General features: G+C 41.8%; 3 protein-coding genes across 4 annotated transcripts in view; all 3 read left to right on the top strand.

Annotated features, from left to right (window-relative positions):
• rnf14 (ring finger protein 14) overlaps positions 1-16,510 on the top strand; it is an 18,574-nt gene extending 2,064 nt beyond the window's left edge. Inside the window, exons 4-11 of the mRNA XM_056285075.1 lie at positions 2,274-2,404; positions 3,502-3,694; positions 7,314-7,432; positions 8,583-8,870; positions 10,816-11,044; positions 13,132-13,304; positions 14,599-14,729; positions 15,713-16,510. Coding sequence (XP_056141050.1) covers positions 2,274-2,404; positions 3,502-3,694; positions 7,314-7,432; positions 8,583-8,870; positions 10,816-11,044; positions 13,132-13,304; positions 14,599-14,729; positions 15,713-15,773 — 1,325 coding nt within the window. The 3' untranslated portion in view covers positions 15,774-16,510. The remainder of the gene's footprint in view (positions 1-2,273; positions 2,405-3,501; positions 3,695-7,313; positions 7,433-8,582; positions 8,871-10,815; positions 11,045-13,131; positions 13,305-14,598; positions 14,730-15,712) is intronic.
• A 17,053-nt stretch (positions 16,511-33,563) lies between these two features.
• Positions 33,564-51,803, top strand: endou2 (endonuclease, polyU-specific 2). The gene is made up of 7 exons (XM_056284288.1): positions 33,564-33,577; positions 36,602-36,769; positions 38,728-38,833; positions 40,772-40,893; positions 41,760-41,872; positions 49,081-49,234; positions 51,549-51,803. The coding sequence occupies exons 2-7, from the start codon at positions 36,668-36,670 to the stop codon at positions 51,801-51,803; spliced, it is 852 nt and encodes a 283-aa protein (XP_056140263.1). The 5' UTR covers positions 33,564-33,577; positions 36,602-36,667.
• Positions 51,804-53,077: 1,274 nt separating this feature from the next.
• On the top strand, positions 53,078-63,088 carry LOC130116629 (NEDD4 family-interacting protein 1-like). 2 transcript variants are annotated; one of them, XM_056284598.1, is made up of 7 exons: positions 53,078-53,245; positions 54,932-55,019; positions 58,200-58,330; positions 60,262-60,349; positions 60,730-60,848; positions 61,517-61,583; positions 62,854-63,088. In XM_056284598.1, the coding sequence occupies exons 1-7, from the start codon at positions 53,216-53,218 to the stop codon at positions 62,955-62,957; spliced, it is 627 nt and encodes a 208-aa protein (XP_056140573.1). In that variant the 5' UTR covers positions 53,078-53,215; the 3' UTR covers positions 62,958-63,088. The 2 variants fall into 2 exon arrangements, with proteins under 2 accessions (XP_056140573.1, XP_056140571.1); XM_056284596.1 differs by having other exon boundaries at positions 60,730-60,854.
• Positions 63,089-72,089: the final 9,001 nt, after the last annotated feature.

Here is a 72,089-nt window from a genome sequence, read left to right as displayed (position 1 = left end):
AAAGTAAGGAAATTTGTGCTTCTTGGCAATAAATCTTATATCAGGCACCTGATTGTCAGCAACTGGGGTACCAAAAGCTCAAAACAAGAGTCAATAGCAACAGCAAAATAAGCTGTTTGGCATTGGCAGAGAAGATTTGGCATTTTTTTCATGGGTGCAACCCACATACTTAGCTCTGCTGCTCATCCCACAAACGTATGTTCCTTACAAATGTGGCACCATTTAAAAGGGAAATAAACAGGCTTTCCAATGGTATAAGATGTATTGCCAAGAAGCATTGTTACAACAAAGAAATAATCTACCAAACACAAATTTCCTTACTTTTTGTGCTAAGTGTATATATATATTCACCTACCATCCACCACACAACTACATTCTATGTCTGTTACAACCACAACAGCAATAATTTGTAACTTATTTGTGCATTTGATTTTAATCTAAGTCATAGAACTAGATTTAGAGAACCCTATTAAGCAAAGAAAGTACACTTTTTCATTTATATATTGAGCAAAAGTATCCAACAATAAATATCTTGGTTGGAAAAAGTTTGTTAATCTTTGACGTCGGTAACTGGTGTCCCCCCCCACCCCCCACCCCCCAGCAATAACTTCAACCAAACCTTTCTTATAACTGTTGGATCAGTCCTGCACATTGGCTTGGATGATTTTTGGCCCATTCCTCCTTACAAAACTGCTTCAACTCGGTGACATTGGTGGGCTTCTTTGCATGAACTGCTCTCTTCAGGTCCTCCCACAACATTTCTATTGGATTAAGGTCTGGACTTTGACTCGGCCATTCCAAAATTACATTTCTTCTACTTTAACCATTCACTGGTAGACTGACTTGTGTTTAGGGTCGTTGTCTTGCCTGCATGAACCACTTTGTTGAGCTTCAGTTCAAAGTGACACCTTGACGTTGTCCTGTAGAATTTGCTGGTACAATCAAGAATTCAGAATCCTGTCAATGATAGCAAGCTGTCCTGGTCCAGAGGCAGCAAAGAAGCCCCAAACCATGATCTTGCCACCACTGCTTGACAGTTGGGCTGATGTTACTATATTTGAATACAGTGTTTGGATTTCACCAAACATAATGCTTCTTGTTTAAACCGAACATTTCTATTTTGGAGTCATCTGCCCACAGAACATTCTTCCAATAGCCTTCTGGTTCATCCACCTGGTCTTTAGCAAACTTTAGATGGGCAGCAATGTTCATATTGGAGAGCAGTGGCTTCCTCCTTGCTCTCTTGCCATGCACACCGTTCTTGTTCAGTGTTTGCCTGATGTTGGACTCGTGAACACTGACCTTAGCAAATGTAAGAGAGGCCTATGGATCTTTAGATGTTACCCTGGGGTTCATTGTGACCTCCAGGAGTATTATACACCTTGCTCTTGGAGTGATTTTTGTTGGGACGACCACCCCTGGGAAGAGTAACAGTGGTGTTGAATGTCTTCCATTTGTAACTTGCTGCCTTGACAGTGGATTATTGGAGCCCAAACTCCTTAGAAATAGTTTTGTGACCTTCTCCGGCCTGGTGAGCATCAACAACCTTTTTTTCTCAGGTCCTCATAAATTTCTTTTGATCAAAGCATGGCGAACTTCCACAGACCTGTGTGTTGAAGACCAGACTTTGTTAGTGGAGATCCAGATTTATTTTCTTTCAATAGGATGGGGCCTGCTAAACTCATCTCATTGATTGAAACACCTGTCTCCAATTACCACTTTAGATGACCTGATAATCCTAGAGGCTCACATACTTTTCTCCAACAGACATTTACTCTTAGATCATTTTGCTCAATAAATAAATACATGAAAAAGTACAATGTTTTTTGTGTCATTTGTTTAATTGGGTTCCCTTTGTCTAGTTTTAGTACTTTGATGAAGGTCTGATCACATTCAAATTTATGCAGAAATACAGAAAATTCCAAAGGGTTCACAAACTTTCTAGTGCCACTGCATATTCTTGAGCCATTGTAAACAATATTCTTGATTTTTTTTTTTCCATCCAAGTTCAATCCCTAGATGTATGTCAGAACAATGGGTGTTATCTGCCAAAGTGAGTGGGAGAGAAGACAAAAATACCAATCAGAATTTCCCAGCCTTTTAAATCAGACAAATGTAAAGTTGTCAAATACTGCTTTCTTAAAATACTTTATAGATACTCTCTACAATCAGAAGATCATTATTATTTAAATTATGAGTCACTGTTAGCCTATGTCTGTCATTTAATTCAGTCTCTGTTCTGTTCTTTTGTTTTGGATTCTTTGTTTTGGCAGGAGAGAAGCAGACAGAATATAATGTCTGCTTCCTGCCGCCCCTGGTGCTTAACTTTGAGCTGCCTGCTGACTACCCATCCACTTCTTCTCCAATCTTCACTCTCAGCTCAAAATGGTTGACCACAGGGCAGGTAAGACTCATGCTAGTGAGCATAATCAAATACTATACCAATGTACCATGCAGAAACAGTTTAGCTGTAACTCGGCCAATTTATTTATTTATTTTTGACAACATACAAGGTTTGGTCAATATGTCAACATTTTCCTGTCGACCACCACCAACTCTTCAACCGACAGACAGACAGACAAGCAGACATTACTCACCTTTGGCTGAAACGTCTCCTTGCCTCAGTAAACTTCAATAAAGAAGAAATACAAAATTTTGGTCCAATTAGCCATGTTGTTGCTTGTAGCCTGGAGATGAAGAAACAAGTGGGAATAACAGAGCTAACCTGCTGTCAAATGATCCACGTTACAGTACCCTGTTTGTTTAATTGAAGGCCAGGCTGTCCAGTCTAAAATTACGAAAATAGTATGACATCCACACAGCGGCAACAAGAATTACCTGGAATATCTGCAAGAAAGTTGTTTTACCTTATAGCGGATGAATTCAATATGTGTGTTACATGACGGAGTCAAATCAATGTGTATATACCTAGATATTTGAATGATGTCGCTTGCCTAATTTTAGTATTGTAGATTTTGGTGTGTGTCGGCCCTGTGATGGCCTGGCGGCCTGTCCAGGGTGTCTCCCTGCCTGCTGCCCAATGACTGCTGGGATAGGCTCTAGCATGCCCGCGACCCTGAGAGCAGGATAAGCGGTTTGGATAATGGATGGATGGATGGATGGATGGATTTTGGTGGTGGGTGTAAATCAAGAAGTAGACCAAAGATTACTTCCTCTGTTTTTGTGGTATTGATATTGAGGGCTTTCTGGTCAGACCCTTTAACTAAACTGTCAAAATTGTGTTAGAATATGGTGGAGAGTAAGGGGGAGTCATTTGAATATTTCAAAATGAAGTGGCTTATGTGTGGTGGTCATACATATAGTGTGAAGAAGATGATCAACATAAAAATACATCAACACAATGTTGTAGTTTAAGAAATCAAAGAAAAAAAAGACCCATTTTAGCCTCTTGACAACTAGTAAACCAAGAGAGATGACACTAGGAATGTGAACCATCTCAATTATTTATTTAATTTGTAATTTTCTGTCCCCCTCCTACAGATGAGTTCTCTGTGCCAATGTCTGGATGACATGTGGGAAGAGAACAAGGGTTGTGTGGTTCTTTTCACCTGGGTCCAATTTCTCAAGGAGGAAGCCCTGGACTTGTTGGGAATCCGATCCCCTCTGGAAGTATTCAGGGCTGGGGTCACCAAGTCACGTGGGGATCGCAGGAATGGCGAGGCGACATCCACAGGTACATTAAGTTGTGTGGAAATACTTTTTTTTTTTTTTAATGCTGATCTGGCATTGAGATACTTGTTTTGTCACTGTTCTTTTCATTCTGTGTGAGTCACACTGGCTGTCAGGAATGAGGCAGAGTAGCGCAGGTATATGGGTGACGTAGTCAAAGGTATAGATTCTGAATTTTTTTGTAATGATACTGTGGAGGATGAAAGAAAGGAGACGAGCTCACTTCTCCTTTTGACCACACAGCCGTGGGTCGTTTATTTCCTCCAACAAACTCTAAGTCCACAGTTCATTATTTAAAAACCTCAGCCTCGTGTCTACCCACAATACCCCTTGCTAACCCCCACCCATTGTCTTAAAGGGACCGTCTCTGCCCGCATGGTGAATATCTAACCTGCAAGTAGGTCACTACAATACCATTCTCCAACATGCCACACATTCGATACCAGTGTTAACCAGGCCAGCCAGTAGAATCAAGTTTTCATATCCTTCACTTTAAAATATTTGTTAGATATTTTGTGGAATGTTTTTTTGTCAGGTCACTCAAGTGGGTTTAAATAATAGACATACTGCAAATCAACTACGATGCTCAACATAATGACACAAGGAAGTGAAAGTAGTGAGCGTTAATGGCTCAAAGTAGTTACCTGGCTGTGTTTTAACTGTGTTTATAATATAAACAGCACAGACTGAATTCAAATTTAGCAACTGCAGGTACACAGTTTAAAGGTACAATGAAATGAAAAACATATTTTCATCCTGGTAATGTCTTTTTTTCTGCACTTAATTTACATCTGTATGAACCAATGTTAGGAGATTCACAAAAGTATTTTATTTTTATGTTTACAAGAATGATGTTTTTTTCTTTTTCCTGAAAAATACAATCATGTTTTCGTTATGACACAGTGCACATGCATGTGCACACTTAAAAAATTGTCCAATTAGTACCCTGTGAGATTGGGGGAAGATGAGCGATCTTCTTTTACCAAATTGAAGCTAGCCAATAGCATATTGATATCCATATTCTTCTAAGAATGCCCGGCCATTGTTGGGTGTTAGTCAAACCAAATTCCTTTGCCTCACAAAATCCCACCTGACTGTTCCATTTCATTCAGATATGCGTCAAATTGCAGAGGTTTGCGGGGCTTTTAGTGCCATTTCATGGGTCCTTCAAACATGCAGTGTTGGGGAAGCTACTTTGGTAGCATAGCTTTGCAAGATACCGAACAGCCAAACATAAATATTCCCTACGAATAAGGACTACTTCCACAATAACTCGGATGCCCGGCGAATGTGGCAAGGCATTCAGTCTATCACAGACTACAAAAGCTCCAATCGCGGTCCCACTGTCCATTATGCCTCCCTGCCAGACAAGCTAAATCATTTTTATGCCCGCTTCGACAAGAACAATACTGACCCGGCCACAAAAATCCTCAGCCACCCAGAAAACGAGGTGCTCACTCTATCGATCGCAGAGGTCAAGAGAATCACTGTGCAGTGTGAACACACGGAAGGCTGCCGGACCGGACGGCATACCGGGTCGGGTCCTCCGGGAATGTGCCGACCAGCTGGCTGAAGTCTTCACAACTATATTTAACCACTCACTGTCGCAATCCATAGTCCCGACATGCTTTAAGACCACCTCTATCATTCCTGTCCCCAAGAAACCAACATCTACATGTCTGAATGACTACCGACCCATAGCACTCACCCCCATTGCCATGAAGTGCTTTGAGAGACTGGTTCTGGCTCACATCAAAAACATTACCCCCCCCCCACACACACACACACATTCGACCCACATCAGTTCGCCTACAGTCCCAAAAGGTCTACTGAGGATGCCGTTGCCACTGCCCTGCACTTTGCTCTGACCCACCTTGAACTTAACAACACATACATCCGTATGCTGTTTATAGATTATAGTTCTGTCTTCAACACTCTCATCCCTGCCAAACTAACCACCAAACTCCCCTCCCTTGGCCTCAACCCCTCCCTCTGTAACTGGACCCTGGACTTCTTGACCAACAGACCTCAGTCTGTTAGGTTAGGTGACCACAACTCCTCCACCCTGACCCTCAGCACACCTCTCTTCTGCACTCCCCGATACTTTGAACAGTTGACTCCATATATTTGAACTTATACGCCTTTGTCACCTCTACTCGTTGCATCCTCACCAATCTGCTGTTCTTCTCCTTGTTCATTTATATATATGCCGTCTTGCTCCTACTGACTTTCATTCCTCTTCTCTCCAATGCAAACTTCCACCTCCACCAGATTTGGATGATAGAGGGCAGAGATTATTAAGAGAGGAGGCTAGTGAGGAACAGAGTGTGTCTGTAGCCTCATTGACAGGGAGTGAAGAGAATTCATTATGAGGAGGCATGGAAGCCAAGACCTCATTGGGGAGCTGGGTCAGTGTAAGGAACTGGAAGTTTTGGCGGAAGGAGACCCTTTGTGGAGGAACGTGAGGATGTTCCAGTAAGGAGGCCGTAAATTGAACAAAGAAGTGGTCTCACAGATGTAGGGGGTTGACAGTCAGATTTGCTGTGGAGCAGTTCCGAGTCAAAATCAGATGAAGAATATTGCTCGCTTTGTGTGTGGTAGGGGTGGGGACCTCTCTGAGGTCAAAGCAGGACAGAAGAGACAGGAAGTCAGTTGCTTGGGTTTTTTCAGTAAGGATATTCATGTCTCCCATGACAATCAGTGATGTGTTATCTTCCGGAATGGCTGAGACTAACATGACTAACAATGGCTGAGAGTACCATGTCTAGTTCGACTACAAAGTTCCCCAGTTGACAACCTGGTGGGTGATATATGACAACCACAAATAGCTTAATAGGAGCAGTAACCATCATTGCATGGTATTCAAAGGAGGGGTTGTTGCTTAGCGGATAAAGCTTAGTGAATTTTCAGTCTTTGGAAATGAGGACACCCGTACTGCCTCCACGCTCAGCAGAACGGGGTGTGTGAGAAAGCAGAGTCAACAGAAAGTGCGGCCAGCGTGGCTGTGTTTTCTGGACGTATCCAGGTTTTGGTAAGGGCTAGTACTTGAATGTCTGAATGTCTGACACATTAGCAAGTGCTTGGCTCAATGCTGTTTCATTTACAGCCGATTGGCAATTCCATAAGCCAAAAGTAAAGGTGAAGTTGTCTGAGACAGATGTGATTTTTTTTGATAACCATGAATGACAGGGATGTCTTTGTAGCACATGGTGGGTGAAGCAGGCAACAAGAGACAATAGTAGAAAAGGGAATTACCAGTCAGTGATAAAGTTGTCCTAGTGCCACTAACTGAAAAACTTAGTAGCTCCAGTGCCACCATTGCAAAATGTTATCGTGGAACTCTGCTGGTGCTCATATGTGTCCTTGTTGTCTGTGTTGTGTCCATATTGTTGTTGGATTGCAATTTTTGTGCGCAGTATTAATTTAGTAATATAATTAATTAATAACATTAATATAGCAATGTAGTAGTAATGAGGGGCTGAAGATGTGGCAAGTTGGTCTATTTTCACTGAAAGCAATAGTCCAAAAATTTTTTCTTTTAACAGTTTAATTTCAATTGGGTCAACAAGCTAATCATATCCATTCGTTTTTTTTTTTGTTTTTTGTTTTTTTTCTTTCCCCAGTTATGGAGCATTCCTGGAGCCCATCTAAAAATGGAAACAGGGAATGGAAAAGGAAACCTAGGATGAAGTCTGAGCCACAGATGTCGTCTCCTTTGTCGTCATCAGCTCCTGAGCTCATGGTGATGCTGCTTTTAGCTCTTATGGGCATAGGCGTTGGAACGGTCACCCTCTGGCCCTGAGTGAATGTTAATCATTTGAAGTTTTCAAGTGGTCACAAAAGCATCACTTTCACTCAGTGACCCCTTTCTCCCCCTGTATTTCATCTTGTACATATGATTTGATAAAAACGTTGACGGAAAAATTATGACAAAAATTAGGGATGTCCCGATCCGATCCATGGCATTGGTATTGGGTCGATGCCAGCCCATAATGCTGGATCAGATATCGGAGGGGAGAAAAAATATGATCCGATACCTATCCAATACAAACCATGGGGAAATCTAGCTTAGACCATCACCTAATTGCTTGTATATCATAACTTCTTCATCCTTGCCTTCTTCTTCCTTCTTCTTCTTCCTCTTCTTTCTGGCTTTCTTCTTCATATTAGCACTTCCCGTGCTGTGCACCTCCGGTTTAACAGCGCAGTGTGCAAAATGATAACAACAGTAGTAGCCGATTAGTCGCATGTGTATGAGCATTAACTACCTGTGGAATAGTCATGTCAGTGGTTTGGAAGTATTTCAACCTTAAAGAGGAAAAAAAAAAGCAACAGATGAATGCAAAATTTGCAATGCAGATGTTTCGAGGGGTGGCAGTGCTGTTGGTCAGTTTAATACCACAAACTTAATTAAGCATTTAGATAAACACCACATGGAACAACACCAGGAATTCTGCATGTAACAGCTACAAAGAAAAGCAAAACGCTCCAACTGCAGACATCAATGGAATCAGTAAAAAGGGCAGTTTCTCTCGCTTGGGCGTTATTTGTACATGCAAGTGGCTGGCGTGACAGAAGAAGACATAGCGGACAGGAAGAGATGGAAACAGATGATCCGCTGTAGCGACCCCTAATGGGAGCAGCTGAAACTAGTAGCAGTAGTAGTAGCAGTACAAGAGTAAAACAAAATATCGGATTCATATCGGTATCAGCAGGTAGCCAAAGCTGTGGTCTTGGTATCGGAAGTGAAAAAGTGTTATCGGGACATCTCTAACCAAAATTTTTTGTTCCACAACATATTAGACTGTTCTCATGAAAAGTGCATTTGTTTGCATAAAAATGTGTCATCTGAATAAAATTACAAAAAAGTTTGACTGATTGATTGATTCTAGCTGGACCCACGGGCGGTGCTGGCAATGGACCCGGGCTCCGACCTCCTACCTCAGCTCCTGGACTTCGACGAAGCTCAGCGGCAGAAGGTGTTTGACGCCAAAGTGTTCTGCTGTGGCATCTGCTTCACAGAGAAGCTGGGTGTATCCTGCCTCTCCTTCAAGGAGTGCCAACATGTCTACTGCAAGGCCTGCATGACTGAATACTTTGAGATCCAGATACGAGATGGCAATGTACGGTGTCTTAACTGCCCTGCACCCAAATGCACTTCCATAGCTACACCTTTACAGGTGAGTGTGTGAGTAAAGGATGGGACATGCTTTAAAGTACATGTGAAGCATTCCTATGGCTCGCAGAGGCTTGCAGAGATGCAGCCATGCACACCTCCGAAGTGTCAGCTGCGTGTCAACTGTGGCTCTACTAGGGCATTAATGACTGCTGCATTTTAGTAATCAACTACTCCCAAAAAGTAGTTGAGTAGTCAATTAATCGTGGGGGATATATTTTTTTTCACCCAATAACAACTATCAATTCTCCTCAAAAAGGTCTCAAATACAACCAGTAAAGGGTAAACTAATATAGGTGAGACCAACCTGGGGGTAGATGAAATAGCAGAGTCCTCAATTGGCTCTGAGAGACTGTTAATGAATGAGCCACAATCTGATGGGACAAAACTCCCAGTAAGCCTGTCTGAGCTGCATACTATTTGACTGCAGTAACAACGTGACTGCTTTCTTGAAGGTGTTTCAGTTTAACTGGTGACTGTGTTAACTAGTGACTTTCAGTTGTGTCCGTGGTTGTCATGGTGACAGCAGCTGTTGAAAAACCTAAAAGCCTTAAATTATTTTAAATTGTATGTTCAGTATAGTTTATACTATCCTACATTTTCCCTATATTATGCAAATTAAACTCCAAGAAGCATTAACATTTTTTGAAGTTACGTTTAATGTGGGGAAAAACATTAGCAGAGCAGCTAGCGTCAAATGAGGAATTTGACATTATAACTTTACAGGTGATTGAATATGGGTCACTTTCTGATTGAGGATAACGGTATAAAATACAGCTGCACAGCCAGCTGCGGTTTGGTTCTCACATTATAAGAAACGTTACAAGAGGTGAATGAGTCTTGCTGAGCACAATTTAACTTGCGTAAGTGGTTCGCGTAGCTATTAAACACAAATGTGTGTATTTAAAATTGATTAAAGTAAAAATCAAAGGCTTTTAGGAGGACACTACATGTTCTGTTCATGTTTTCAATTGTCAAGCAACAGCCATGTTTCTTTCTGGCTCTGGCTCTTGCTGCATGTCTGCTGCTTTAGCGCCCCGCACTGCACAGTGTTAAAAAGTCAGGCATGACAACTATGACTTGTCAACAATAACTATCCACAGCGCCCCCAGCTGCATATCTGCTGTAGATGCATTGCTACTGCTTTATTACTGTGCACAGTGCCAAAACCACAGATGAATGATTAGTTTACAACTATGTACAGTGTTGAATAGTGGTTTTTATAGTTGACTAGTCGACTATTCTGTGAAACCCTTAGTCTCTAAGTGTCTTACCAGTGCTGCTTAGCTAAGCAGCAAGGGATAGTTGGTAGCATGACATCAACTCAAAACCGAACCGGGAGTGGGGACAAAGGATCCGACATAAACGAACAGGCCCAACATAAAAGAAAAGACAAGACAAAACAACACAACATGGAACAAAAATGGAGATATGAGCAGGTTTTTCCTGCTCAGTTTTATTATTTTGTTTATTTTCCTGGTTTCCATTTCCATTTTTTTTCAGCTAGTCCTTTGTAATTTGGTTTCGTAAACCAGTGCTGCCCCTCAGGCCCCACACAGTGAGTGCTACAGTACGTGTAAGTGGAGTCCCGAGCCACATGCTGGTATGGCAAACTAGCAGCGTTTCAGCATAAATCTGTGGCTATGCATGAGAATGTTAGTGTGTGTGTGTGTTGTGTGTGTGTGTCTGCATCTGATATACAATGGAAGCCAAATGTCAGTTAAAATGTCAACAACCATTTGTTTAGACAGAATGGGATTTGTTTTGGGTTTTTTTCTAAACTCTTCAGCCATTGTGGCTGATTGAATTGGCCAGTCCAAGTAACATGTAATAAGCCAATGACACCTGTCAGTCTCTGTTTCTCCATCTGTCCGTCTTGTCTGTCTCTATTTTCACACCTCTTTCTGCCTGTCTGTTAACCTGTCTCTCTTCCTGCTAATATCCCCCAGGTGAAGCAGCTGGTGGATGAGGAGCTTTTTGCTCGTTATGATCGCTTGCTTCTTCAATCCAGCCTGGACTTGATGGCAGACGTGGTGTACTGCCCTCGTCAGGCCTGTGCCAGTGCTGTGATGGTAGAACCAGACACCACCATGGGCATTTGCCCCACTTGCCAGTATGCCTTCTGCACCCTCTGCAAGCTGGGCTATCACGGCCTCTCTCACTGCAAAATCACTGCTGGTAATACCACTGGAGAAAGAGAACGTTAATGATTTGGGTCAGCAAATTGTTTATATTGAATCATCTTAACATCATAAAATAAAATCATAAAGCTGAAAGAAGAAGATCCTGCTGGCTCAACCAGATAGATACAGTGCATCCGGAAAGTATTCACACCCCTTCACTTTCCCCACATTTTGTTATGTTACAGCCTTATTCCAAAATGGATTAAATTCCTTTTTTTTCTCATTAATCTACATACAATACCCCATAATAACCAAGCAAAAAAGGTTTTGTAGAAATTTTTGCAAATTTTTAAAAAATAAAAAACTGAAATATTGCATGTACATAAATATTCACACCCTTTACTCAGTACTTGGTTGAGGCACCCTTGGCAGCGATTACAGCCTCAAGTCTTCTTGGGTATGAAGCTACAAGCTTGGCACACCTATATTTGGGGTATTTCTCCCATTCTTCTCTGCAGATCCTCTCAAGCTCTGTAAGGTTAGATGGGGAGCGTCACTGCACAGCTATTTTCAGGTCTTTCCAGAGATGTTCAAGTCTGGGCTCTGGCTGGGCCACTCAAGGACATTCACAGACTTGTCCCGAGGCCACTCCTTCGTTGTCTTGGCTGTGTGCTTAGGGTTGTTGTTGTGTTGAAAGGTAAACCTTCGCCCCAGTCTGAGGTACTGAGCGCTGTGGAGCAGGTTTTCATCAAGGATCTCTCTGTACTTTGCTCCATTCATCTTTCCCTCGATCCTGACTAGCTCCCAGTTCCTGCCGCTGAAGAACATCCCCACAGCATGATGCTGCCACCACCATGCTTCACTGTAGGGATGGTATTAGCAAGGTGATGAGAGGTGCCTGGTTTCCTCCAGACGTGAGGTTTGGCATTCAGGCCAAAGAGTTCAATCTTGGTTTCATCAGACCAGAGAATCTTGTTTCTCATGGTCTGAGAGTCCTTTAGGTGTTTTCTGGCAAACTCCAAGCGGGCTGTCATGCGCTTTTTACGAAGCAGAGGCTTCCGTCTGGCCACTCTACCATAAAGGCCTGATTGCTGGAGTGCTGCAGAGATGGTTGTCCTTCTGGAAGGTTCTCCCATCTCCACAGAGGAATGCTGGAGCTCTGTCAGAGTGACCATCGGGTTCTTGGTCACCTCCCTGACCAAGGCCCTTCTCCCCCGATTGCTCAGTTTGGCTGGGCGGCCAGCTCTAGGAAGAGTCCTGGTGGATCCAAATCTCTTCCATTTACGAATGATGGAGACCACTGTGCTCTTTGGGACCTTCAAAGCTGTAGAAATTTTTTTGTACCCTTCCCCAGATCTGTGCCTCGATACAATCCTGTCTCGGCGGTCCACAGACAATTCCTTTGACTTCATGGCTTGGTTTCTGCTCTGACATGCACTGTCAACAGTGGGACCTTATATAGACAGGTGTGTGCCTTTCCAAATCATGTCCAATCAATTGAATTTACTACAGGTGGACTCCAATCAAGATGTGGAAACATCTCAAGGATGATCAGTGGAAACAGGATGAACCTGAGCTCAATTTTGAGTGTCATAGCAAAGGGTGTGAATACTAATGTACATGCAATATTTCAGTTTTTTATTTCTAATAAATTTGCAAAAATTTCTACAAAACCTTTTTCACTTTGTCATTATGGGGTATTGTGTGTAGACATAGTTTAATGATGCTGTCAGGTAAAGAGTAACCTCTCAAATGTCTTTTTTTTTTAGGAATTAAGAAAAACCTATTCACCTTGACTTGAAAAACCTCTTGCCATAGTTAAAACAAAGCTTCATAATAATTAATAAAAGTCTTACAATTTTAAACTATGGGCAAGATGAAGAAGTGAGTCTGTTACCTGTGAGGCCCAAGTTCATACACTATTACAGCAAGTAGCCACTTGCTGGAGTTTCTTTGGGCAATATATCAAAACCTTACCAATGCCACTAGCAACCTTCTGTAGCCAAACCTGCACTGTGTCTCCTAATGTGGAGGATAAAATCTAAAAAGAGAATTGAAACTTTTGGGAGTAATAGAATATCAAATATTCTAGTGGTGATAAAACCAGTGCTCATTTCTTGTTTTGTGTATTTTCTGCCACAGATGAATTACGTGGCCTAAAAGACGAGTATCTGTCAGCTAGCACTGAAGGCAAAAAGTTCATGGAACAGCGTTATGGAAAGAGGGTCATCCAGAGAGCAGTGGAGGAGTCTTTCAGCACAGACTGGCTCAAAGAGAACTGCAAATGTTGCCCTCGCTGCGGTACCAATATTCAGGTAGGCTGCCCTGCTGTCGGCAGTATGTAAAAACATGTTTTAAACTAGAGGTCGAACGATAATGTTTTTTTTTTAGGGCCAATACTGATACTGATTATTAGTAATCAAGGAGGCCAATAACTGAACCGATATACTTTTGCAGTAAAAAGGAAAATCTTGGGTGTCAAATTTTAGAATAACACAAACTCCAACGCAAAACTTTGTTGAAATACTTGTAAACACATGTTTAATTCAAAGAGAACTTTTCAACACTATCTAAAATCATCAACAAATGGCGGCGCCCTGGCGGCTCACCTGGTGGAGTGCGTACCACATAAGGCCGAGTCCTTACCGCAGGGGCTGAGTTCGAATCCGGCTCAGGCACCTTGCTGCATGTCATCCCCTCTCTCTCCCCCTGCCTTTCCTGTCTCTCTCGACTATCACTATCTAATCACAAAAGGCAGAAAATGGCAAAAAAAAAAAAAGGTTAAAAAAAAAATCATCTACAAATGAATTATTGACACTCACTATCTCATTTAAGTTAGCTTTACGAGACTCAATATTGGCTTGGGTTATTATGACCATTGGCTACCTATAACATGTAAAAACACCAACTCATACGGGGGAATAATGTTATGTTCGCAGCATGATAGCTAAAATAAGTTCCAGTTGCACTGGCACAAACATTACTCAAAGCTATAGCTATCGCTACATAAATAGACTATTTTCTCGTTATAGTTAAGTTTATATCACTGCATCAAAGTGCATTATTCTGGGATTTTCAGTGCTGTAACTGGGAAACTGGGCATGCTCGTCATCATAGAAATAGATCATAAGACTGTGGTGTTTTTGCAACTTAAGCATAGAGGATTGTGATGTTTACTGCAACTTCGGCAATATCTGCTGCTTTACCTTGTGCCTGTGTGGCACAGTATTCTTCAATGTTGATAGGCTATTACTTGTTTAACTTCTAACTTATTTCTTACTGTCCAAATAAAAAAATCTTTGCACAGTAGCCATTGTTAAGGTCGGCCAGCTCTGTTCAAGTTAAAATTGTCTTCCTATAATATTTGCAAGGCAAATTTTAGTCATTCTTTGAGCCAGATATTTTAGCCATTGTTTCATTTGCTGCGTGTTTTCTTTTCTGTCGCTACCATATATTTTCTGTTTGACTGTCATATCCAGAAAATTGACAAAACTGCCCACAAATAAGTCCTTTGTGTTTGATTAAGTTGTTTTCTAAGATAGTGTTTCTTCATCAATTCACCAATCTGTTTCATTAGCCCATGTCTCTCTCTTTTCTGTCTCTCTCTAGAAAGTGGATGGCTGTAACAAGATGACTTGTACTTCCTGTCGGCAGTACTTTTGCTGGCTGTGTCTGGGACAGCTTAGCAGAGTCAACCCCTACAGTCACTTCAATGACCCAAATTCACCTTGCTACAACCAGTCAGTGACCTATTTGGGTTTTCTTTTCTTTCTGTCTTTCTTTCTTTCTTTCTGTCTGTATGATTTTTCAAACACATAGATGGTGGACATAACTCCAGCAGGATAAAAGATTGAAATGTGAGGCCAATATGGTGATGCTGCTGTTCGACAGACAGTTGATATTAATTTGGAATGGTGTTGTGATATACTTTGATTAATTTTGTAATATATAGGACTGCCTGTGTTAGCTTTGGTCCAATGAGCTCAGTTTTTACAAGGGTGGGAACTGTCTGCTGCTGAGCTGACAGCACTCGGGCAACAATGGCTGCTACACCATGTTTGTAGTCTGAGAAAATGGGTTTGCCTTAGGTGTATTTCATGCTGCCTCCTACATCAAACTATATCGGAACACTCCTACTGTAATATTGACTGCTTGTCCAACAGAATCCCCACATTGTCATCGCATTTAAAATAGATAAAAAAATGACTTATTAATGGAGAAAAACTTGTTTTCAGCTTTAATGGGTATGATGACACAAGTGGCTCTGTAAATACCCAGGTATATTAAACTTGAATCATTTAGGAGATTGGGCATGTTTCCGTGGGTTTCCTCCCACATTTGAAATACATGCTTGTAGGGTGAAATGGAGTCTATAGATTGCCCAAATGTGTGAATGGTGTGTGGTCATGAGCCCTGTGATGGACTGGTGATTTGTGCAGGGCATCTCTCTGTCTTGTGCTCAATGCCTGTTGGGATAGACCCCAAACTGCTATGACCCTGAATTGGATTAAGCAGCCATAGCTAATGATGGATGGATGGGTGGGATCAGCCATTCTGTCCTTAGTAGTCATATTAGTGATTGATCTATAAAGAAACCATTTCAGTTAACGGCCTAAGTGAAGAAAAAGCAAGCATACACGTGGCTGTAAAAATTCTTTATTAACCTTTCCCTCAACTTCACATCTGAATATGTCATTGTCCATCTGTTTCTTGTCTGCTACAGATTGTTCCATGGAGTAGATATGGAGGAAGAATATGCCTTCTGGAGCGATGAAGAGGACTGATACAAGTGCAGCCCCTCCCTGCTGTGTGCTCCATTTGAACGCACTTTATTTATCTTAACCTCACTTTATTTCTTTTAATTCATTGTGCTCATATTAGAGCTCACACCATCGGTTGAATCAAGTTTCAGTAAAATCAGGCTCACAGGTATATTTAATTTGATGGAGGAATATATGATATTTTGCATATGGATAGGAATGAAGTCTGTTGGCTGCAGAAAAAAAGCTGTTGAAACATTAGATGTGGCTGTTGCTGTTTGATATTCCAACTGTAAATCAAAGAAGGTTGAATGAGTTCATCTGGCTAAGTTTATTGACAGATATGTTTTGTCACTCAACTCTGACATCTTCACTCTAAAGTGAATGCAGGTATCCCCACCCTTATAAACAATACAGCGCAACACAGTTGCATAACGACCGAAACCAATGACCAGTTTCATGTGCAAATATGGGTGTGACATTAACTAGAGTTTCGATGGCCATGTGTACTATTCAGAGGATTTGGGAATGTTTGCAATCACAGCATTGTAAGATGGTGACAGATACAGTGGCTTGCAAAAGTATTCATGCCCCTTGAACTTTTCCACATTTTGTCACGTTACAACCACAAACATAAATATATTTTATTGGAATTTTATGTGAAAGACCAACACAAAGTGGCACACAATTGTGAAGTACAAAGAAAATTATACATGATTTAAAAAAATTTTTACAAATAAAAAAATGAAAAGTGCGTTGTGCAAAAGTATTCAGCCCCCTTTTCTCTGAGTGCAACCAATTGCCTTCAGAAGTTGCCTGATGATTGCTGAATGATCAAATGTTGACCAAATGACTAAATAGAGTCAACCTGTGTGTAATCTAATCTCAGGACAAATACAGCTGTTCTGTGACGGCCTCGGAGGTTTGTTAAGAGAATATTGGGGAGCAAACAGCATCATGAAGTCCAAGGAACACACCAGACAGGTCAGAGATAAAGTTGTGGAGAAGTTTAAAGCAGGGTTACGCTATAAGAAGATTTCCCAAGCTTTGAACATCTCACGGAGCACTGTTCAATCCATCATCCGGAAATGGAAAGAGTATGGCACAACTGCAAACCTACCAAGACACGGCCGTCCACCTAAACTTACAGGCCGAACAAGAAGAGCACTGATCAGAGATGCAGCCAAGAGGCCCATGGTGACTCTGGACGAACTGCAGAGATCCACAACTCAGGTGGGGGAATCTGTCCACAGGACAACTATTCGTCATGCACTGCACAAATTTGGCCTTTATGGAAGAGTGGCAAGAAGAAAGCCATTGTTAAAAGAAAATCATAAGGAGTCCCGTTTGCAGTTTGCCAGAAGCCATGTGGGGGACACAGCAAACGTGGAAGAAGGTGCTCTGGTCAGATGAGACCAAAATTGAACTTTTTGGCCTAAATGCAAAACGCTATGTGTGGCGGAAAACTAGCACTGCACATCACTCTGAACACACCATCCCCACTGTCAAACGTGGTGGCAGCATCGTGCTCTGGGGGTGCTTCTCTTCAGCAGGGACAGGGAAGATGGTCAGAGTTGATGGGAAGATGGATTGAGCCAAATACAGGGCAATCTTGGAAGAAAACCTGTTGGAGACCGCAAAAGACTTGAGACTGGGGCGGAGGTTCACCTTCCAGCAGGACAATGACCCTAAACATAAAGCAGCGCTACAATGGAATGGTTTAAAACAAAACATATTCATGTGTTAGAATGGCCCAGTCAAAGTCCAGACCTAAATCCAATTGATAATATGTGGCAAGACCTGAAAACTGCCATTCACAAACGCTCTCCATCTAATCTGACTTAGCTTGAGCTGTTTTGCAAAGAAGAATGGGCAAAAAGTTCAGTCTCTAGATGTGCAAAGCTGGTAGAGACATACCCCAAAAGACTTGCAGCTGTAATTGCAGCAAAAGGCGGTTCCACAAAGTATTGACTCAGGGGGGCTGAATGCTTTTGCACACCGCACTTTTCAGTTTTTTATTTGTAAATTTTTTTTTAAATCATGTATAATTGTCTTTGTACTTCACAATTGTGTACCACTTTGTGTTGGTCTTTCACATAAAATTCCAATAAAATATATTTATGTTTGTGGTCGAAATGTGACAAAATGTGGAAAAGTTCAAGGGGTATGAATACTTTTGCAAGCCACTGTATACTGCTATGCCCCCCTCCCCCCCTCAGTTCAGGGATGGTCGTTCCTTCTTAACATAGATGGCCTCTTTGACTCCCCATTCAAACCAGCGTTCCTCCCTATCAAGGATGTGCATATCCCCATCCTTGAAAGAGTGGCCACTGGCGTGTAGATGGGTGTAGACTTGCAGAGTCCTGGCCTGACGTGTTAACTCTCCTGTGTTGCACCCTCTTTTTGGCCAGCGTCTGTTTAGTTTCCCCAATGTACAAGTCATAGCAATCCTCCTGGCACTTAATGGCGTACGCTATATTGTTCTGTTGTGCCAACGGACCCGATCCTTCGGATGGAGCAACTTCTGGTGGAGCACGTTTTGGGGCCACTCTTTCAAGTATGAGGATGTGCACATCCTTGATAGGGAGGAACGCTGGTTTGAATGGGGAGTCAAAGAGGCCATCTATGTTAAGAGGGAACAACCATCCCTGAACCGGGGGGGGGGGGGGTCTAAGGGTACATCTGTCACCATCTTACAATGCTGTGATTGCAAACATTCCCACATCCTCTGTGAACAGTATACGTGGCCATCGAAACTCTAGTTAATGGTCACGCCCATATTAGCACATGAAACTGGTTGTTGGTTTCGGTGATTATGCAACTGTCCGCTACTACTTTTGGCTGCTCCCGTTAGGCGTCGCCACAGCGGATCATCCATTTCCATTTCTTCCAGTCTTCTGCATCTTCCTCTCACACCAGCCACCCGCATGTCTTCCCTCACCACATCCATAAACCTCCTATTTGGCCTTCCTCTTTTCCTCTTCCCTGGCAGCTCCATATTCAGCATCCTTCTCCCAATATACCCAGCATCTCTCCACACATGTCCAAGTCATCTAAATCTTACCTCTCTTGCTTTGTCTCCAAACCGTCCAACTTTAGCGGTCCCTCTAATATAATCGTTCCTAATCCTGTCCTTCTTCGTCACGCCCAGTGAAAATCTTAGCATCTTCAACTCTGCCACCTCCAGCTCCGCCTCCTGTCTTTTCGTCAGTGCCACTGTCTCCAAACCATATAACATAACTGGTCTCACAACCATCTTGTAAACCTTCCCTCTAACTCTTGCTGGTACCCTTCTGTTGCAAATCACTCCTGACACTCTTCTCCACCTACTCCATCCTGCCTGCACTCTCTTCTTCGCCTGTCTCCTGCACTCCCTGTTACTTTGGACAGTTGACCCCAAGTATTTAAACTCATATGCCTTCATCACCTCTACTCCTTGCATCCTCACCATTCCAGTGTCCTCCCTCTTATTCACGCATAGGTATTCCATCTTGCTCCTGCCGACTTTCATTCCTGTTCTCTCCAGTGCACACCTCCACCTCTCCAGGCTCCTCCACCTGCACCCTACTCTTGCTACAGATCACAATATCATCCGCAATTAACATCGTCCATGGAGACTCCTGCCTGATCTCGTCCATCAGTCTGTCCATCACCATTGCAAACAAGAAAGGGCTCAGAGCCGATCCTTGATGTAATCCCACCTCTACCTTGAACCCATCTGTCATTCCAACTGCACACCTTACCATTGTCACACTTCCCTCATACATGTCCTGCACCACTCCTACACACTTCTCTGCAACTCCCGACTTCCTCATACAATACCACACCTCTCTCGGCACCCTGTCGTATGCTTTCTCTAAATCTACAAAGACACAATGCAACTCCTTCTGGCCTTCTCTATACTTCTTGATCAACATTCTCAAAGCAAACATCGCATCTGGTGCTCTTTCGTGGCATGAAACCATACTGCTGCTCGCTAATCTTCACCTCTCCTCTTAACCTAGCTTCTATTACTCTTTCTCATGTCTTCATGCTGTGGGTGATCAACTTTATACCTCTAGTTGCTACTGTTCTGCACATCGTGATTATGTAACTGTATTGTACAGAATTGTTTATAAGGGTGGGGGTACCTGCAGTCAGTTTAGACTGAAGAGGTCACTTAGGTGAGTGATGAAACGTATCTGTCAATAAATGTATCCAGATGAACTGATTTAACCTTCTTTGATTTTCTTACTTGGATTATTGAGCATGCATCAAGACATTCCAACTCTTAAGTTCCACATTGTTGATTGGACTTTATTATCTAAGGTGGTTGTCAGAAATTTTTATAGGTAGTTGTTTTCCATTACCTATAATGCGTTTTGAATTCGATACATGTTTGGATCATTTGGGAAACATCTGCTGGCACTACTACGTTTGCTCTGGTTTTTTTCCAAGTAAAATCTTGTGTTAATGAGACCTATCATGGTGAAAAAACAACTATTTCTGCTAGTTTTTGGTCAGTAAACTCTTGAGATTAATAAATATGTGTTGAATAAGATATTTAACTTTACTTGCCAGACACAGCATTAATACACCTGTCAAATTGCATAGGCAAATCAAGTAAGCATTTTCCTACACAGCACACCACCATGAAAGTTTGAATCAAAGCACGTTCCATAATATGGGTTTGTCCCTCTTAGCCTAGATTGTGCAAACTTCCCAGCACTCAACAGCGTACACGATATTGCGGTTTCTGCCGGGGGGACCCAATCCTTGGGGTGGACCGATTTCTGGTGCAGCGTGGTTTGGTGTTTGAAAGCAACTGAGACGCGATGTTTGGAAAATATGCGTCTCAACTGTTCCGACACTCCCGCCACGTACAGAATCACCACTGGGTTAAACTTAGACAGCTGTTGTCCTTCTGTCTTTGATTGGCCAGTGCACTGGTTGGGCATCTTCCTGGCTTTGACAAACCATTCCCAAATCCTCTGTGAATAGTACACATTGCCATTGTAAATCTAGTTTTTGTTGTTGTTTTTGTTATTTTAATATGCAATGAAAAAACCCACAAGGTTTTGTTGCTGTGTCGCATTGCCTCTGGTACAATGAAGTATTTGAAAAAATTTTTTAAATTGATTTTCAAATTTAATAAACACAAACCTCACAAACAGCAACAGAAAAATGCACAAAACAGAAAAACCCCACCCCAAAATCAACAACAGACGCAGCAATATTTAAAATTTATATTGAATGGAAAAAGAAATAAAGTAAATAAATAAATGAAAAATATCCATGACAATAAATATGAATAGGCGTTACAAGAACACGACGGGAAGCAAGCAAATACTACAAAACAGGTAGAGCAATCAGCCACCGCTCTCCAGGGACAGACAAGTGGGTCAGAGTCCCTGCAGGAAGGAGTGCAAAGGCCTCCAGAGTCTCTAGAATTTGTCCGATTCATGGTTGATATCATGAGTCAGCTTCTCCAGAGGGAGAAGGGCCGATATCTGATATCCACATTCTGACTGTAGGAACCTGCGGTGCAGACCACCACAGCAAGATACACTTTTTAGCCAAAAATAAAATAATTACTTTTGTTAAACATTTTCCTTTTCTTTTCCATAGTACTGTACAGTACAGAAAACAGAAACCCATATATATATATATATATATATATATATATATATATATATATAAAAAGGAACAAAAGACAAAAAAGAAATGGTGTATTTAAGGAAAATAATTACACTCCTGCATCACTAGCACAACACGTTTTAGCACACGCACTCAATGAGAGGTGGACAGCACACTATATTTTGTTGCTGGTCAGGTTCAGTGTCGTACTGAGCAAGGTGATCCAGAAATGGCTGCCATATATCAGAAAATGTATTAAGATAGGCCTCATGCCATATCGAACTTTCTCAATATGTAATAAACCAGTGAGCTCAGTTAACCAGGTCTTAAACTGAGGCACAGTATTTTGACTTCCAGAGCCTTAAAATTACTTTATTTGCGATTACCTGTCTATACATAATAGTGCTTTGCACGGAGACACTTTGGTTTAGTAGGGGAAGAAAACCCAATTAGTGCAATCTCTGGATCAGGTTCAAACACACACCCGTACATGTCGAGAACCCCTTGAATATGTCACACCAAAAATGATACAGTTGGGGTATGTCCAGGAAAGGTGGGTCAGAGAGCCTTCTGCAGATTTACATCGATCACATAGAGAGGAAATGGTAGGAACGATTGCGGAATTTAGTTTTTGCATAATGAAGCCTGTGCATCACCTTGAATTGGATAAATTGCTGACTAGCATTAATAGAACAAGATTGGGTCCAGTTAAGGCCCTCCTCCCAAACATCATCCCCAATCTGTATACCTAGTTCCTCCTCCCAGGCAAATTTTTCAGTGAGAGTGTGGCATAATTCACTTGTTCAGAATATATATTTACAAAGTCTGAGACCATGAGACCAATTTTTTTGGACTCAGGTGGGCCCAACAAAAGCTTATAAACCATTCTCCCATCAGGGAGGGACTCAAAAGTTTGGCACACACTGACAAACATAATTAATAATAATAATAATAATAAATCAATCTTATATAGCACTTTTCTAATACTCAAAGTTGCTTTACAATAAATGGGGTGAAACAAGACAACAGATAAACAGCACAAACATACAGGAGTGGATGGGAAGGGGGGCTACGAGATAATCTAAGTATCGGAGGAATTGTGTTATGGGAAGAGAGCACTTGTTTTTTTAACTGAGTAAATGAGGTAAATTGCTTGTTAATATACAAATCTTTCAAAGTGACAATACCTTTTAGCCTCAAATTGTTGAAAGATGCATCTGAGAGGGATGGAGGGATTGCATGATTGTGATATACTGAGGTATGAATAGAAGTGTCTGGTAATCTGCAGCCCTTCTTAATTTGCTGCCATATTTTCAAGCAATTTAAAATGATTAAGTTATCCATGTTTTGTATTTGCAGGGGATCTGTGTACTGAGTAAAGTAGTACTGGAAGAGAGTTGTTTTTGACATCCCTCTTTTTAATGGCAAACCAAGAGGGAGTCTCGGTGGATACTTCATTCTGTAACCTTCCTGCCAATAGACAGGGCCCTTGCATTCGCTGCCCAGCAATCATGCAGGAAGTACAGTAGTCCACCCATCTCTCTTGGTTTATGTAAATGAGTTTTTGATGTTCTGTGAGTTTTAAAGCCCCAGAAAAAGAGCATAACTATTTAGTCTAATGATTTGAAAAGGGACCTTGTCCAAAAAAAAAAAAAAAGGATAGATTTTGAAAGAGATACAAGAATCTTGGCAGAGAGACCATTTTGATGGCATTTATATGGCCCACCATAGAGAGAGGAAGGGTCCTCCATTTTTCAATGTCCCCCCTCAGTTTTTCCACTTTCTCAAGAAAGTTAATCTTAAAAATTAGTTTAGGGTCTTTTCGCAGAACTATTCCAAGATACTTCAGTTCATACATAATTTTGAAAGGGAGATTATGCAGAAATTCAGTGTTATGATCAGCCCCCAGTGACATGGATTCACTCTTCTGCCAATTAATTATATATCCTGAAACTTCACCAAATCACCTTAGAAGATGTAGCAAAACGGGAACAAACTTTTCAGGTTGTGATAGGAAGAGGACAACATCATCTGCATATAGGGAAATGTGATGATCCACATTTCCCATTCGAATGGGCTCAATAGAAGGGTGATTCGTAATACTAATGGTGAGGGGCTCAATAGTGACCACAAAGAGCAACAGGCTGATGGGACAGCCCTGGTGGGTCCCGCGATGTAATACGAACGGCACTGATCTTTCTTGGGTTGTGAGGATGGAGGAAGATGGGTAAGCATACAATGTTGTAATCCAAGAGACAAATTGGCTACCAAACCAAATTTCCTCCCAATATTTTCACCATATAGGTCAATTCCACCTGATCAAATGCCTTCTCTGCATCTAGGCAAAGGAGAGCCACCTTATAACCCTTTCTATAGAGTAGAACGAAAAGATGAAGGCTCGGTCTCATCCCTACCCTCTTTTAGCAATAAGGAAATATTAGCTATTGGTTCATATAGTGTGCAGGGGGTGGCATGGTGGCGCAATGGTGAGCGTGGTCACCTCACAGCAAGAAGATTCTGGGTTCGAGCCCCCGGGTAGTCCAACCTTGGGGGTCGTCCTGGGTCATCCTCTGTGTGGAGTTTGCATGTTCTCCCTGTGTCTGCGTGGGTTTCCTCCGGGTGCTCCGGTTTCCTCCCACAGTCAAAAGACATGTAGGTCAGGTGAATCAGCCATACTAAATTGCCCCTAGGTATGTGTGTTTGTGTGTGTGTGTGTGTGTGTGTGTGTGTGTGTGTGTGTGTGTGTGTGTGTGTGTGTGTGTGTGTGTGTGTGTGTCAGCCCTGTGTGATGGCCTGGCAGCCTGTCCAGGGTGTCTCCCTGCCTGTCACCCAATGACTGCTGGGTTAGGCTCCAGCATTCCCGTGACCCTGAGAGCAGGATAAGCAGTTCGGATAATGGGTGGATGGACAGTGTGCAGGGGAATTTCCAAATTTCAAATGAATGGGTGAACATCCTCAAAAGAAGGGGAGCCATCTTCCCAGAATATTTTTTTATACAGTTAATTGTCAAAACCATCTGGGCCAGCGGCCTTACCATTGGGGAGTAATTTTATAGCATACAAAATCTCTTGAGTGATGATAACAGAATTTAAAGCCTCACAAGCGTCATCACTCAACTTAGGGAGATTCTGATGCCCAGCCAATCAGAAATGTCCCCTCTTGCTTTTGATATGATATTCCTTAAATATTCCCTTATTTCATTTTTAACATGTGCCTGCACATTGTTTTTAATGACAATAAATTGAATTGAATAAAGCAATCATTTATACTTTTAGGATCAATAACCATTTCCCCAGATTTTGATCTGGTTTTATGTATGGTTCTACTAGCTTGTAAACCTCTTAGCTGTCAGGCCAATAATTTATGGTGCTTATCCCCCAACTCAAAATGTTTCTGTCTGAACTTAAACAGTTGGTCACACACCTGACCAGATAGGATGGTATTATATTCATATTTCAATTTAAGAATATTTTGTAAAGGCAAGGGCAGGAGGAAGCTGTATAGATAAGCTCAAATTGTGATGGTTCAGTTTCAATTGCTAAGAGGCGTTTTTGCCTTTCCTTTTTTCAGCGAAGATTCAAAAGAAATTATATGGCCCTTAATCACAACTTTAAAAGTTTCTCATAAAGTAGAGTCTGTGACAAACAAGTTGTCATTAGTTTCCAGGAATTCTGAACTCTTAGTGTTTGGGCGTATTCCTGGCTTTGACAAACCATCCCCCAATCTTCGGTGAATAGTACACTTTGCCATTGTAATTCTACTTAATGGTCATGGTAATTTGCATATGAAACTGATCGTTGTTTTTGGTAGTTATGCCACTGTATTGTTGATAAGGGTGGGGATACCTGCAGTCAGTTGAGACTGAAGAGGTCACTTAGGTGAGTGATGAAACGTGTCTGTCAGTAAATGTGTCCAGATGAACTGATTCAATCAACGTTCTGTGAACCCAAAATAAATTTTAACCTACAGTTGCTAATGAGACACTGTTTAGAATTTGAGATTCAGCAAAATATTTCTTTGACACACTTAAACATGTTACCAACAATATGCTGTCACTCAAAATAACGTTATCACATAACATTGTGTTTCTGGTCTTTGTGAAAATGTTATGGTCAAATCCATTTTGGCACCAGTTCATTTTTTTTTAATTGAAAAGGTTCAAAATAAAGTTTGAATATGAAATACTTCCCTCTTGCTTCTTAGAGTATTTAATTGTAATTTTTATTTAGAGAAAGTTTCACCAAATGGGCTTCTCAGGTATTTCTTACATGTGTCTTCTCCAGGGCTTGGCCCATACCACTCTGCTGCCCCTTTAAGATTTCAACACGATTCAAACAAACACACACACAAAGGCTAAATATTATAGCTCTACTGTTATAGCACTCGATCAGTAGGCCATTAGATTTTTCCTATCGGGCCCCGTTCTTGTGCAGTAACCTGCCTGCTGCCATCAGACAATCAGAGTCTGTTGAGTCCTTTAAATCCAAACGTAAAACTCATCTTTTTGCCTTAGCTTACAATTAGTTTAAGTTGAGTGCTTCACAACCTGTACTGCATGGCAGGTCGATTTTCTGTCTCAATGAATTTACCAACCACTTTTGCCGATGAGGTTATAGTGTATAGATTATGACTAATTGATGACTTAATTGATTATGACTAATGACTATTGCAAACTGTTCTCTTCTCTCACATGTCTTTTCTCTCTCTCTGAATGATGTCTTCTCCTTTCTCTTTTTCTGTTTGAACGGTGTCATGTGAGTCTCCCTTGTGTGCACGTGCAGTCGGTTCTCCTCCCAGGTCTCTGTGGTGATGGTGGTCGCCACTTGAATGCTGCCTGCTATTCCTCTCATCACATTTTCTTTTTATAAATCCATATAATTTTTTGACATGGTGATGCTGGTCGCGTGGCTTGAGTCCTGGACTGTTCGGATGGCGTCCGGACACTGCTTGGCATCCTGCGCATCATTATATTACATTTCATTACATTACAGTCATTTAGCCGACGCTTTTATCCAAAGTGACTTACAATAAGTGCATTTAATGTGGGAAATCAGCAGAACTATTTATCATCAGAGGTCAGAAGTGCATCTTCTCTCCAAACAAGCATCTAAGAGCAAAACCAGCGCTAAAGTAAAAGCGCAAGAAAGAGATTTTTTTTTTAAATGAGTGAATACAATAAGTGCTAAGAGCAAGTAACAGGGTAATAGTTCTTGAAGAGGTGAGTTTTCAACCTGCGCCAAAAGATGGGCAGCGACTCCGCTGTTCTGACATCAGTGGGGAGTTCATTCCACCACTGTGAGGCCAGGACAGAAAACGTGGGGCAACCAGGCGTCTCGAGGCAGCAGAGCAAAGTGGTCGGACGGGAGTGTAAGGCTTAACCATGGCCTGGAGATAGGATGGAGCTGTTCCTTTTAGGCTAGCACCAGAGTTTTAAACTGGATGTGAGCAACTGCTAGGAGCCAGTGTAGGGACATGAGAAGGGAGTTGTGTGTGAGAACTTAGGGCGGTTGAACACCAGATGAGCTGCAGCTTTCTGAACAAGCTCCAGAGGTCTGATGGCGGATGCCGGGGCGCCAGCAAGGAGGGAGTTGTCGTAGTCCAGCTGGGAGATGACCAAAGCCTGGATGAGCACCTGTGCCATCTCGTCAGTGAGGAATGGGTGAATCCTCCTGATGTTATAGAGGAGAAATCTGCAGGAGCAAGTAACCAATGCAACGTTTTCAGCAAACGACAGTTGGTCGTCCGGGATCACACCCAGATTTCTCGCAGTCCAAGTTGGCGTCACCACGGTGTTGTCAGTGGTGATGGCCAGGTCTCGATGCGGGCAACCTTTCCCTGGGAGGAACATCAGCTCTGTCTTGTCCAGATTGAGCTTCAGGTGGTGTGTCGCCATCCACTCCGAGATGTCAGTCAAGCACGCAGCAATGCATGTCGTTACTTGTGTGTCAGAGGGAGGAAAGGACACGATCAGCTGGGTGTCATCAGCATAACAATGGTAAGAAAAGTCATGCGAGCGAATAACAGAACCCAGGGATGTCATGTACAGGGAGAAAAAAAGAGGACCCAGAATTGAACCTTGTGGAACACCTCTACTCAGTCTGTGAGGTTGCGACACAGATCCCCTCCATATCACCTGGCAGAAGCGACCCGTCAGGTAGGATGCAAACCTTGAGAGTGCAGAGCCTGTGACACCCAGCCCCTTGAGGGTAGAGAGGAGGATCTGGTGGCTCACTGTGTCGAACGCAGCTGACAGGTCCAGGAGTATCAGGACAGAGGAGAGTTTGCTCTCGCAGCATACAGCGATTCTGTCACTGCAAGCAGGGCCGTCTCTGTTGATGACCCACCTTGGACCCAGACTGGTTGGGGTCCAGGAAGTTGTTCTGGTGGAGGTGCCTCATATTCTTCATAAATTTTATAAGTCCATTATAATTGTGTTATCCTCTTTCAATGTTGTATTGTGTAAATTGCGTAAACACAACATCCATTGCATGTTGTCCATCTTGGGAGAGAGATCCCTCCTCTGTTGCTCTCTGTGAGGTTTCTTCCTATTTTTTTCTCCCCGTTAAAGGTTTTTTTTTTAGGGAGTTGTTCCTTATCTGATGAGAGGGTCTAAGGACAGGATGTTGTGTTGCTGTTAATCCCGTTGAGACAAATTTGTCATTTGTGATATTGGGCTATACAAATAAAATTGATTTGATTTTGATTTTTTTAGACACACATGGTTGAGCAACGGTGGTTTCCGAGGCATTAATAGCCTAACTGTTCATATACAAATAACGTACCGAGCAGATCTCTCCATAAATACTCAAATAAACTGGTCAAAATGTTTTCTACTAATGCCACTAGTGTATATAACCACCGACACCAAACTCAAATGAATACAAAGCTCCCTGAGATGGGCCTATGCCCAGTGCTGGCCCTAGTCTTAACCCGTATTATTGTTGAAGGTACAATCCTGAAGATTTTTATGCAAAAATCACTTCTATCTTTTGTGTGTTCAAGATCACATCTAATTCATTAATACCAAAGTCATGAACACCATTGTAATTTATTGTATTGGCTATGTAAAGTTTTCCAGGACAGAATGATAGCTTGTGTAGTGTTTTTTGTTTTCACCCTAGCAGCTTAATGTAAATTATAGGGAGGATAGCCACAAGTTTGGAGAAGCAACGTTGTTAACAAGCAGTTTGGCAAAGCAAGTTCATAGAATACTTTTATCAAAAGATACCACAACACCGATAGCTAAAACTCAAGTCCTTGTGTGTTTTTATGGAGAGTGACAATGCTGCTGGCAGAGATGGGCAGTATTTCAATTAAATGTATTTAAAATACATATTTGATTACTTTTGAGTATTTTGTAATTTGCTGGACGGAAAAAATAAGCAATTTATAACAAAATACTTTTAAGAGCTTGTATTTGTGTATTTGAAATACTTAAAATACACAATTTAATATGTCATTGTATTCTCAAATAAAGCACATTTTTATTCCCAGGTAAAGTTCCATTATCTGAACCGCTTATCCTGCTCTCAGGGTCGCGGGTATGCTGGAGCCTATTCCAGCAGTCATTGGGCGGTAGGCGGGGAGAAACCCGGGACAGGCTGCCAGGCCATCACAAGCCTAACACACACACACACGTACACACACACAGTCATGTTTCACTATCCTTGTGCGGACCCCTCATTGACTACATTCATTTCCTAGCCCTTAATCCTAACCTTACCCACGCAAACTACATGCCTTACCCTAACCTTAACCTAACCCTAATTCTAACCTTAACCCTAAAACCAACTCCTAACCCTAAAATAGACCCTTTCCCTTGTGCGGACCTCTGAAAGGTCCACACAAGGTATGTGCTGTCAGGTTTTGCTATCCTTGTGTGGACATTTGATCTGCACAAGGATAGCTAAACACGTACACACACACACACACACACACACACACACACACACACACACACACACACACACACACACACACACACACACCTCTAGGGACAATTTAGTAATGGCGATTCCCCTGACCAACATGTCTTTGGACTGTGGGGAGAAAACCGAAGGCCCCGGAGGAAACCCACACAGACACGGGGAGAACATGCAAACTCCACACAGAGGATGACCCAGGATGACCCCTCCAAGGTTGGACTACCCCGGGGGTCAAACCCATGACCTTCTTGGTGTGAGGTGACCGCGCTAACCACTGCGTCACAGTGCCAGTAAAGGTCTGTTCCGGTAAGTCCTTTCTAAGTTCGGTGTTAAGTTATTAAATATTGTAATGTGCACGGATAAGTAGACATGTTAGCCCTTGGCTAAGGGGTAGGGCCCTTTAGTCCACTGGTTAACGTATTCGCTTGCGGTGTGGGAAATCCGAGTTTGCATCCCGGCTGTGATGGTCCGGCCGAGTTGCCCCCCGAATTCGCTACATTGGTGTCAGAAGTGGGACGGTGAGACCATGAGGTCATCGGAAGTGCGGAAGCGGAATCCTTAAAAAATTGTTGCAGACCAAATCCTGCAGCTGACTGAGGGTCATAACACATTTGATAAAGTTCAATCTGGCTTTCGTTACAAGCATAGTATGGAGACTGCATTACTAAGAGTATCCAATGACATTCTTATGCACGTTGTTAAAGGTGAATACACTATTCTTATTCTCCTAGATTTAACTACTGCCTTTGATACCATTGATCATGCCATCTTACTTGATAGGCTGGGGAACTGGGTTGGTATTTCTGGTACAGTGTTAAATTGGTTTCGCTCTTAACTGACAAATAGATATTTTAATGTTTGTGTTAACAATATTGTATCCTCATCAGCTCCCCTACAGTGTGGAGTCCCTCAGGGGTCTGTCGTTGGGCCAATCCTCTTCTCTTTATACATGCTTCCTCTGGGTCGTTTGTTTAGTCACTCTCAAGACATGTCATACCACTGTTATGCCGATGATACTCAGATCTATTTGTCTGCCAAACCAAGTAGCCTGAATCAACTGTCCTTCCTCCACGATTGCTTAGCTGCCACCAAAGACTGGATGTCCCTAAATTTCCTCCATCTAAACCCCGACAAAACTGAAGTTTTCTTAATTGGTCCTCAGAACTTTGCCACTGCAGTTGATCAGTTTATTGGTCCACTTCATCCAAACATCAAACCTACTGCTAAAAATATTGCTATCATCTTTGACCAGAAAATGTCTTGCGATCACCATGTTGCTAAGCTTGTCCAATCCTGTTTTCTTCAGCTACAGAATATTGCAAAAATCAGAAATATTTTGTCTTTTAATGATATCGAAAAATTAATTCAGACTTTCATTGTCTCCCGTCTAGATTACTGTAACTCCCTCTACTCTGGCCTCAACCAAGCCCACTTTAAATCGTCTACAGTTGGTTCAAAATGCAGCTGCTAGATTACTAACTAGAACTAGCCATAGGTCTGATATTACCCCTATTCTTGCATCCCTCCATTGGCTTCCCATAAAATTCAGAATAATCTACAAGATCTTATTGATTACATTTAAAGCACTGCATGATCTTGCCCCTAGTTGTATTTCTGATCTTCTCATTCTTCATTCCACTTTTATCTTTTATCCATTCCTCACTCCAACTGCAAAACAAAAGGTGACTGCGCCTTTGCAGTTTTAGCCCCAAGCCTCTGGAATAATCTCCCCCAATCCATTAGATTTGCTGAATCTTTGGACTGTTTTAAGCGGCTTTTAAAAACCCATCTTTTCAGGCAAGCCTTTTTATAAATTCCCACTCCTGACTTTTGTTTTGTTTAATTTTTAGGTTGGTCTGTTACTCCCGATGCCATGTTTTTATTCATTCAATATATTTTATGTATTTATTCATATTTTTGTGTATGGAGTGTAAAGCACTTTGTAACTGTGTGTTTTTAAAAGTGCTATATAAATAAAATTTTACTTGCTTGCTTGCTTACCTTTGTGTCTCAATCAGGAACAACATGGAAAAACGCATCCAAGGATCTCAGGGAGTGGGAATGGACATAGGACAGTAAAAGAGCTGATTAATAACTTGGGGCGAGGCCTCTGTGGGATTTGTAATAATCAATAATATCTTTAAAAAAAAAATCTAAAAGCAACAGGTAACCAGTGTTGGAAAGCTAGGATCGATGAAATGTGATCACGTCTCTTGGTCCGAGTTAAAATCCTGGCGGCACAGGTTTATGAGGTGCTGGAGGTGGGAGAGCAATTTTTTTTTACTGATGTCAGAGCAAGGAATTACAGTAGTCAAATCAACTGGTTATGAAGGCGTGGGTAACAGTTTCCAGATTGGTAGAAAGAATGTTTCAGAGGTGATGAAAGCAAGATTGAACCAATGAATTAACATATTTTTCTAAGCTGAAGTTTTGATCAAAAATGATACCAAGATTTCTGCAATGCTGCGTTATTAAATGTGACAATGAACGAATTAGGTATTTGCACTATTTTGACCTATGATCAATATCTCTGTCTTATCAGCATTTCGCTGCAGGAAATTTTGTGACATCTAGTTGTGGATGTCATGAAGGCAGATTAGCAGGTTGACAGTGTTCTGATAGTGTTTTTCACAGCTAAGATAAATCTGAGTATCGTCAGCACTAGAATGGAAACTGATATTATGTCTCTGTATAAGGTGGCCTAGAGGGAGCGTATAAATGGAAAAGAGGATTGGACCCAGCATGGAGACTTGGGGTACCTCATGATGAACACCTGCTTCAGCTTACCTGGAATCAGCAATACCAACACATAAATACCTGTCTTTTAGGTAGGACTTGAAGCAATGAAGAGCAGTGCCGTGATACCCACCCAAGTTTCGAGACAGTCCAAGAGGATATCATGGTCAATGGTATCAAAGGCTATGCTTAGATCCAGGAAAACAAGAATGGATTTATGGCCAGTGTCAGCTAACAGTAATAAATCATTGATGACCTTAAGAGCAGTTTCAGTACTATGTTTTTTTTTAATTTCTCAAAGATATTGTTTTCATGAATAAAAGTTAGCAGTTGATCTGCTACAACCTTTTCAAAAAACCTTAGCTAAAATGGGAATTTAGAAATAGGCCTAAAATTAAGATCAGACGAATCAAGAGATGGCTTTTTTAAAAGTGGTTGAACAATAGTAGTTTTAAAAATTTCAGGAACAGAACCTGTCGACAGAGACAGAAAGACTAAAGGGCAGGTTGAGGGTTTCATTTTCTGTACCATGTTAGTCAGTGTAGATGGAAGAAATCGGATAAAATGAGCAGAGGGAAACTGCCCAGGGCTTCTCAACAGTCGTTCCACTAGTACTGTCACCTAGTGTGTGTGTGTGCACGCGCGCGCGCGCACGCACGCACGCACACACACACGCACGCACACACACACTGGTTAGTCAAACGCGTCAGAAGAGAGACCGAGAATGGCAGACAACACAAAACCTTGTTGGATTCTAATTCCTGTGAGTGGAAATGAGAGAGTTGTGGTCATATTTTATATTGCAATTAATAGGTACCCCTTTTTTCTAGAGACTAGGTAAGATTAAAATATGATTTAAATTTGAGTAAACATCCAGTCTTAAGGTTTTAGATCATCTGAAGAACAGTGTTTAATATTAAGCATGTTAATTTAGAATTAACTGTACTTATCTTATTTAACCATTAAGATTTACCACGAAATGCTAAGGCATCTTTGGGTTGCCCAGAGACGGTCCTTTTATAGAGAAATTCAGTGTTATATTTTTCTCACCAGACCAGCCTCTAACTAGCAATTTCTATTTCCTGTAACATGACCTATAATTACCCTGTAATCCAGAGGTTGCACTGTGGGTTAGGTAGGAGGGAAAGAGAGAGGGAGAGGGAGAGAGAGAGAGAGGGAAACAATGCTGTACCAAAGAAACAAAGAGCCCACGTTTCAGTATGAGATTGAAAAGCACTACAACACGGTGTAATCCCTTTGGCCAGAGTTGCTGACAGGGGACAACCCTTTAAAACACCCACAACCCCTCTCCTGTCCTGTGCTGCTATCCCTTCTACCTCGCCCCCGCTGTCTTTCTGCATCTTCTCTGACTGGCTTTATGACTGACTGTTGGTCTGTTACTCTGCCCATAGAGAAACCTTCTCTCACCAACAGGGCAACACCGCCAGCACTGAACCAGGACTGAGCAATTTCACTCACCCTTCAAATCTATCATCGTTTTTTTTCTTCCCTCCCACAGAACCAGAAAGCAGGACAAGGCAGATACAAGAGGTCAGTTGGTTTTTGGGGTGAAAAGATGGGATGTCTTTTTTTTTCTTTTCTTTTTTGTCGTGACTGAGAGGCACTTGTCCTTGACTTGGATGTCGCTGGATCCCTCAGGCTCCAAGGGATCACTGTGGAGGCAGATAGGACTTTGTTGTCAGCCATCTTTGTGTGGTATGCAGCAGGGTGCTAGTGGTCTGTTCAGTGAATGAGTGAGTGCACTTGTGTTGAGCTGGAAAGGCCCTGTTTGGGAAGCTATTACGTTCCATGAAACAACATTGTAGACTACCATGCACCCGCTTAAATCTGTCAAATTACACTGACATCAAATAATAATGCCCATATTTGTAAGTGTTTTGTGATTCATTTTGTTTGTCATTCATTAGTATGTCGACCAGTGGCCTCCAACAGTATTTGGATAGTGTAATTTTTTTTTCATAATGCCTTTCTTTCTCATGACTTAGAATTACATGGATCACTAAAATAAACTTGATATATGAAATACCCGAGGTTATAAAACAGTCTGAAGCCAAACTTCTCCTTTGAGGCTGGTTATTGAAAACTAATAAATAACTGATATGATGACCCATTCTCATCATGGGGCTCCATATTGAGTCTAGTATGATAACTGTTAATCCGTGAAAGGATACGTAGGGGTAAGTGCGGTGTGAAAGGATAGAAAGCAGGAAAATGCAGACAATAGCGATTTAACTGAAAATTTGGTTTTATTTTTTGTCATATGAATCAGCCTCATAGTACAGAACATCCCAAATCAGCGATTTTCTGAAAAGAAGCAACTTAAATCTACATTGATGGATCAGACAACCAGGCAAAGGGATGCCAGGTCCCCATTAAAGTTATTTTCCTTAACTGTAGATTTGGGAAAAATCTCCCATCCCGAGATGAGCTTGAGCTGGCCGTAAATCCTTTGTTCTGCGATGCTACCACGTGATTAATTACAGTTTTTGTTGAATTTTATTGACCATGCATAAAGACATTTGTTCTGGTGTCTTTTTTAGATTTTTCCTAGTCTGGCCTTTCTTGCTTAAATCAGGTGGCTACAGCGCTTACACTTATCCTCTCGCTGTTCCAGCATACTGGGAACTGTAGTTTGGTCCCTGGCAGCCATTTTGTCCAGGAAACTCTCCTTTGGCCACTAGATGGGGACAGATTGGCAGTCCACTACCCAGCCCCTCGTGATTCTTCACCTGGCATAGTTGACAAGCTTGTCTGAGGGACCAGAAAGATTTCATTAGGACAGTGCTTTCCCCAACATAGAGATTAAATAGCAGCAGGCTTCAAAACTACTTGTTTACCTTTACCCTGCCCTTTGCCTCGATTTCCTACCTGGATTATTGAGCATACATCAAGACACTTTGTCCTCATTCCTTGCCACATGAACTGTCATAAGAATGTATTTTTCAAGTAGATAATATTTGAGAGTTTCCTCGATCATGGCATGGTCACTCTCCCTCTTCAGTATTTTCCTACATTTTCCTAAATACGTATTGGACTCTATGCTCCCTACAGTTATAAATCTGACCCATCTCTGAGGTGATGTGTTCACAGACCTCAAACTCCATTTGAAAGCAGAAGAGGTAGACAGAAATCAGGACACAATGTGCTCTTTAAATTTCCTTAGGCCTCATCAACTGTCACCATTCAGAAGTACCATTTGGTCATCAGATCTGTGAGGGAAGCTGTTACCCTAGTAAAGTCAGGTATAAACCTTAAACAATGGCAAGCTAGCAGGGACATTTTCCAGTGATGTTTGGCCCGGGTTTCCAACTCTCTCACAACTGACATGAATCTCATGCTATCAGGCTCTGTCTCACGCTCTCATGATAACAAGACAAATCTCACTCTAAAACTCTGTGACAGCAACAGAGATGAACAGGCGAACGTAAAAGTCTTTCTGGTATCGTAATAGTATCAAAGTCTCTCTGGTATAGCAATGGTTAAACCAAGTGAATGACTTTGACTCTAGAAGACAACTGAGTATTCGAAAACGGGGACTTCTATATGGGTGTTTCCATGGAAATGCATCTTAAATTACTTTCTCATTGGTGCATGATGTTGTAGGGTATGCTTATCTCTGTGGTGAATAAAGGCTCTGTAAACAGCCAGCTAGCTTACATAAGCTGTCTAACGTTAAGTGCATGACAGAGAGAAGAATGAATGCAATGAATGAAAGTGCACGCGTGTGCACAAAATCTCCCTCCGGCCAGGTTACCAAAGTTGGCAGCTTTATCTCCTGGGGTTTGACCTATCCTTGTACTATTTCATTTCCTAAGTAGTTGGTCTTACTGAAGACCACCTCACACTTTTTATTGTTAGCTGTTAAACCTGGCTCTCGTAGAGAACCAAACGTCCTCTACACTCTGAGTAGGCTGGGTTCCCCAATCTAGGCTGTGAACTACAATGCCATAACAATAAACTGAGACAACCCTTGATGAGGCTTTAAAGACCCGATCCACAATGCACTGAAATATGGTGGGAGTTTTTTTTTGCCAGTCTTAAGGGCATTGCACAGTTTTGCCAAAGACTTTTAGGAGTTACAGCAACTCTCTTTCTCTGACACTACAGCTAGTGAGTCCAGCCAATTCTCCTTTGGGAAATCACAAAGGGGTTAAGAAAATTAGACATTAGGGCGCAGTCATATTTTGGGTAGTAAACCTCTAGAATTCACTGACTGGTATATTTGTAAATAGTTTATCTGTTCAAATGCCCTTACTGCATCAATCTGTGGGGACCATGGGCAAAACGTGGGGTACAATGATAATAAGTCAGTTAACAAAATAAGAAACAAAATTGTCTTTCGTTCACCCATAAACCATGCGGCTATTTATCAGTTCATGAATTATGAAACTCCAATATTAAAAACAACATGTAACTGACCACCTGTCTGCCTCTGAGCTCTCACCGCCTTTGATAGTGCCGATTACTGCTTTGAATCACAATTTGAGTTCAGACTATATCTTTGATAAGAGCCTCAGAAGCCTTTTTTTCTCTGGTTGTCTTCTGTCAAAAAAGTGCAGAGATCAAGCCATAAGTAATTCTACCACCGAGGGACCAAGGAGGCATTCAAGCAAGCATATCATGATTGAGAGTGACAGAGAGCTGTCGACTATGGTGCAGGAGCTCTGGGACAATGATATCAACAGACTCAAACCTGGTGTAGACTACAGGATCTCTCTTCAGGTACACATACAGCACAGGCAAACACATGCAACACACGCAGTCCAACAGATATAGAGAAGAATGGTTTATATAATTTTATTAATTGGAATGTCTAACACCCTGCTGTATTAGCTTTTCTTTTGGCTGTTGTATAGGTTATTTTATATGCTTGGCCTGTACTCCTAGCACATCTCAATCAGACTGTTAACAATTTGGTTTTCCATAGGACATGTATTAATGTCACTGTCTAAAAAAAAATAAGAATTTTAAATTGTATCGCACTTGAATGGATAAATTAGACCATATGTGCCTTGATGTAGTTTAATATAACATCTAGAAGCCACCGAGTTATCTGTTTGAATAGTAGGTGAACACTCACTTTTAGCCTGTCTTTGCCCACTCCCATTTAGAAAAGGATTACAAATGGGTGTAGATGGAGAGGACAGTGACGGTGGTGTGGGTTCAGCTCAGGGTGGCAGTGTTGTAGTAGAACACTTCACTCCAGCTTCTCCCAAGTCTACCCAGAGTTACGCTGCTTTTCTATTCGCTTCATATCTTATGGGTGTAACATGCTAAATGAATGTTGCCCAAGTCAGGTGCGTTGTTTGTAATGTATGTTTTACCCTGGAAGAAAGAAAAAGCAATGTCACCACGTGATGCATTACAGGTTTTTTGTTGTTGTTGAATTTATCATGACGGCAATCAGTTTGACCATCCTGGGTCTGTACTGACATATTTTCACTTCCAAAAAATGAACAATCATTGTAGACTTACAAGACACAACCTATCCCTCACAAGCAACATTTTCGCACTGTTGTCTGATCGCCATCTCAAAGAAACACCACGACCAGGTGCACACTGTCCCAGTAGCACATTTCTTAACTTTGTTACAAGCCAAATGGCATTGACTGCTAGACTGAAGTGCAATACAATGTCACTCCAATTTGGTTCCTCTTTACTATTTAGGGAGCTGAGGAGAGTAGAAAGTGATCGAATGACTGCGGTACTATATATGTTGGGATTGGAGCTTTGTTATGGTATATGGGTTGTGATGACCGACCCTCCATGTCCAGTGACAACAGCAGGGTTATGCCAAGTCTTACATTGCAGGATGAAAATTCTTCTTTGTTATTAAGTTCCATAAACCAATCACACATCTCCTGTACCATACTCACTCTGATTGTTCCAAAAAACATGCCACCCTTTTACTAAACTTATTTTCTATTTCTTTTCATGGTACTTACTTAAAAATTATGACTTACTTGATCATGCTACGATCAACAGGGATGTTTTTATGGCACTGACCATCTCAGTTCTCATATTGGTTGTTTATAGTTTTGGTTAATTGAGCTTGTTTCTATGCTGCTCGTTTTAAGCTTCTCTTGATTCTCTTAAATAGAAATTGTGGATAATTTTACATCCACAATTTCTGTAAATTCTGTAAAATTATGTTTGATTATACTGCTTGCTGAAGAATTTCTTTTTTTTGTTGTCTGGAAATACAACTTCTACCTGATTTGGTTATGGCCTCTTGAAAATCAGTATAAGGTACACATTCTTACTGTGAAAGGTTATTTGGATTAAACGCTAACAGTGTTACTGGAAAATAGATTAGAGAAATTAAACTTTATTGATCCATTTGTTACAGTGAAATCATGTCATTTTGCTGTCCCCAGCTGTCAGCCCAGGCTAAAACAGGATTACACAGCCAGTCTTGGGTTTCTAACCAGTGGCCCTGTAGTTACTGACAAGCTGCTATTGCCACCACATCTTCTGCCATCCCCATCAGTGATGGATAGTTATCTGCAAGCTTAAAAATTCAATCAGACATTAATTTAACGGGAAACATATCAACAGATACTTATCTAATAAATTGTTTCAGGTAACCTAATTACTTTATTCTGCACGTGTACAATCAATGCTTGTAAAGATGATATCTAAAGTTAGAGTAACCCTGTGCCCTCCTTGATGTGATGCAGGGAAAAGCCGGAGATGTGATGGCCCTGAATGATGACAACGACGGTGCTGGATATCCCCTGTTTACATATGTCAATGAGAACATTTTCAAAAAGGAGACATTTCTAGGTAAACACATGATGGCAACGTGAAAGTCCATTCATGTTTTTCATTCAGATACATGCTTGAGGAGTGCTGTGCAGGGCTCCGTCTGAGAAGGACGGCTTGACTTGGAAGGAAGTAATCCTCCCCTGAGGCTTTGACACACCACAACACAGAGGATTATCACGTAGTTGTGCAATGCAAGGCAGCTAACATGCGGCATAAACAACTGTACTGTTGAAGTATTGGGCTGTCCTGTTAATCCCTTCTCACGTCGCACACTGATCAACACTCTTTTCTGTTTGATAGCTATCATTCTCATTATGTCCCAGCAGACCGGAGCCCCTTTTTCATCTGCTTATAATCCCCTTATGACGAACAGTAGTGTGTTGCGTAATCACAGAGCAGCCAGAGTTCACTGTGTGAGATGTTTCACCACAGAGAGATGCTCTGATTTACTACGTCTCCTCTTTCATCCCAGCTCCCCAAATCTACAATCACACCGAGTGTATAGGCCCATCTTATTTTTTTCCTTCCTTCCTTTCTTTCTTTTTCTTTCTTTCTTTCTTTCTTTCTTTCTTTCTTTCTTTCTTTCTTTCTTTCTTTCTTTCTTTCTTTCTTTCTTTCTTTCTTTCTTTCTTTCTTTCTTCCTTTCTTTCTTTCTTTCTTTCTTCTGTCCTTCCTTCCTTCCTGCCTGCCTTCCTGCCTTCCTTCCTTCCTTCCTTTCGTTCCCATGCGTCAAACTTCACAGAGATTTAAGTTATGTAACCACAGATGGCATCAAGAGTTCACTGTGACGGGCATGTTTTAATGGAGGAAGATTATTTACTTGACGTCTGCTTTCTCGATCCCCCTGAGGCTCAGCGCTCTACTTTACATTTTACCTAACTGTTTATATTTAGCAAGTTTGTTTCTATGCTGGCTTTACGTGCAAAACAGCTTCTATGCAGCATAGCCCGCCTCCTCGTTCATTGAGGAGAGTTTCCTCCACAGCCAGTCAGTCGGTGTAAAATGAAAGGGAGCGAGCTGGCGTCTGATCTGCCATACCTGTGTTTGAATGATCATTGAAGGGAATATTTTCACATGGAGCGGGACACACCTGCAAGACAGGAAGAACTCAGTACTTGGCCTGTTTCACCTCTCTTAAGTGAAATGGATATCTGAAGGCTGCTGACAGTAATGAAGTTTCACATGGCACACAAACTTTATTTCTTAATTTATTTATTCATTAATGGATGATTTACACCAATTTCAAAACCTTCTTGGGATGTTGCGGACAGTGTTGACATACTACAAAATCTTCTGAAGACATTATGATTCAGATAATAGCTCTTTAACACATTTCTATATTTCACTGACAATATTGAGGCTGGTATGCTGTGCTGAACTGATTATGATGAGATAATGGATAAGATAATGTTGGCAGCGCAGTGGTTAGCACTGTTGCCTCACAGCAAGAAGGTCCTGTGTTCGAACCCCAGGTTGTCCTCTGTGTGGAGTTTGCATGTTCTCCCCGTGTCTGTGGTGGGTTTTCTCCAGGTCCTCTGGTTTCCCCCACCATCAAAAAGACATGCATGTTAGGGTTTATACTTCTGTCTGTGCCCCTGACCGAGGCATGGCAAGAAGAACTGGAGTTGGTCCCCGGGTGCTGCACGGTGGCTGCCCACTGCTCCTAGCTACACAGCTAGGATGGGTTAAATGCTGACAAAGAATTTCCCCACGGGGATTAATAAAGTATGTAAAAAAAATAATCCATATTCTTTCACATTGTACTCTCTGGATACCCAACCCAAGGCCAATATATAATTGTATAATATTATATCATGGTATATTCTAACATTAATACTATGTAAATGTTTTTAAGTTGTAGATTTGTTATTTATATAGATTTGTTGATCAGATACATTTGTGAAATAGTTTTCTCACATCTGTTTAAGAGTCCCTCTGTCTCCCATGTTGCTGTAGCATTCATCTCTCTCTTGGATAACTATGAGAGTGACACAGGCGAGCCAGAGATCGTAACCCCCGAGGAGGAAGCAGAGAACCACAAGTTCCTGGACTCTGTCATTCAGACGCCTACCATGAAGGTATCTGTGGGGATTCTCGAGGAGCCGAATCTCTCCTCGCTGCTCAACACCTCATTTAAACCTGGTGCTGAAACGGGCGAATGGAAGGCGATCCCATTGTGTTTCCATCCACAGAAAAGTGGTGTAAATACACTCAAAACACATTGTGGAGAGATGAAAGGTGGTCTGAGACACATTGTGGCTGTTGGTTCGTTATGTGTAAATGGCGCCTTTTCCCCCCAAGCCATATGTGTCATCTCTGTACTTCTCCCAGATGGATAATAAATAAGCTACATTCAGGAGGAGGAAGTTTGATATTGCATGATAAGGTGCTGGAGAAGAGCCACTGGGATTTCTCTGACTGCATATAAGGTGTATTTTTGACAATAGGTGTAAATGCAGTGTAGATAAGTCACTCCAGATTCAATTAGGATACAAGTAACATGCCATGTCGAAATGAGGACCAGTCTAAGACCTTCCTCACTCTGATGAAGTCTGAACTGGTCTGATGAAGGCGCCTGACTGGAACGTCACACCTTTTTGATGTAGTGTTAAAATAAAACACTACTTTTAATAGAGGGGGTCACACTTACTTGCGTATCCTCATCTTAAAAGTAGCATCTCTTTTCTAAATTATGTATGCCATCTTTTGCATACGTGCAAGGGTCCACTGGTGGCCTTTGAGCCCATCTTGGAAAAGATAAAATGGATAACTGTACACAACATAACAGCTGATCCAGTTGTGGATTCGGGATGACACATTGGGCGGGGGAGGGTGATCCAAATTCATTTAAGTTTCTCTTTATAATACAAGCCTTGAATATTGTAATATAACTTAAGAATAAGGATAGGAGGAATACTTAACTGGATGTTCTGTTTGATTCCAGATAGTCCATAAGTACCTGGTAGAGAAGCACCTCTCTCCAAAAAATGAAACAGACTTTAAGGGGCAGCTGTACAGGATCTGGTTTGAACTCTACGCCAGAAGAGGATCCAGCAGGTGGGCGGGACCTTGCATGCCACTTAGCTACAGACTATCCAATGGGGTTTGTTATATTAATACAAATGGTCTGGTTTAAGTTTGTTGTGTCAAGAAGTCTAAATTCAAACTTCTTAAAAGTATAAACTTTATATTTATATAGCACATTGTGAACTTGAACAAACACAGGCAATGTGCTTTTTCATTGGAACATGTCATACAGATAGGGGACAAATGAAAGAAAAAGCTGAATGCTTGACCCCTACCGTGAGGGGAACTGGGGGCTCTGTTATGCTGTGGGGGTATTGTCCTGGCATGGTTTGGGTCCACTTGTCCCCTTAGAGGGAAGAGTCACTGCAAATCAATACAAAGTTATTCTGACTGATCACCTTTATCATATGATGAGACATCTCTATCCCTATCGGAGTGGTTTAGTCAAGTCAAGTAAATATTATTTGTATAGCCCGATATCACAAATTACAAATTTGCCTCAAGGGGCTTTACAGCAACACAACATCCTGTCCTTAGACCCTCATATCGGATAAGGAGCAACTCTCTAAAAAAAAAAACCCTCCAGGATGACAATGCCCCCATCCACAGGGCATGAGGGGTCACTGAAGGGTTTGGTGAGCATAAAAAGTATGTAAATCAATGCTATGGCCTTCACAGTCACCAGATCTCAACCCAGTTGAACACCTGTGGCAGACTTTGGGCCGACATGTTCCAACACCTTACTAAGACACTTTGGGCTCTAGTTTCCAGGTCATGATACAGTTGAAGGCCCAATGCTAGTTCACAGCGCAAGTCGATCTAAGGTGTGGCCAATACTCTCTTGCTAGTTCCGGAACATGCTGTGCTGGCGGTAATTGGGCGCAATGGAGGTGCAGTTGTGAAAGGGTTGGATTAGAAGGAATAAATTAGCAATAGGAGTGGTGGGGACTGTCTACAACTATGGCCAATCAAATCAGCTCCTCTCATCCCCTTTAAAAGCAGCGTGCTCTCTGTCATGGTAAACTGCCAATTTCATAATGGATGGCGGAAGTCCAGAACGGCTAAGGCAGAAAAGCTTCTCCCAGGAGGAAACTAATGCTCTTGTTCGGGAGGTGCAGAGTTGCCAAGTGTGCATACAACAGACATTAACACCAATTCCAATGTGATACGAAACAGCACTCAAACATTATTTTTCAGGCTACCATTTAACGTGTCTTCGTTCTCACCAGCGTCTTCCTCTCTTTCCTGTGCATTCTGTGAACACAGCAGGAGAACTTAAATAGTTGTGATCATGGCTCAATTAGCCTAGGCAGTCAGTTAGTTCTTTCAGGGTGAATGAGGTTAATTGAAATATTGAAATCCCTGTCACTATGTTGTTTGCAATGCGTAATGATCCACATTGACTACACGTGCAGATATTTTGTTTTGTCATTAAAAATGTTTAGGACAGTAGTCATTAGTTAAATTATTCACTAAATAGGCCAACAAAACATACACAAAAAGTGGTGTGTGTGTGTAATTTTGGATAAGTCTACGCTTAGTGCACCTTCGCTGAAAGCCCTGAAACTACCACACAACGCCTGCTTCTGCAGGAAAACGTGGTCTGACCAGGTGGAGACGCAAGCGTAATATCCATCCATCCATTATCCAAACCGCTTATCCTGCTCTCAGGGTCACGGGGATGCTGGAGCCTATTTCAGCAGTCATTGGGCGGCAGGCAGGGGGACACCCTGGACAGGCCGCCAGTCCATCACAGGGTCCCCCACCCACCCACCCACACACACACAAAAACACACACACACACCCATTCATACCTAGGGAGAACTTAGTATGGTGAGGGGGAAGACCATGTGTGCATGGAGGATGAGGAAGTTTTGTTCACATTTTATATAAAATCCAGTTAGTCAAGTAAATTTTTTATAAGACAGTACAAGCCTGTTTCATGCTATAAGCAATCATCAGCTGTCCATGCTCAACAAGTAAGGAGCATATTTTGCTCCCTATTTGTTGAGCACCATCCCTACCATTTATATATATATATCAATGGTAGGGATGGGTTTTTTTTCCCTTTTTTCCCCTGTACCTATATTGATATATATATATATATATATATATATATATATATATATATATATATATATATATATATATATATATATATATATATATATATATATATATATATATATATATATATATATATATATATACACTACCGTTCAAAAGTTTGGGATCACCCAAACAATTTTGTGTTTTCCATGAAAAGTCACACTTATTCACCACCATATGTTGTGAAATGAATAGAAAATAGAGTCAAGACATTGACAAGGTTAGAAATAATGATTTGTATTTGAAATAAGATTTTTTTTACATCAAACTTTGCTTTCGTCAAAGAATCCTCCATTTGCAGCAATTACAGCATTGCAGACCTTTGGCATTCTAGCTGTTAATTTGTTGAGGTAATCTGGAGAAATTGCACCCCACGCTTCCAGAAGCAGCTCCCACAAGTTGGATTGGTTGGATGGGCACTTCTTTGAGCAGATTGAGTTTCTGGAGCATCACATTTGTGGGGTCAATTAAACGCTCAAAATGGCCAGAAAAAGAGAACTTTCATCTGAAACTCGACAGTCTATTCTTGTTCTTAGAAATGAAGGCTATTCCATGCGAGAAATTGCTAAGAAATTGAAGATTTCCTACACCGGTGTGTACTACTCCCTTCAGAGGACAGCACAAACAGGCTCTAACCAGAGTAGAAAAAGAAGTGGGAGGCCGCGTTGCACAACTGAGCAAGAAGATAAGTACATTAGAGTCTCTAGTTTGAGAAACAGACGCCTCACAGGTCCCCAACTGGCATCTTCATTAAATAGTACCTGTTAGAGCCTGTTTGTGCTGTCCTCTGAAGGGAGTAGTACACACCGGTGTAGGAAATCTTCAATTTCTTAGCAATTTCTCGCATGGAATAGCTTTCATTTCTAAGAACAAGAATAGACTGTCGAGTTTCAGATGAAAGTTCTCTTTTTCTGGCCATTTTGAGCGTTTAATTGACCCCACAAATGTGATGCTCCAGAAACTCAATCTGCTCAAAGAAGTGCCCATCCAACCAATCCAACTTGTGGGAGCTGCTTCTGGAAGCGTGGGGTGCAATTTCTCCAGATTACCTCAACAAATTAACAGCTAGAATGCCAAAGGTCTGCAATGCTGTAATTGCTGCAAATGGAGGATTCTTTGACGAAAGCAAAGTTTGATGTAAAAAAAATCTTATTTCAAATACAAATCATTATTTCTAACCTTGTCAATGTCTTGACTCTATTTTCTATTCATTTCACAACATATGGTGGTGAATAAGTCTGACTTTTCATGGAAAACACGAAATTGTTTGGGTGATCCCAAACTTTTGAACGGTAGTGTATATATATATATCAATATAGGTACAGGGGAAAAAAGTTTTAATACATTGCAGTACAGGGCTGTTTCATGCGTGACACATGAAACAGCCCTGTACTGCAATGTATTAAAACTTTTTTCCCCCTGTACCTGTATTGATATTCCACTCCTCATTAGTTGACCACTTATAACAACACCATTGATGGTTTTGGAAAAAAACGATAATATAAAAAATATATATATATAAATCCAGCAGTGAGTCAAGTAAATTCGTTATGAGACAGTACAAGCCTGTTTCATGCCATAAGCAATCATCAGCTGTCAATCAGCTGATGATTCAGGCTTGTACTGTCTCATAGAGAATTTACAGCTTACTTGACTAACTGGATTATATATATATATATAGCGTTTTTTTTCTTCTTCTGGAAACCATCAATGGTGTTGATAAAAGTACTCATCAAATGAGGAGCGAAATATTAAAATAGATGATAGATAAAATAGATGTAGGCAAACATTTTTTAATACATAGCAAAACAAGCTTGTTTCGTGTCACGCACTCATCAGCTACCAGTATGGTTATTGGTTTTTACCACATTGGCAGCAGATGAGTGCGTGATGCACAACACACACACACACACACACACACACACACACACACACACACACACACACACACACACACACACACACACACACACACACACACACACACACACACACACACACACACACACACACACACACACACATATATATGTGCGGCATGGTGGCACAGTGGTTAGTGCGATCGCCTCACAGCAAGAAGGTCCTGGGTTCAAACCCCGGGGTAGTCAAACGTCCATCCTTGGGGGTCATCCCAGGTCGTCCTCTGTGTGGAGTTTGCATGTTCTCCTCATGTCTGCATAGGTTTTCTCCGGAGGCTCTGGTTTCCACCCGCAGCCCAAAGACATGCAGGTGAAGTGGCCATGCTAAATTGTCCCTAGGTATAAATGTGTATGGGTGTTTGTGTGTATGTCGGCCCTGTGCGATGGTCTGGCTGCCTGTCCGGGGTGTCTCCCTGCCTGCTGCCCAATGACTGCTGGGATAGGCTCCAGCATCCCTGTGACCCTGAGTACAGGATAAGCAGTACAGATAATGGATGGATGAATGGACATATTTTTGTATATATCTATGTTCAAGTATCTCGGGGTCTTGTTCACGAGTGAGGGTAGGATGGAGCGGGACATTGACAGGTGGATTGGTGCAGCATCGGCAGGAATGTGGACGTTGTACCGGACTGTTCAATTCAATTCAATTCAGTTCAGTTTATTGTCATTAAAAACAATGTGCAGGCACATGTTAAAAATGAAATGAGGGCTGTGGCTTCACCAAACAGTGCAAGACAGACACAGACAAACACAGCAAACACAGTATAAGATATACACATATGAAGACCAAAAAGCTAAAAATAAGTTAAAAAAGAGCTGGAGTACAAAATATTTAAAAATATCTACAGACATTCGGTGGGTAGCCAGGTTCAGGTGGGCAACAGCTTGTGGAAAGAAGCTGTTTTTGAGCCTGGTAGTGCGGGCTCTGAGGCTCCTGTAGCGCCTCCCAGAGCGCAGGGGGGAGAACAGTCCATGGTTGGGGTGGGTGGGATCTCTGCTGATGCTCAGACCCCTTCGAAGGCAGCGTTTGTGATAAATGTCTTTTATGGCTGGGAGCTGGGTACCGGTGATATGCTGGGCCCTCTTGACGACCCGCTGCAGAGCTTTCTGGTCTACTGAGGTGCAGTTGCCGTACCACACTGAGATGCAGATGGTCAGGATGCTCTCTATGGTGCAGTAGTAGAAGTTGGTGAGAATTTTGGGGGATAGACGAGCGCTCCTCAGCCTCCTCAGGGAATGCAGGCATTGTTGGGCCTTTTTCACAAGGGCCTGGATGTTTAATGTCCAGGAAAGGTCCTCACTGATGTGGACTCCAAGGAATTTAAAGCTGGAAACACGCTCCACTTCCACCCCATTAATGTGTATGGGGGAGTAGCTGCAGCCTCTAGACCTCCTGAAGTCCACAGTCAGCTCCTTTTTCTTCTGCACATTGAGGACAAAATTGTTGGTGGTACGCCATGATGTGAAGTGCTGAATCTCATCCCTGTAGGCCGTCTCGTCATTGTTGTGGTGAAGAGGGAGCTGAGCTGGAAGGCAAAGCTCTAAATTTACCAGTCAATCTTCCTTCCAACCCTCACCTATGGTCATGAGCTTTGGGTAATGACCGAAAGGGTGAGATTGTGAATACAAGCAGCTGAAATGAGTTTCCTCTGTAGGGTGTCTGGGCTCAGCCTTAGAGATAGGGTGAGGAGCTCAGACATCCGGAGGGAGCTTGGAGTAGAGCCGCTGCTCCTTTGTGTCGAAAGAAGCCAGTTGAGGTGGTTCGGGCATCTGATTAAGATGCCTCCTGGGCGCCTTCCTTTGGAGGTTTTCTGGGCATGGCCAACTGGGAGGAGACCCTGGGGTAGACCCAGAACTCGTTGGAGGGACTACATGTCCAATCTGACTTGGGAACGCCTTTAGATCCCCCAGGAGGAGCTGGAAGGTGTTGCTCGGGAGAGGAATGTCTGGAGTGCCCTACTTAGCTTGCTGCCACCGCGACGCGACCCCAGAGAAACGACTGAAGATGTACTGCTATGCATTAAAATCTTTTTTCCTGTATCTGTGTTGATATTCCGCTCCTCATTAGACGAGCAATCAACACCATTGATGGTTTTGGAAAAAAAACGCTATATACACACAAAAACATACACACACACACACACACACACACACATCTCGGCATGATGTCGCAGTGCTCAATGCAGTTGCTTCACAGCAAGAAGATCCTGGATTCAAGCCCTGGGGTAGTCCAACTTTGGGTGTTGCCCTGGGTCATCCTCTGTGTGGAGTTTGCATGTTCTCCCCGTGTCTGCGTGGGTTTCCTCTGGGTGCTCCGGTTTCCTCCCACAGTCCAAAGACATGTAGGTCAGGTGAATCAACCGTACTAAATTATCCCTAGGTGTGAATGTGTGTGTGTGTGTGTGTGTGTGTGTGTGTGTGTGTGTGTGTGTGTGTGTGTGTGTGTGTGTGTGTGTGTGTGTGTGTGTGTGTGTGTGTGTGTGTGTGTGTGTGTGTGTGTAAGTGTGTGGGGGGGGGGGGCCCTGTGATGGCCTGGCAGCCTGTCCAGGGTGTCTTCCCTCCTGCCGCCTAATGACTGCTGGGATAGGCTCCAGCATCCCTGCCACCCTGAGAGCAGGATAGGCAGTTTGGATAATGGACAGATGACACCAAGCTAGCACTGTGTCACCTGATTTTGAGTGACACACCCTCTGCTGCACCCTCACAGCCATTTCAGTGCAAGCAATGTCATGGCGAGCCCAGAAATTAGCACACATGCCCAGGTGAGAGAGAAAAACCACCTTGAGCCCAACGAAATAGTCACTATGTCTGTGTTAGCGCTACCACTGGCAATGCACCACCCGGAAACTAGAGCCCTTTTGATTGTTTTTTTTCCCTTTAATATGCTACCTGTCTGCCCATTTATACTGCTGGCCAGGTGCTGAGATACACTTGCAAAGGATGATATTGACAGTGATCTATGCTGTAATTGGGTTACATCACTACATATCAGATATATATCTGAATATGGACCACACATGAAAGTAGCCCAAATCAGAATTAAAAAGATGTCTTTCCATATAGCTTTTTTTTTTTCAAACTGCTCTCAAAAAAATCAAATCTTTGTCATGTTTGAAAACATCAGAACTCAGTCCGATTTAAGGTGTCATCTCATTTTAGCCTGAAATGTGCTGGACGTCTGATATTTCCCTTCATGTCCCCCACTAGGCCTGACTCCTCCGGGTTTGAACACGTGTTTGTAGGAGAGACGAGAGGAGGTCGAACTGTCATCGGCTTTCACAACTGGATCCAGCTCTATCTACAGGAGAAGCTGGGACACATTGATTACAAGGGTTACAGCGTCAATGCAAATTCTCCCCAGGTACGCTGTGTGCCGTGCATTACCGTGTCCTTGCAAGATGTACCAAGCCGGGGCAAAGCAATATGTGAGCACTAGCAGTGTTGTTTGGCCATTGTATCCATATCACGTCCATATCCATTATTTACATGGACACAATTTTCATACATTGGTTTCATCTATTGGTTTATTTGAGATGTTTGGTTCACATTATGTATAGATGCGGCCTCAGATATCCAAAAACACGTTTAACCTCCTTTTCTGGCTAGGTTTTGACACATATTGCCTGTTTTAGCCTGTTTGTCGGATTAGATGCTTTTTTTCTCTCTCTTTGTCTGCTGGATCTTGTGACTCTCTCTATGTGCTTCTCCATTTGATGCACTATTTATCAGCTACATATCAGTTTTCAGTGGTTTGCCCCTTTCCTGTCTTCTTTTTAGCAAGCCCAAGAAAAATAAGCACATTTTTTTGATTCCCTGTCACACATCCATTTGCATAGAAAACCTCTCTTCCCTGTTTCACTCCCCACCACCCCCAACCCGAGGTACTGTTTGTTGCCAACAAATTGATCTGTACTGTTGATCTCAAACCTCTCCCTCCAGATTTCCCCCCCAACCCCGAGTAGTAAAATGTGCCTTCCTGTATGACCAAGTTGCACAAGTGCTGTCAATCTGTCACTGCATGTTTGATTGTTATAGGTTTGTGCTTCTACTAGCGCTGGGCGAAATGGAAAACAATATTATCACGATACTCATAGGGAACCTCACTCAATGTTGATATTGTAAACTACTAATAAGACACGTTAGTCCCTAGCTAACGGGTCTGACCCTTTAGCCGAGCGGTTAGCGATGTCGCCTTGTGGTGCAGTACACCCCGTATCGAATCCCACACCGGGCAAGAAAATAACTGGTTACAATATGTATCATGATATCTGAGTAAATCTGCTCAAATACCATATTTAAGAATCCAAGTGGGGTCAATCACATTGAACTGTTTGGTAATGTAAACTTTAATATCAAATCAAAGCTCATTTTCAAACAATAGGTTATACATTCTTGTTATTGTTGATTTAGCCAGTAAAACCGTGTATTACCATCTGACAATACTGAAATTCGTCCCAATACAATGTCACTGAAAGACAATAAACGATGACATTGAATTATTGCCCAGCCCTAGTTTCTACCAAAATCAAAGAGTACTACAAAAAGCTCATGCAGTGTGACAGGGAAAGAGTGGAGATGAAAGATGTATAAGACATGTGACCGAGGCTAATAAGAGTCAGTATCGCACTCGGGACAAGATGGATATGTGAAAGTCCAGTTTAATATTTAAAGACTAACTAAACCCCAGAACATTTTAGTATGCTTGCTGACATCTACAGGTTAAAAAACATCTAAAGGTTAAAAACATGCCAAGCTGGTCTTGGTACTCTCTGGTATGTGCATTGGACTCTCTATTTGTACTCCATTTCACCCGAATGATGCCACCTCAATTTTTTCCGATCCTTTTTAACCTTAATCCCCACTCCGACAGTGGCTTTAACCTTAATCCCAACCTTACTCTAACTTTAACCCTTATCTTAACCTAATGGTGTACAAATAATGTGTTCCATGTAAACATAGTAGGATAAACACAGCTGCAGTTTATAACACTGATAATGAGTGTTTGATTTAGGTGTGCCAGAACATCTATCAGCATTGACAGACAGACAGACATACAGACAGACAGACAGAGCCAGCACTAACAATTGTCAATTGTACTGTCAGTGTTGGTTCTTTGGCACACTTATATCAAACAGACCCATTATCAATGTTATAAAGTGCAGCTGTGTTTATCCTGCTATGCTTACATTACAGAGTACCAAGACCAGGCTGACCTGCTTTTAAACTTTGGATGGTTTTTAACCTGTAGATGTCAGCAAACTCACTAAAATGGTTTGGGATTTGGTTACTTTTTAACCCGTCAATCATTCCTCTCCCTCTCCCTCCCCCTCCTCCTTTCTCATCATCAGACTGACGATGAGCTTGGTTTGCAGTTTGAGTGTTGCTCTCATGTCATGCCTCCACCTCTTTGTCTCCCAAGCTTTATCCTCTCCACAACACTGATGAGAATATGTGCATTCTTCTCATCCTTGTTTTGAACCATGTCAATCCCTTTCTGCTCTTTTAAATGGTTCTCCTCCTTCCTCACTCTCCCAGTAGATGCTGGTTTCTTCTGAGTTGTCATCTACTGTCTGTTTTCTCTCTTTCCTCTCACCGCAGCAAGTGCCGTTTTGTGTTTTTCTTTTTTCTTATCTCATTCTTGCCTATTACCTCTTATCTCTTATCTCTCTCCATAGCCCGATGAGAACAAGCACATCCTGGCACTACAGTTCAGCTGGAAGAATGGTATAAAGCCCAAGGGAAGCATCTTCATTGGTGTTAGTCCGGAGTTTGAGTTTGCCCTCTACACTCTCTGTTTCCTCACCTCACCCAATGAGCGCGTCAAAGTCCAGTTTAGTTTCTACGAGGTGGAGATTGTCTGCCACCACTACAACCAGAAGCACATTGGCACCACCTACCCTGTGCTTATTAAGTATCAGAATCCTATATAACAGGACTGGGAGGGGGGAAAATCATTATTTTAACACAACTGCTCTGAAAACACACAACTTTTCAGATTTTAAAAGTTTCCAAGTTGTAAACTGTGGATGTCTTTCTATTTTGGATAAAGATACAATAAAACTTACAAGGCCCAAGTATGTTTCAGTTTGTTTGTTTTTGTTTCGTCATTGATTCATCTTTACTTTATCTCACATTGTAGCCTGCCGTGATGTTGTAATGAAGAAATAAGAAATATATGTTTCATTCAAAAGAAAAAAGTTCTATTCTATTGGGAGCAGAAATGTATTTTTTTCATAGGCAAACATCTCAAGGTAGTTAATGAGCTCCATTTTTGCCTTTGTTGTATTAAAACCTTATGAATGAAGTTTTGCTCATTTTCACAACTTGCTGTGAAGATGGGGTTGTCATGGTTGTTGTGGTTGTCATGGTTGTCATGGTTTTGTTGGCTGAGCAAATTCCATAACCCAAAGGACAGTGAAACCCACTCAGACAGTATCATATATTCTGCTGTTATTTTCATAGAAAAAAGTATCACTTGTCAGTGACACTTTTTCTAACCAGGGGAAACGTACACTGAAACAGAAGGATTGCAGTTTTCTGGTCAGTCTCATGTTTAAATTCAATACATCTAACTTGCATTCCTGACAATCATTTATTTACCCTGCTCTCATTTACACCCCATATATTAAGAGAATACATCTATTTCAAGGTTGAGATTTTGGTGCAGAAAGTTGAATAACTATACTAATCTTCAATTACATAAAATTGATCTACACCAGCAGATACAGGTTTCTGTCTTGAATACAGGTTTCAGGTACATTTTTTCAAAGCCAAATAATCGGTTTCACCACGAGTCTAGGGTGTTATTGTAGGAGAACTGTACGGCCTTGACAGAGGTATGATTCCACTGCTCTTGCTACAATAAAAATCCAGCTCACGTCAGTTAATGGTGTTTGCTGGACTTTGATGGTCGTATACTGGTATCTTACAAATCTAAGCTGGTTTAGTTGGTTTACATGCAAAATCAAATTGGCTGACTAACTGAACCATAAAAACCGAAACAAAAACCTACCCTAGTCTGGTCACCGTGAAGATTGTTTTAAGATATTTGCCATCTTGACCAGTTTATGATCCGTTTTTCCCCTCTAGTAGGCTGACTGACCTGTTGCAGCTTTTTTTTGTCGTTGTCATATTTTGCCCCGTTCATCCAGTAGGGGCCAGTGAAGAGTTTGTTGTGGCTAATGACGTCATCAGTTAGCGAGCGTGAGGGACGGATTCAAGCGGCAGGTCTCCACCGTCCGAAGGATTGTGCTCATTTCTTTGTTAATTTCCTTTTTTAGGGTTTATTGACAGTTAATTAGAGTGTCGTTGCCGAGTTTTTTTGTTCGCTGCTCATATTGGGATGGCCGAACCGAGCTCCAGATATCAGCAGGTAGGCCCCACGTTAATTAAAGATTCAGCGCCCCACGGTAGCCCCTTTACATTGAGTGTTACGTATAAGCTAACTAACGAACATCATGGTTCACATTGTTGTGTGCGGGATTACACGAGCTAAAACTCTCTCTCTCTCTCTCTCTCTCTCTCTCTCTCTCTCTCTCTCTCTCTCTCTCTCTCTCTCTCTCTCTCTCTCTCTCTCGCTCTCTCTCTCTATATATATATATATATATTGATTGTTACAATATAGTTAAACGTGTGTGTATGGAGCGTGTTATCGTCAAGCGGATTTCGAAGGGCTTCGTTATAAACTGTAATCTTCCAGTTAGTGTTCGCCAACTTCCTGGATGTGTGGTAAATCGATTAGCCAATCGTTGTATTTTCTGATGTATTATTAGCGTTGGTTAATTAGCTCGTTAGTGTTGTTGATTTAGAAAAACGACGACGTTGGGAGTTAGAAGCCATCTCACGTCAACACGCTGTGAAGTAAGGTTAACAAAAGGGGATTAAACGAAACGCTGTCTCATTTCACCTCCTTCAAGATGACAGCTTCCCTCATCTCTGTCTGGCTGTAGTCTGTGGGTCTACTATAGAGGCCTTCCTCCCTTCGCCTCACTTCCTCCCCTCGCCTCAATTGATTTTGAACCATGCATTTACACTCCACACACACCAACATAGAGTGAATAATAGCTCCTTCTTGAATTGCATCAACAGTTATTTGGCCTCATACCAATTCTTGTCCAGAGGGGAGTGCACCAATTGTCACTTAAGTAAAAACCCTTTGTTCGGTTCTGTGCACCAGACGATTGGGGTTACATTTAAGTTTCCAGGAGAGCAATGCGAATTCTCAACCTGTTTGGTCAAAACGTTGATTTGCTGAATCAGGAGCTACAGGTGGCCAAGTTTGGAGTCTTTCTGAGAATGAAAGACAGAGCTACTATTTGGTGTGTCGACATTTCCTGGTACTGAGTCTCCCCGACTGTAAGCATGAAAGCTATTTCTGGGTGGAAACATGCTGTCTTAGTGAATTTCAAAAGTTTATATTCACTCTCTCTTAGAAATCTGTCTCATCTGGGCCGTTTCCTTTCCTCTTTCTTACCATTGTGATTTAGACTGTTTTTTTCTCTCAGAAAAAAAAAGATTCACTTCCTCTGTTCCTTCTCAACGACGTCCATTTTAAAATATGTCTTGTAAATGTCTGCCCTATGGTTTTGCAAGGGTGCTGGGCCCTGACTTTTGCACCCCATAGTTTAAGATGCTTATTCCACTGTTTCATTCATTTTAACTCATTCAGGATTAAAGCATTGTCCAAATATCTAATATTAGGGATGCAATGATGCCAATACTAGTATCTGGTATTGGACCGACTCCATGCTAAAATGGGATATCTGGGATTTTACCCAAGACTAAAACCTGATACCAAAAGCTATGAGTAACATGTCATAAACCTGTACTTCTTTAATGTTGAAAAAAATGTATTGACCTCATTTATCTTTCCGATTGACCCCAAACAAATGGTGTGCACTGTTAAGCAAAAGTAATGTATCAGATTGGGACTTGGTATCAGCCGATACTTAAAGATTTGTTCTCAGAATTGTTATCGGCAGTGATAAAGTGATGTTGGTACACACTTACCTAAAATATCATACATATTGTAATGGATCCAAATTCTCCTCCTTGACAGCTACTGCATGAGGAGGAGCCAGAGGAGGTTTCACAGGTAGCAGCAGATGCTCCTCCCCCCTATAGCAGCATTACCACAGATAATGCAGGTAAGTTTTGTACTCGGTCCATTGTTTCCTACCAGCTCTTTGGTGATTGTGATGGTTGCTGTCTAGGCTGGTCATTACACCATAGGTCAGCAGGGTAGAAAACTTCAAGTGGCTACCCATCTCCCACGAGATCAATTACAAAATCCTGGTTCTTACTTATAAAGCCCTTCACAAACTGGCTCCCACATACCTCACTGACCTCCTCTCCCCCTACCAACCCTCTCGGTCCCTCAGATCTACCTCAGCCTCCCTTCTCTCTACCCCCAGGTCCAACTTCCGTGGATTTGGTGACTGAGCCTTCTCCAGGGCAGCTCCCAGGCTCTGGAACTCACTCCCCCAAATCATTAGAGACTCAGAATCCCTCCCACTCTTCCAATCCTGTCTCAAGGCACACCTTTTCTCCATTGCCTTCTCGTGCCCCCCCGTGCTCTTGTCCACCCCTGGTCTGGGGCAGGCTGGAGACCGAGTGCTCGACCTGCTCCCTCCCTCAACTCCCTCCCAAACTCCCTCCCCAAGCGCATCGGACACTGCTGCAGTCTGCCCTCATTCAGATTATTGGTCAGGACTCACCTCTTCAGACTTCATCTGTTATTTATGTGATTTATGATGTTTGTTTTTCTTTCCCTTTTGTATCTGTCCAAGTCGGAGAGTACTGCTGGTGTCGTGTGTGGCTGCCGCTTCTCCCTCTCGTAGCCCCCCTTCCCATCCAACCCTGTATGTCTGTGATATGTTTATCTGTCGTCTTGTTTCACCCCGTTTATTGTAAAGCAACTTTGAGTATCAGAAAAGCGCTATATAAGTTTAATTTATTATTATTATTATTATTATTATTATTAAGTGCAACGGAAGAAGCACTGGTTATATGTCACCACACTCTGATGGTTTGGAAAGTTGTTTTTGTTACTTGCCTTTCTGGCCTATCTGTGGGAACTGATGCTCTGGAAGATTTCTCAATTTTTTTTCAAGTAATAACCACCTACGCAACCATTGCATCTCGTTTTCAGAAACTTGCCACTAAGAGTAAGTTGCAAAGAAAAATTAGGTTGGGTGTATGTGTTAACGGGTGTTTTTATTTACTTACCAAACCTTTGGGACCCCTTTAAGTCTCAGTGTAAAAGGTACCTGTGTATTTTGTTTCCATATTAAAAAGAAATTAATCGAAGCTTCTATTGTAATCAGTTAGCCAAAGATTAGAAATGCAAAATTTGGACTTTGGAAAAAAAAGCCCTTTTTTTAAAAAAAAATTCTGTTGAAGTTTTCCTTGACCTGTGCTCATTGACTCTTAGTAAGTAAAGCTGTAGTAGAGAGTAGCTTCTCCTCCAGAAGCTACTCTTCTACGGCAGTCCTTTTCAATGGCTGAAGTGCCATTTAATGGATGAAGTGCCATTGAAAAGGACCAAACCATTCTAAGCCAGTATTACCAGATTTCGTTTGAAGAGTTTGACCTTCTCCTTATAAAAATGATGTCATTGGGGTCTGTCACAGAGATTTTTAACATATCCTAAGCAAGTTCAAAGCAAAAGTGTTTTTTTTATATCAATTAATGACACTTGAATTTAGAGAGCACTAAACAAGTGGGTTTCTTCCGGGAGCTCCGGTTTCCTACCACAGTCCAAAGACATGTAGGGCAGGTGAATCGGCATTACTAAATTGTCCCTAGGTATGAATGTGTGTGTGTGGGTGTGTGTGTGTGTGTGTGTGTGTGATGAACTGGCGGCCTGTCCGGGGTCTCTCCCCGCCTGCCGCCCAATAACTGCTGGGATAGGCTCCTGCATCCCCGTGACCCTGAGAGTAGGATAAGCGGTTTTGATAACGGATGGATGGATAAACAAGTTTAAAATTAATTTTATGAAAATAGTATATTTTGACTAGGTGACAGGCATGGGCGCAAGTCCATGAATACTGGCATGTCATCCAGTGCTTTACCTGTGCCCCCTTCCATAGGGTTAGTGGTTGTGTCAGGAAGGGCATATGACATAAAATTTTGCCAAATCAGTATGCAGATTGACAAGACCATACTGGATTGGTCGAGGCCTGGGTTAACAACAGCCGCCATTGGTGCTGTGCCCTCAGGGTACCAATGGAAACTATAAAATCCGCTGTGGTGACCCCTAAGAAACAGGGAACAAGCTGAAAGAAGAAGGTAGTATATTTTGATGAAAACAGTTTTGATATTGATTGAAAACAGATTAACAGTCCAAAATAAGATTACCCAAGATAGGTGTTATAAGGGGTATACAGGGTATAAGAATCACACCAGCTGCCAGCCAAATGCTGGTAAATTTGGTCTGGTGTTTTGAAAATTTCTTCTGGACAGTGTGGTAGCCAACTGAATATAATAGTGATCTTCTTAGCCTGGATTCAGCCTGGATTCAAACAGCCTGCCTGTTCGCTAACTTCTGAATTTGGATGATCCAACCCCTGTGGCTTGTTTATGGGGGGAAAAAAACACTCCTAAGAGAGGGCCTTTCCAAGAGGGCTATTCCTTGAAAGAACATCAAGAGTATTTCATTTAAAATACCTTGCAAGTGATATTGACCATATGAAGATAGTTTACTAAATCAAATACAGTTAAGAAACTCAAACACTGAGTCAGTGTCTCATCAGAATTATTGGCACAGTGATCCACCAGCAAGTGCTCAGTAAAAATAAAAAATTGTCACCAGGCACACTTACATGTGGTCAAAGATGGGTTAGCTGCAGTTAGCTCAGTCTGTTTACTGTATGAAATTGAAGCTTAAACGAACCCAAAATAGTAGCAGAACCGATCTTGAAAGTTTTTCAGACAAAGCAGCAGTAACTAAGGAAGGCAGAACTGGGAGAAATTTTATGATAATTTTGTAAATGTTGGAACTCTTGACCCAGATGTGTGAGTGATTTGCCCAGAAGCTTTGCAGCTGTGTTGGTTTGTTGAAATCATGGTCTATATCCAGTCCCTATTACCTTTCCAATTCCAGAAGACTTAATATTTAGATACCTGTGTGAGGCTATAAAGACATGACCTTTATATTTGTAGCTTTATTTTGGGCGAGATGACATTAACGCCACAATTAAAATAATGGTCAGATTTTTCCGTGACTGAGGCCTAGGTCTTAGGGACTTACACCAGGCATCTTGATGTGGTATTTTATTTTGTCTGATTGTCTTTGTGTTTGAGTCTATTTGCTGCTTCTTCCTCAGCTTATTTTGACTACAAGGAAGATGGGGCTTTCCCCAAGCCTCCATCATACAATGTAGCAACAACGCTGCCTTCCTATGACGAAGCAGAAAGAACCAAGGCCGAGGCTAATGTTCCACTTGTCACGGAGCGAGTGAGTGTTTTTCTGGGTTTTTTTTCTTATCCTAGGTAGATATTTGCCTCTCTCTCTCTGTCTGTCTCTCTCTTGCTCTCTCTCATGCCCACACACACACACACACACACACACACACACACACACACACACACACGCACACACACACAAATGCTTTTGTGTGCATGTACTATGCATGCAGGCTTTGCACGCCCATGTGCATCAGCTTGCCCAAAGTACAGCGGGTGTTCGAACACTAGTAACAACATATGAGAGAGAGAGGAAAAAAATTGCATCTATCTTTTTTAATGTTACTGCTGCTCTGGCAACATGATAATTGGTCATTAAGGGGGTTGTTCTGTGGGTCCCAGCCTGCTATGAAATGCAAAATAAAAAACAAAGATTACTTCATCTCGCGGGTCAGAATGGAACTCATTTATATAGATGGTGTTTCTTGTGAAAAAATGGGCTGCAGTGGAAGAAGGAACAGTAATCACATTTTTAAATTTGACGAAGCCCTCAACTGGAGCAATGCAATGTAAGCAATCGATCTTTAAAGGGCACAGTCCCCCCTGTTTCCATAAAGACAAGTCAGTGTAGCAGCAGTGATCAACAACAATTGATCAGTCAGTATTTTTGTGTCCACTGAACTGCTTTCATTATGAAGGGAAAGACTATTATATTTGAACGGTTTTCTCTGCCGTTATAGTCTAATGTGATTTATCATCAAAGAAATTCTTTCTTAGCCCAACCACACTTTATTTCACACAGCTTGTTAAGCCTGTAGTAAAGGCTTTGGTGTCTGGAAAGGAGAGTAACAATCTAACCTACTTTTGTTATCGTGTAATGGACAGGAATTAAAATAAACCCTTTTTATTCAAAGACACAAGACCTCGATTTTCTGCTGTCCTCTCTCTCTTCCGCTGTTCTTTTATCTATCTCTCTCTATCCTTCTCAGGCAGTCTGTTTTGAAGCAATGAGTCATGCATATCAGACAGTAGGCACACCCTGAATACCGCCTTTGAAGTCAAGGAGGGAGCGAAATGTTAAGAAGGAAACCAAGACTGCTCATCTCTGACTTCTGCTGGCCATTGTGTTTCATTGCACCACCTGCATGTCAGCCACCCTGTTTGATTGCCAGTGTTATGTTTTTTTCTGTCACACACTGCTTGCCTCGCTTTGCCTCGTGCTCAGCTTCAACCACAGCACAGGGAACACCCGGAGACTTTTGGTGATGTAATTCGCTGTTCACTGGAGGTAATCGACAGGTGTGATTGGCGAGCGTGTGAAAAGGAAACTTACGCTTTGTGCATGTTCACTTGTGTCTGAGCACAGATGTAATCCCAGTGTTCATGTGATCAGAACCCTGCTTCACTAGCTCGTGTGTCTATCTATCAATAGTGCCTGCCAGTGCCCAGGTGAAATCAGCCTTTTGGCTCATACAGTAGCAACCTAAATGTGGTTAGTCCTAAGTGGGCTTGCTGTTGTGCAGTGTGATGTTTCCTTTGGTCTGTTGGCTGCCTTTGTTGTTTGTTCTGTGTCGCCTGGTTTTCAATGAAGGGCTGAATGTAGGCTAGCCAGGGCTGGATTTTTCATGAAGCCAGGTATGAGTTAAAGTCATTTTCGTTTCAATTAATACAGTTTACTTTTTTATATCAATTGTTTAATGTAAAACTGAATTAACCCCAGCCCTGATTTAGGTTTAGAATCAAATTACTTTTTATTAAGTTATAGTTAGCTTTTATGAAATCATTCCTTTATTTTTAAGTCATATCTCTCCTAAGACAATGTATCACCTGGCCTAGTTTCATATTTATAGTTTTCCAGTTCCAATTTTAAACTGAGGAAAACTCAACAGCTAACAGGCCCCCCTGGTGCAAATTGATTACCAAGTGTTTCTCTTTCTCACTTTCTGTCTTTCTAAGTTCTGTCACTTTTTCACCTTGTCCAAGGACGACGACTTTGTGACCAGAGATGACTTTGAAGATACAGACCAGCTGAGGATTGGCAACGACGGCATTTTCATGCTCACTTTCTTCAGTACGTTCCCTACAGTCTCATTTGTCTCTCTTCTCTTCTCTTCTCTTCTCTTCTCTTCTCTTCTCTTCTCTTCTCTTCTCTTCTCTTCTCTTCTCTTCTCTTCTCTTCTCTTCTCTTCTCTTCTCTTCTGTTCCTCAGAATGTGTTTCTAAATGTTTTTTCTTCTCCTGGACAATCGGGGAAAATGGAAGAATCCAGAAGCATTTAGTCACAAAATAGTGTTTAGGTTCTTAACTTGAGTTACATGTATAAGGAATGTAACTCAATAGATGGCTCAGCATCAGTAAAACAAAGGACGACAAACCAAACATTCAAAAGTAGAGAAAAACTAAGTACTCAGTATAATTGCTCTCTCTTCCTCTCTCACCCCTCCTTCCTCAGTGGCATTCCTATTCAACTGGATTGGGTTCTTCCTGTCCCTCTGTCTGACCACCTCTACAGCCGGACGCCATGGGGCTGTCTCTGGCTTCGGCCTCTCCATCATCAAATGGATCCTTATTGTGAGGGTATGGTAAACAAGCATGGATGTAGACCCCCCCCCCAAAAAAAACAAACAAAAAAACCAATAAAACAACAATTATGTAAAAATTGATGCACAAGCAACAGGTATACACAAACTAAACAAAACCACCCACACATAGATAAATGTACAAAGTCACAAAACAGAAAACACCCAAACCAGACTCAATAAATGATTCTCTCTTTCATTTTTCTTTCTCTTTTGCCTCTCTCTCTCTCTCTCTCTCTCTCTCTCTCTCTCTCTCTCTCTCTCTCTCTCTCTCTCTCTCTCTCTCTCTCTCTCTCTCTCTCTCTCTCTCTCTCTCTCTCACTCACTCACTCAAGTCACACACACACAATTGAATGGGTACAAGTTTAAAACCCACACAATGACACATATGGTTATTATATATACATATAAAAGCCCACACATGTACCACCAATGAGTTTTAATTTAGACTTTGTAGTGGGAGACTAATAACGCTTCATCAGCTCATGACAAAATGGAAAAAAACACGTCCTCGTTTTCCGTGGAGTTTGTCTTATTCCTGTTTTTTTTTTCTTTTTCATTTTGGTATTGCATCGTAGAAAACATCACAGAAATTAGGTGAAATAAACATCCCATTTATTTTTCCTACACATTGACCTTCTACCTCTGTCTATTCTCCAGTTCTCCACATACTTCCCTGGTTACTTCGATGGACAGTATTGGCTGTGGTGGGTGATCCTGGTGTTAGGTAAGGAAATTACCTCACTGTACTGAGCTGGATGATGTATCATTAAACATAAGGATGCAAATATATGTCAGCAAATCTAACAATAAGAGTAATAATACTCATCATCATAATAATAATAGTCACAATGTTGCAAACTAATCATAGCACCATACTAAAAAAAAATGCCTTCTCAGCCTAGGCATGGATGGTGAACGAAAAAACAAAAACAAAAAAACACCTAGCTTTTCGAAAATGCTGATGTATTATTGTCATGTGATCAGCGTACTGTGTGTGCTTAATAGAGGAGACTAAGCGTTTTTCAATTGTTTTGGCATTTCAGTGTGCAAAGTAAACTTTTCAAAAATGGTCTTACAATGCTAGTGTGAATGGAAACCTTTCAACCTGTTTTCAACATGAAAACAGCGTTTTCATATTTCGCCAGATGAGTGTGGATATAGTTTGTCTTAACACTGAACTTGGGCGCACACTAATATTTCTTCATAAAAATGCGTAGACATACAAAAAAAATCACTGTCCAAGGGAACGAACGCCAACAGTCATCCTGGCTGGCGTTCGTTCCCTTGGACAGTGATTTTTTTTTTATGTGTTAGTTTGGGTATGTGTGTTCTTGTAGCTTTTGGACGTGTTTTTGTCTTTGTGTTGTGCTGCTGTGGGCTGGGGGAAACGGCATTTCGTTACATTTCATGTACACAAGTGCATGAAGTCAAATGGCAAATAAAGTGTTCCTGATTCCTGATATTTATTTTGTTGGTCTAATTAAGTGATTTTGATGTGATGAGTTTTATCATGACTAGGATGTTTCAGGTCAACATACTGTCATTTTCCCCGTCATTTCTCATTTTCAAAAAAAAATTCTACAAAGTTTTCTAAACTAAACCAGTTAAATTGTTGACTTGCAAACCAGGACACTTGAAAACTCCGACTTGCTGAGCCCAGAAATCATTGGCTATTTGTTCTTTAATTTGAGTGAATTTAATTAAGATAAATAATTTAAATGGGCATATACAGGTGGAAAAACACAATAAAATCAAGTAATAAAGTTCTGTAAACATCACGAATGTCAAAAAGAACATATAAGTTAATGCTATCCTTTAGTGATTTTCTGTTGTCTTTGTTTTGCCTGATGCGATGATCCTTTTTAGTGTTGAAAGAACAAAAAGGCTGATGTCATTCTGAATTAAAAGGCAGATCCTGAGATGTCGTTGTCTACAGGCAGTAGTTACAGCCCCTATTCTCCACGGTCTCATTGTTTCCAATTTTCCCTTCCCAGGGATTCTGATCTTTTTCCGAGGTTTCATCCACTACGTCAGAGTCCGCAAGATGGCTGACTCCTTCGCCACCCTTCCCCGAACCCGAGTCCTCTTCATCTACTAAATTTGAGGGGTGTGGGACTCAACCACATCACTATTATCATCATTGTCTCCACCGCCAGCCCTTTGCTCCCCCACATAGACACATTTTGTCTGGCATCATTCAAATAAGGAGGGAGGAAGAGCATATATATATATATAAGTTTTTTTCTGCTGACAATGACTCGGACAGAACCGTTATCTTTTCTTGTAAAATAGTGGATGAGAATTCTGTACACCCTTAAGTAGTTAGTGGTGAACTGTCAAGTGCTTTTTGCATTTATGGAACATATGTGATGTCTAAATGATGCCTTATTTACAATAGTTTGTTTGTTGCGATGTCATGCATTGTTCTTCTTTTTAGCCAACAGGGGACAGTCTTGTTTTATTTTTCTTCAGCCTATGTGACGATCAGGTTTCTCGTATAGCGGTACTGTGGTGGTGCTGTCAGTGTGGGAGTGTTTGATGAAAAGGTGGAGAACCACTGGCACATTATTCTCTGGACTTAAATGTTGTTGTTTTTTTTGTTGCACACATTGTGTATATGTATGTTGTCAGAAGGTTAAAGCAGCAGTGATGGCTAAGGGCAGCGGTCCTAGTGCAGGCTGGGATTTGCTCAAAGACACTTTGACAGTGATGAAATGGGATTTTGTTGTCAGACTGATGCAGGTAAATGAAATGTAGGTCTAACAATGATCAGTAATCCTGTCTCCACTGGTTTGCAGGTCAAATTTAATAGTCCTTTATTGCTAGATTTATTTTTTGAAACTCTGCTGTGTAAAGAACGGGGTTATCAATTCATTGCTAGTGGAGCTTTTCGTTTTTTTTCTTCTTCCCCTCCTGGGTGTAATGATCAAGCATTGCACTGAAATAAAGTTTACCTTTTAATGATGTTTTCCTTTAATGGGTCAAAATGAGATTTATTTTATAGTATTAAGGCCTATAAGGATCTTAAGTTCTCTGTCTTGCAGAATTATTTTGAATTGAACTAAGAGAAATACTGCACTGAAGCCTGAAACGGTGACAAGTACTTAAGTGCACATCCCATGGTTCACTCTTGTTTTGTCAGGTATACAAAATGCGGAGCGCCAAATTCTCTGTAGTTGGCCACCAAACAAGAACATGTGACTGCTGTTACCAGTACATCAATTAGTGATGAATCCCCTCTGGATCATCTGACCTTAGTTGTTACCAAGATAATATCAAGTAGCTGAGAAAGCATTATCAAAAAAAATCATGCAAAATATCTCCAGTGGATAAAGAACAAGGCGCAATAACATTCTTGTATGCCGTTTTTCTCCCATTACCACAAGAGTTGTTGGAAATGCATGATCATTTTGGAAACCTCAGGAAGCAGGATATCCTTGCAAACTGTTTGCATTAACTCATTTTCGTTTTTTTCTTTTTTCTCTGTGATCAGACAGGCATTGTCCTTCTCCCTGCTCACAAGACAGTCTCCCCACCTACAAGAGTTCAGTTTTATTTTCAATGTCAAGTAACCATCAGGATTAATTGTGACCTCTAGTGGTGCTCAGTAACACGTGTTTGTGCAGTGAAAACGCTTGATAAATGGTTATGTAATATTGTGTAGTTAAATTACACTTACAGTACTTGAGTTAGACTAGTGTGTGGCCTTATACAATGTCAGACATTATGAAGCTTGAGTTTTAAGTTGCAAAAAAAAAATCAGCTATCTGAACATAGGAAAATCAAATAAAATGGGTCTTTTCCTTGTTTAGGTAACTGAGGAAAGATCAGATTGGGCCCATGGAGATAAATTAAACTGGGGGTTTTGTGCCACTGTGAAATTGCTGTCTGAAAACAGTGAGATTTGCTGCACTTTGAATTGGTGCATACTGTAATGGCTGTGTCTCACTAAATCTGACGCAAGCTTGCTAAATAATGAATGTTAAGCTTCCAACATGGGTTGAGATTTAAACTAACACCCTCAGATAACACGCACCATAATGTTTCACAACTTTTCCCTGCAAGTAAACTGTCCCAAAGCTTTCCTTTTACTTAATTGGGTGTTCTGCACCCTTGATAATAGTGTATTCTGAAGAGTGTTGCCTGCTGCTATTTCTAGTGTGTCTGAAAAGTAAAAAAAAAAAGTAGTTTTCAGTCAGATTTTCATATGCCCAACATCTCTCCATAAAAAAAATGCACGCAGAAAGCTTCAGCATCGTAGAACTTGTTTTTAAAATGAGTGTACTTCGTCTTACTTTTTTTTTTTTAAAAATTCAGTAGAATTTCTGCTTTAAATTGTTCTCGGCAAAAAATGACAGGGAGGGTGAGCGAGAGGCAGAGACAGAAATACGGGCTAGATTCCTACTCGCAACATCAGAAATATTTTTCCGTGCACCCTTGTCCACTATCTCCCCTTTTCGTCATCTAATCCTACAACCTATACAACAAACATTTCTCAGACCAGATTCGATATGTTGTACCACTACTTGTGGATAAAGGGTTAACAGCCCACAGTGTCCCAGCTGTAAATCCGTGCAAAGCACACACCCTGTGTATTCATTATCATCATCCTGGTTGCTCAACCAGATAGGCTTTGTGGGCTCAAATCAGACTCAGGACGTCTTGCTACGTGTCATACCCCCCCCACCCCCCTTGCTCCCCAGTCTGTATTTCCTGTCTGTTTTCACTATCCTATTTAGTCAAGCGAAAATTGCCCTCAAAATTATCAACAAAAAAAAAAAGCCCTCAGAATCTCTCTCTGTCCGTTTGAACCCTCTGTGGCGTTGTTCTCTTCGTCCTCATGCAGCAGGGTCAACCGGTGCAGATGTACTTGTAACCAGATGTCATCCATAAAAACACTATTGTGCCAAGAACTGTCTGTCTGTGTCCTGTCGACCGCTCTCAATTTACAGAGAAGGAAGCTTTTCCTATAGTAATTGATGGGAATTATGTGTGCTTTGCGTGTGTCCTGGCCAAGCGCTTGTACTGCGTGAGTGTTTTAGTGATCAAAAGATGGTCACTTTTTTTGAAGAGTTTGTCATATTCACATCCACACACACACACACACACACACACACACACACACAGAAAAATATAACACACTTTTTTGACTTAGAGTGTGAAAGTACACCTTTTTGAAAGTGCATCCTTTTAATGATTTGTTTTTCCACAAAAATATTGGTGATTGGTGCCATTTCCTTTGCGCTGTCCTGTGTGACTCTGTGTAGTAACTAACAAATTGACTTAAGTTCATGTTTCAGAGGCAAAAGTTCACCATACCATGTCATGCCATGCGATACCATACCATATTATACCACATATCATACCATACCATATTATTATACCATACCTTTAACATATTGTACCATACCATGCTGTACCATACTATATTATACCATACCATATATCATACAATATTATACCATACCATATCAAACCATACCATATATTATACTATATCAAACCATACCATATATCATACCATATCAAACATACCATATCATATATCATACACTATTATACCATACCATACCATATCAAACCATACCACATATCATACAATATTATACCATACCATAAATCATACAAGATTTTACCATGCCATGCCACACCATACCATGCCATATTGTACCATACCATACCATGCTTTGCCATACAATGTTATACCATACCATACTATATCATACCATACCATATATCATACAATATTATACCATACCATACCATATTATATCATACATACCATAAATCATACAATATTTTACCATACCATATTATACCATGCCTTAGTATACCATACCATACAATAATAGCATACAATGACATGTCATTATCTGTTTGATATACATATATTATTATCTTTACCTCATTGATTTCCCCCCTGGGAAAATGTGTAGGATATTCACTGTAAAAATGACCAAATGTATTACTAGTACTACTGAGTGACACTTGCCCTCAACTCACCAGCTATCACCATTGTAGCACCCTTATGCAAGAGGATTTAACCTTAAAGGGACAGTTCACCCCAAAATCAAAAATACCAAGTTTTCCCCCTTACCTGTAGTGTATTTATCACCCTGGATCATTTTGGTGTGAGCTGCCGAGTTTTGGAGATATCGGCCGTACAGATGTCCGTCTTCTCTCCAATACAAAGGAACTGGATGGCACTCGACTTGTGTTGCTCAAAAACACCAAAAAATACATGTGAAAAACTCAACAGTAACGTGTCTTTCCAGAAACCATGACTCGGTTACTCAAGATAATCCACACACCTTGTTGTGAGCAGGTTCATGTAGGAACTATTTTTTTGTAGACCGAACTACACCTACATGAACCTGCTCACAACAAGGTCTGTGGATTATCTTGAGTAACCGGGTCATGGTTTCTGGAAAGACACGTTGCTGTTGAGTTTTCCAAATGTATTTTTTGGTGTTTTGAGCAACACAGTCCGCGTGCCATCCAGTTCCATCGTATTGGAGAGAAGGCGGACGTCTCGATGGCCGATACAGATACCGGACGTGGAGCTATCGGCTTCAAAACTCGGCAGCTCACACCAACATGACCCAGGCTGAGAAACGCACTACAGGTAAGAGGGGAAAACGTGTATTTTTGATTTCGGGGAGGACTGTCCATTTAATCTTCCCACTAGTAAACAGTAGAAGCCTGCAGGGGTACCGGACGTGAACGCATGAAAACTGTGGATGAAGATCAGCTCTTGGAATAAAAAGCACTTCATTTTTTTCTGGATGAATAAAACTTTTTTTTTATTTATCCGGAGGAGGAGGTGTGATGGCAAAAGATAAAGGCAAGTGTGCTCGATTGAGCTACTCCTCTTGTCCCTTGATTAGTAAAACACTTGACGGGTTCCTTTCCCCGGTAGCTGCGTATCGCTGCAGAATTCCCATCAGCCCTTTCTGCAGCCAGCCGGGGCCTCCCGTTGTCAATCTGAGCTGAGTTTCAGATGGGAGGTTTCCGGGGATGTGGGGAGGATGTGGGTTGCATCCAAATGATATGTCCTTGTGTGTGTGTGTGTGTGTGTGTGTGTGTGTGTGTGTGTGTGTAATTGCTGGGGGATGGGGGAGGGGTTGCTATCATTGACGCAGTGAGTCATCCTGACCTCCCCCCTTCTCTCTGTCCTTCATCTGAGGTATCTGCATGTGTGTGCATGTGCACAATAACAAGGATGATGGACATTGCATGCTGTATGTGATTTTTTTGGTAAACCATCAAGCTCCTAATCCCCACGAGTGTACATACATAGTGTTCACGTGTGTGCGTGTATCTCACGCACATTTTGTCTTTGGGCGTGCTTGCATGTGCACGCTCGCGTGTTGTCTTGCATTTGGCGTGTGTGCGTGTGGTGGATAAACAGTGATGAGTCATTACCCTACCTCCCCACGTGTGCCTGCTTTAATACCCTCTCTCCCTCCCTCCTCCACTCTTTCCTCTGACTCACAGACGACTCCCCACTAGCCCCACCCCCCCACGGTGACATCATCCCCCCCTCTCCCCCCCGTCTTCTCTTTGAACTTTGTTGTGGTGAATCATACTGCACGTTGCGATTCTCCCCTCCGACCTATCGACAGGGCGAATTTGAACGTCACCCGTTTCATTCATAAAAAATGGATCCAAGTCCGTTTGCTCTGGCGAACACGGCCGCGTCATCCCCATGTTGCCCGGCTCTCCCCTCCCCAGGGCTCCTCAGCAGCACTTATGATGTCATCACGCTCCAGAGCTCGAGTTTGAAGAATACTTTTTGCATTCATTTTATACCGAGCATGTTAAAGACACGATCTACTGGACTTTGAGTCATGTCGCCTCCTGCCCCCTAAATGCTTTATATTTCGTTTGAGCGCTTTTTGAGTACTGGCCGACTTCATTTCATCCATATTTCAGGTTCTGGATGTCTCTGTCACACCGACATAACGTCATTCTGTCTCCCTTTCCTGCTTGACTTCATATTGTGTCTACAGTGTGAAAACTGAGCCATCTCTTTCACTCTGCTGCTTATTTCAACAAACTGCTCCCAGTCTAACAGCAGCAGGCATTTCCAAGTATCTCAAAATGCACAATTTAGAGGGAGGCCAACCGGATGCTGCCAGCGACGTTTCCACGCAAGCAATGAACGGATTTAGGTGGATTTTTTGAAAAGTAAAAAAAAACAAAAAACAAAAGAGAAAGAAAGACAGTGAATCAGTGGTTGTTTCCGTCAGCAGCGTTATGTGTGTATGTGTATATGTGTGTGTGTGTCTGTGCGTGTGGGGGGGGGGGCAGCCCCCCTGTGCAGGGTGCAACAAGACTGCGACATCAGCAACAACCGCTAGCACCAAAGCTAACACGTGCTAACTCCCAGGAGGCAGAAACAGAGGTTTTAAGTTTAGCTTGTCACTCGAGGAGTTGTCATTGTAAATGTACGTTAGCTGTGCCTGATTGTATTCACGCTGTTCATGGACAAACAGAAGGAAACGCAATGGGCAGTACTTAAACTGGCTGAAGCTCGACTCTATCCCATACGTCACAGTTTGTCTCTATTGTGTCCATCACCCAGTATTGCATCTTCGTTGGAGTGCTTACTTTTCTGCCTCGGGCGAGTTGAAATATTTCTTGTGAAATTTTGGATTTATTGTAGTGAAAATTTACCTTTCCGTTCAGCTTTTCGTATTTGCAATTTGAAGAGCTGCATAAAATCCCGTTATTGGAAATATTGCTACTGATTATAATGACGTGCCGATGCGTTGTGCTAATGATGGCTAATCCTTGTTAATCAGCTTCATCCCGCAGTGACGTCAGAGAACGTACCGAAGCATATTTCATTTGATGCTTTTCTGCCCGATCATGCACACGTGATTTATGAACGAATCTAGCTTCATTTATTTTCATTGAGAAATTCCCATGAATGTGTCCCCATTGTATTCGGTTGTGGACCACATGATCCTGGTCTGTTCTCTCCTCTTCATTCCTGTCTGCCATTTCTACTCTGCCGATGATGCTTAGCATTGTTTTCTTGTGGTCTCATTTATTCCAGCCTTGCTGTGTGACTCCACCACATTTATGCACTACCTGCCAGCCTACCTGCTGCCTTCTGAGCCCGTCAGTGCTTTGGGTGTTTTCTTTTTCTTTCTTTTTTTTTTTAATGAATTGGAGAGCCTTCATTCAGCTGTGACTGGAGGATGGATGAATGGAGGGAGCGACAGAAGGATGGGGAGGACAGGGGGAGACGCAGGGAGGGAAGGAGGGGAGGGATGGAGGCTACGTCACGCTACGCTTCCGCACTGCATCAAGGGAAGCAGTCTGTCTGTGACTCATACTGTCAGGAGGGGAGGGAGAGGAGGAGGAGGAGGGGAGAGGGAGACGGGGAGAAAAGGGTGGAGGGGTCTCGTCTTTTTTGGGCGACCTCTTTCTTTCCCTCTTCCTCCCCCTCCCTTTTTCAGTGATGTAATACAGGTGAACCATTCATCACACGGGCACAGCCTCCCTCGTTCCCTCTGCCCCCCCCCCCGTTCTCTCGCTTGCTCTCTCTCTTAGCTGGCTGGCTGAATGCATGAATGAACAGGCCTCTCCTTTTACTGTGGTTGGGGGAGGGGAAGAGCACAGGCACACTGAGGGAGAGGAAGTAGGAAGTGAGAGAGAGAGAATTGCAGAAATGAAAGAGAGACTATTGGAAGGGGAGGAGAAAAATTGAGCAAGAGAGAGAGAGAGAGGCTTCCCGTGACATCTCAAAGGATACACTGTCTGCTGAGCTCACTCTTTTGTTATGTATGCAGTGGTTTCTTCTGTGCATTTGCTGTGTCGTGTGTGTGTTTGTGTGTGTGTGTGTGTGTGTGAGAGAGAGAGAGAGTGCGCGTGTGTGTCCATATCGGTGTCCGTGTTTTTTTTCCTTTGCACGCATGCTTACCTGCACACGTAATTTGTGAATGAATGTAACCTCATTTCATTCATTGAGAAAATTTCTGCATGTATTCTGCCGTTTTATTCTACCGTTGCCCTGGCACGGGACTTGATGTTCATCACACACGCCTGGTCTCATCCTCCTTACCCTTACCCACGCTCCGTGGACACCACTAAATGTAGGAATAAACGGGATTCACACACCCACATTTCTTTGTTAGTTGTTTTTTCTGTTTTTTTTTTAAATTTTACATCTGCAGTGGGTTTGGGAAGACTGTATGCTTGTATCTCCCTCCTTGTGCGTAAACCACATTTTCTTTTACACACTTAGCCCTATTTTACCAGGGGAGGCAACGGTTCAGAATTAACATCCCCCCCCCACACCAAAACTGCCAGAGAAGTTAATGTATTGTATGAGGAGTTACATTATGAGCAGGAAAGGGGTTTTATCACAGTAACTGAAACCCACACTAGTGATGTCATCAGATCAATATCAGTCAATATCGATAGTTAATTGATTTTATAGCCCTCTCACCTCATGATGCCATTTTTGGACAAAAAGTACTGAAGTGCATGTGCACCTCTGTGTGTGTGTGTGTGTGTGTGTGTGTGTGTGTGTGTGTGTGTGTGTGTGTGTGTGTGTGTGTGTGATTATAAACATTATAATGTGTGTTCATTTTCTGTTTGTGTCTTTATCATGCGTTAGGTAGTGCGTGTACATGTGTGCCAGTGTGTGTGTGTTTATGCATGTGTTTCTATGTATGAGCACGTGTGTGTGCTTTGGTGGTGTGTTGAGGGTGTGTATAAAAAGTGTGTGTATAAAAGTGTGTGTATGAAAGCATGCATGTGTTTTTCTGTCTTTGGTGGGTTTTTGTGTCTGTGAGTCTACATGTGTGTGTCTACATGTCCTCTGTATGTATTATGCATGTTCATACTGTGTTTATGAATGTGTTTGTGTGTGTGCAAGTGTTGGTGCGCATACTTTGGTTGTCTGTGCCTCCACCCTTGTATGAGTCAGATCTGCAGTACAGTGTGGGAGGGGGCTGTGATTGGATATCCTGCTGATGTCTCAGTCAACACACACACACACACACACACACACACAAACAAATCTATATAGTGATACTGTATTCATATGTATATAGATACATACTTGCAAACAAGTATACACAAAAACCAAAATGTGTACATACACACATAAACACCTATGGGGTACACATATGAAGGTAGATGGACGCAGACACAACCATAAAGGCAAACAATCACAGGACAAAATGCATGTACGTTTTAAGTGCAGATGACA

The sequence above is a fragment of the Lampris incognitus genome, chromosome 8 (genome assembly GCF_029633865.1).
Source record: "Lampris incognitus isolate fLamInc1 chromosome 8, fLamInc1.hap2, whole genome shotgun sequence".
Taxonomy (NCBI): Eukaryota; Metazoa; Chordata; class Actinopteri; order Lampriformes; family Lampridae; genus Lampris; species Lampris incognitus.
This window is presented reverse-complemented; position numbering and strand designations above follow the sequence as displayed.

Excerpts from the sequence above, each read along its gene's own strand:
- endou2 (XM_056284288.1), top strand. The coding sequence starts at position 36,668 with ATGATTGAGAGTGACAGAGAGCTGTCGACTATGGTGCAGGAGCTCTGG. Across the intron at positions 40,894-41,759 it reads TTCAGACGCCTACCATGAAG|ATAGTCCATAAGTACCTGGT; the intron begins GTATCTGTGGGG and ends GTTTGATTCCAG. Across the intron at positions 49,235-51,548 it reads TCAATGCAAATTCTCCCCAG|CCCGATGAGAACAAGCACAT; the intron begins GTACGCTGTGTG and ends CTCTCTCCATAG.
- LOC130116629 (XM_056284596.1), top strand. The coding sequence starts at position 53,216 with ATGGCCGAACCGAGCTCCAGATATCAGCAG. Across the intron at positions 60,350-60,729 it reads TTTCATGCTCACTTTCTTCA|TGGCATTCCTATTCAACTGG; the intron begins GTACGTTCCCTA and ends CTCCTTCCTCAG. Across the intron at positions 60,855-61,516 it reads AATGGATCCTTATTGTGAGG|TTCTCCACATACTTCCCTGG; the intron begins GTATGGTAAACA and ends TCTATTCTCCAG.